Raw genomic sequence first — 59,840 nt, forward strand, 5'->3', positions numbered from 1 at the left:
GATAATCGATGATTACGATTCATCGGTAAATATTGATAATGTTCGTCGATTCCAATTATCATAATCGTTTTATCACTATTGGAGCCTATCATAATAATTACAAAGTGAGCTGGCCATCTGCATAATGCGTTGTCGCCTTGTTATCTTAATTGTTGCAGTCACATCAATAGAACTTCTTATGCGTAGGTAGATCTGTTATCTTTATTCAAATGGCACAATTCCATTCTATAATTTCTTGAATCTAATCTAATATGTATTATGAAAAGGTAAAGTTTGTAAGTTTGGATGTAGGGGGTAATCTTCGCAATCAGTCATCCGATTCTGAATATTCTTAGACTTGATTTTAGTTTTTTTATTTCAACTAAATAATAATCGTACATTTTTCCGCTTGACATCCAGAAACTCGCTTGAGTTTATATGGATGTTGCACATTCCTCTTATAATACTTACTGAACTAAGCTAGATAAAAACTAGGTACAAAACAAAACTGATGATATCGATGCAATCATAGATAAGTTAGTAAAATATAGGTACATATTAAGTAGGTAAAATGAACTAAAAAGATGCATTTTGTTTTATGCTTCGCTAATTGGATTGGTATTGGATATAAAGCCGCAGGTATCTATCTACTACTACTAAAAATGCACGATTATGCAGTACGCTATCGTGTTTTGTGCGAAGGTGTCGAAGGCGGCGCCGCGTGGCCGACGCACTTTTTCAGACCAGTTTATGATCTTGTTTACTTCGACAAGCTACTGCAAGTTACACTTGGAGCTTACTAGACTTTATTGTAATAAAAATATGGATCAAAATACTGCGACAGCGCGTTTTCTCGACTGGGACGGCTGAAGTGTGTTAGGTGAGCATCCGATAACTTTGTTACGAGATTCCGTTCGGTCAAAGATAATATATTAAACAAGTACAGATCGCTCACTCTCTATTTAAAATTGTAACTAGTTCAAGACTATTACTAGATGGCGTCACTTGGTTCGTATGAAATATATTTTTTATGGATTTGACGAAATATCATATTTTACTTGTCTGGTTCATCAAATTTATTTATATTTAGTAACAAAATACAAAATTTTCACAACATCACCACCGGAAAAAGCTAATTCTTAATTTTAATTATTGACTCATTGAACTTTACGATATCCATAGCATTTTGCTTTGGATAGCTGAAGTAGTATTACAAAATTCCAGTAGATGGCGTAACAAAATGACTTGTTACTTGAAAATAAATAAATTCGATAACTCACATTTTAGCTTGCACAATAATGCCATCACACTATAAGGAGTTGACCTACAAGGTACCGGCGACTTAAAGGAGTTTTACGCAAGCTTTAAATGAATGTATGACGTTAGCGATCTTACTTGTATATATTATCTTTGGTTCGGTTTAAAAATAGAGGATTTTACCACAAGGTCTAGTTTATTACAAAAAGTAGCTTTTTCGATGTAAGCCTTTTATTGTAAGTAACATTATCCTCTTTGAAAGAACCTTAACATTTTTACGTACCTACGTGCCATATACATACACGAAAATAATATCATTGTTTAACAGGAAAATAGGTTAAGTGGGAGTTGGGCTCCTGAATAATAAATACATATTTACGTAATCTGATATGACTACGTAACTATTAATTATATTTTGCTATAATATTGAAACAAGATTCAGATTCTGTTAGACGTAGTATTTACACCGAATATTTTCTTATTCATGAAATGCTATACTTGACATTAATCTTTATAATTTGCTTTTACTGAAGAGTAGTCACATACTTACCTACTTTTCTTGTACTATGTTATGTGTATTTTGCAACACGTGTTTTCTATACTTTTGCTTCGGCCGTGGCTAGTTACCACCCTACCAGTTACGCCGACCACCGTCACGCGCCGTGCCGCCACCATTTAGCGTTCTGATACGATACCGTGGAGACACCAAAGGGGTATGGGTTTAATAAAAACTGAAATACCCCTTCCAGGTTAACCCGCTTACATCTTAGATTGCGTCATCACTTACCACCATACCAGATGAGGTTGCGGTCAAGGGCTCACTTGTATCTGAATGTAAAAAACGTTCATTCAAATGAAAAGCTATCGGAAGAACAGTTTTGCATAAATATGGTAAAAAAGAGAACCTGTACTTACTGTAATATTAGGGTTGCCTAACATTATACCTTCATCATTGTTCTTTCTGATTTAACTTTAAGTATTCTGATTGCGCAATATAGCTGCGAAGTGAAACACTTTTTAACCAACTTCCAAAAAATGAAGAAGATCTTGATTAGGTACGTTTTTTTATATTACATCCAGATGTTGCACATTACTGCACTTAGCTATGGGGATGGTTTTGTATTTGTTTATTTATGGCACTTTTACACTAAAAACCTTAAAATAATAACTGTTTTCAATTGGCTTTGAAAGTCGGTTTTTTAAAGCAATTTTTTTCATGATTGAAAATGCGAATTTCATTATCAGTAGGTTCAGTGGGTAGCACGGCGCGGCTCATCTTATGGTCAATTTTAACTAGATTTGATATTTAAGCTATCTTTTCAAGGCCTTTTGTGTTACCGATTTTGAAGAAATTTCATAAAGAAATAGCACGCATCGCGGAGACGAAATTAGTTACTTTTTATCCCTGAAAATTAAAAACAATGATGACAAAAAAATTATTTACGAGTATATTACCTATTGTCTAATTTCATTTAGAACAGTAAGACAAAATAAATTAACTCATGCTTTTGAGGCTTGTTAGTAACAACCCTAATGATTCAAAGTGTGTGCGATAACATCTCGCGTGCTCTCTACCAACACATACCTACACAAGTAGGCACTGTTCAGCGCTTGCTGAAAAAGCCATTCCTTAGTAGGTAGGCAAAGCGAAATATTTCTATCACGTCAATCCGTTGCTCCGTTGCGACGTGATAGAAGGACAAACCAATAAACCAACAAACAAAATTTCGCATTTATATAACTAGGCTAGTGACTAGTGACTAGTGATAGCCTACCCAAATGAGAATGAATAACTCAAAGACTTAAAAAAGGTAAATACCTACTTATTTATTGAAAAACCCGGAACCCCAAAAAGCGTTCAAATTATGATGTGTAGGGTGTAGCTACACTTACCAAGATTCTAATCCTACTCGTAAGTCCATATTGAAAAATTTTGGCAAACAATATTACGTATCAGACTGTAAATTTTCGCTAACTCAATTTGGGTCTTTAGGTTCACAAGAATAAAATAAATTCCATCATTTTATAAAGTCTATTGTGTCCCCACATTTAGGGCAACATGAACAAGACTTATAAGTTTTCCAAGGTTGGCTAGTTTATTACGTTTTTTACTACCACGAGAAGGCCGAGTAGCAAAATAGAAATATCTGAGCCCCGTGCCTAGATAATGAGTTTCAGGAATGAACGAGCAATGTTTGCATATTAGCGTGAAATTGGTCTCCGAGGGCCTTACTATCAGTGAAAATACAATTTTTTTTTCACATAATAATATTTTTATTAACTAAGTACATAGTCAGGAAAAAAAATCCAACATTCAAGACACGATTTTATAATAATTACATCCCAGAAGGTACTCTACAAGAACCCTACAATTTTTTTTACTTTTTCTTTGAAATATCGAATAAAATGACTTGAGACCTCAACAGTCAACACACCTTTGAAACGCGTTTCCTTTCAAATTTCCTGCGACGCGAAGTTCCTGCAATCTTCCGCCACAGATTAACTTATAAGAGCTCTTAACATCCCACCCTTCGGCTACGTACCTATAGTCCACGAAAGGTTGAGATGGCAATCGGGGTATGAGGCGGGGGGACGCCCCGCACACCTAAAGTGCATTCTAAGGCACGAAGGAAACGAAAAGACCAAAATCAGAACTCCAAATTCAGTCACCCCTCCAGTTAAGGACAAGGGTCAACGTTGCTTAACAATCGCAATCGATTGATAGCGCTGTCACAACTAATGCTCTCCATCCTAATCTGATTTAGAGCTCTGTATTTACTAATCTCTGAGTTAACCTTAGAAACAGATCGGTAGTTAATTTTGTAGCCCTAAGCAAGGGTGTTCGTTAGTAGATGTCAATTTTAATAATAGAACAGGGTCCCTTATAGTGGTTTCCGAAGGGTTCACGGAGGGAAATTAATGAACAAGTTATACAATACAATCAGGGTAAGCATCACTGGGAACCTACCGACTGTGAAATCATCATGGAGTATTGTCCAATTCAACTTATTGTTCCCTTCGTAATAAGAATTGATCACTTCACAAATTATATCAGACTAGATGACGCCGGCAACTCCGTCCACGTGGATTTAGTTTTTTTTAAATCCCGTGGGAACTCTTTGCTTTTCCGGGATAAAAAGTAACCTATGTCCTTCTCCGAGATTTAAGCTAACTCAGTAGTAAATTTCATCAAAATTGGTTAAACTGTTGAGCCGTGAAAAGCTAACAGACAGACACACTTTCGCATTTATAATTTAAGTATGGATAAGTATGCAATTAGCAAACAGATCGTGTACCTAAGTATTTAGTTTTTTTAATTTAGTACCTAAGTATTTAGTTTTTTAAATCAAGCAGTTTTTTAAGATTTAAGTGAACTAAAAAAAACCTGACGAAAAAATATCTAGTCTTAAATCTATCTGTATGTTCTATGATGAAACTTTAATTTATTTGAGCTTAGCTGCAATAAGTAGGTACGGTAGATTTACGGTCGACATCGATATTAGTCGAATATAGGAATAACTCAGGAACGTCTCAACTCTCAATAGCTCAACGCTCTGAGAGAGTACTGAAATCCGAATAGTACGTACGACCTTTCTGATGTCAGTCGGGAACAAAATTAACCTACTCATAATGCCAGCGTACTAAATACTAATGCTAATTTCTATAATAATTGACGTGCCTACTCTTACACGTACCTAGTACATATTAACTCTTAATTCTGGCCATTCTTGGCCACCCTACAGTGCGTAACTTCTTCGACAAGTGAGAGAGCGAGATGCTGCCATTACCATTATCCTCCCATTGTCATGACATGGGTCACACTCGCCTTATAAATCAGAATCTGGGAATGATGGCTCCATTTAAACGTGGTAATATTTTTATACCCCGTTTACGAGTAGGTACCAAGGTAGGTACTTATATGGTAATTGTACAAGTCACCGTCTAGAAAACTTTCATAAGACGTCAAACGTTTTTGCTAACAGTACCGAATAAGTCTGAATCACCCGAATGAAGAATTGACGACATGTCATCGCTGTTATCGACATCTTCTCATAGTTAGACGAAATACAGTACGCGGCAGAAAATAATGCACATCGGCCTTTAGAATGACATTGCGACTTTGTAGAGTCATAGAGTCTTTGTCACTCATACCTATATAACGTTTTGTCGGTCTCAACGACAGAAACAATGCTCTACAAACCCACTATCTCCTTCTTAAGATCGATGTACATTATTTTCTTCCGCGTACTGTACCTACTAAATGAACTTGGTCCATGTTTGCCACTCGGGTTGTGGTAAGTTAAATTAAACTTGTCCGTCTGTACAACTTTACATTTAAACAGTTAATGAGCAAACATTAAATTTACATTAAACTAGTTGACCTGCCCCGGTTTTGCTCGGGTGGGGTGGGCTTACCTAATCCATATAACGTGGGCCACTGATCAGAATCTGAAGTCAAGTCAACCGGTTCTAATTTACCTATAGATAAATAATCACTTTAAAACACGTGGTAAATTTACGTCTTAGGTAATTAAATATCACTTGCTTTAATGGGGAAGAAAACACAGTGAGGAAATCTGCACACCTGAGAGTTCTTCATAATGTTCTCGTATGTGTGTGAAGTCTGCCAATCCGCACTTGGCCAGCGTGGTAGACTATGGCCAAACCCCTTCTCATTCTGAAAGGAGACCCGTGCTCTGTAGTGAGCTGGCGATGGGTTGTCCTGATCATGATGATCATGATGATATAGCCTATGTCCATCAGTTCTAAGTAGGTACATCCAAACACAAACTTAACCCCTTTGACCCCTTTATAAAATAGTATCTATAGATGATAGGTACAATATATACAGATCGAGAAAACAGGTTAAAAATTAATTATAAACGAGCTCACGTATTTTATTAGAGTGCCATCGATCGTCTCGTGGCAAATATTTGCAGCGCACTCGGACAATAAGGAAAATGCAAGCAATCAGGCTCTCTGTTACGGAGGGATCACCTACTCGCACCCAGTAGGTAGTACTATGGGAGGCAAATGTTTAATGCGTCAGACAAAATTATTGTCGTGGTCAAATATGTAACCATAACCAATAAGGATGTTGACTACTAGTCAAATCAGCGACTTTTTATTAGGTATACTTACGGTAAACGCTTGCTTATTAGGGAGCTTGTATGAAATACATAGATGTAACGTCATAAACATTTTAGCCAAATTGTAGTTTAAAATGGTTAACAGACTTAAAACTAGCAGCGAATGTGGATGTTACGAACTTTAGAAGAACCTCTATTTAATAATTAGTAGGTACTAAGGAATCATTTATTGTTGATCTAGCAGTGATATAACTCTATGTGATCTAGACAATATCATCTCCATTAGTTTTTATTGTGTGTCTGTGAATCAGGAGGCACGGCAGTGCCTCCGCCAAGACAAGCCTTCATTTTAATTTAAAAAAACCGGCCAAGTGCGAGTCACACTCGCGCAACGAGAGTTCCGTACTACAGTCGTATTTTTTCGACATTTTGCACGATAATTCAAAAACTATGTGCCCTAAAAATAAATAAGTCTGTTTTAGAATGCACAGGTGAATACCTTTCATATTATCCGCGACTTGATATAGTTATCTTACTTCGAAAATTGAAAACACTAATTATTAGTTCATGACCACAATTTAATTTTTTTTGTGTAATGTTACCACAAATTCACGGTTTTCAGATTTTTCCCCTAATGTCTGCTATAAGACCTACTACCTACCTGCCAAATTTCATGATTCTAGGTCAACGGGGAGTACCCTGTAGGTTTCTTGACAGACCGACAGACAGACAACAAAGTGTTCTTACAAGGGTTCCGTTTTTCCTTTTGAGGTACGGAACCCTTAAAACTTTTCAACTCCTAAGGAGGTAAAATAGGGGTTTGAAATTTGTATAGTCCATGCGGACGACGACGACGACGTCGTCACATTGAAACTTAAACTTAAAGCACGAGGCAATTAGTAAATTGCCAGCGTGGTTACTAATATCCAAGCATCCTGCTACCATTTGCATCATTTTCTATATTTATTTATTCGTATTATTCTCTATATTATTTAGCTCAAATAATAATAAAAATACAGATAGTAAGTTAGTATTTAAATAATCCTTGATTTGTTATGTCATAATATTATGTTCTTTATTATTATATTTTTTTATGTTTAGTTAGCTATATTGTACATTACATTATCGCCATGATGGAAGTTGGAAAAATAAAGTGGCATTTCTCACAAAATGCAAAAGGGTCTTCAAAGAAATGTCACATGAAAATGAAATGGCATTCATTTATCTATTATCGTCTCATTTGGCAAGCAGTACGCTCGGTGTAAATTGGACCGGAAGGCGCCTTGGGAGATATAGCACCCCTCAATGATTGACATTCCGTAAATGTTTAGCTTCCTCTTTTCTGTTGCGTGCCGCTAATTTGTGGAATGCCTTTCCGGCGTCCATGTTTCATGCCACTTATTATATTGATACTAAACAAAGCTACTTTAGTAGAATTTGCATAATCGTATTTCATTGAATGCTCACAACATAATCGTATTTCATTGAATGCTAGCTGATGTACGCGAGATTCCGTGGATCCTCGTGGATTTAGGTTTTTAAAAATCCCGTGGGAACTTTTTGATTTTCCGGGATGAAAACTAGCAAATGTCACTCTCCAGGTCTTTGACTATACTCATGCAAAAAATCACGTCGATCCGTTGCTCCGGTTGCTCCGTTGCGGCGTGATTGAAGAATAAACCAACAAACAAATTCACTTTCGCATTTATAATATGGTAGTGATAACTAAAGCATTATTTATATTTTTAGTGTCGTAGAACTGTTAGTCTAAATATTATATAAAAAGAAAAGCTGACTGACTCAAACTATTGGACGGATTGGGCTGAAATTTGGCATGCAGATAGCTATTATGATGTAGACATCCGCTAAGAAAGGGCTTTTGAAAATTCAACCCGAAAGGGGTAGAATAGGGGTTTAAATTTGTATAGTCTACGCGGACGAAGTCGCGGGCATAAGCTAGCTAAGGAAGCTCTTAATAATTAATTTTTTCTCTCAATTATTACCATACTCCCAATCTTTACACACATAAGTAGGTATAATAACATGTAGGTTACACAACATAAAGGTTACTGATCAAAAGAACAAAAATTAATTTTGGGTTTTTTCCATCCTTACAATGGAAGCAATGACAATAGCTTCCCATGTTTACATAAGATATGCAAATCCTCTAATATCTCATGTGTAGTCAATGCCGGGAAATATGTAAATGGCGGCGGATCTGCCTGGGATCCTCTGGGATTTGCAGGATTTTGCGGGTCTGCAGAAATCGCAACGGAACCGTTAAATTACGTCGCAAAATGTGAAAACTAGTTTGTTGACAACAAAACGAAAATGTTATAATGTCTTTTGTTCTCACTTCTTATTTATGACTATCCTATCCAAACTGCATAAACTTTAACTAATAAAATAAGTACTTAATGATGCCCGCGACTTTTTTTTTCAAATCCCGTGGGAACTCTATTATTTTCTGGGATAAAAAGTAGCTTGTATCCATTTGCAGGATGCAAGTTATCTCTTTACCAAGTACCCACAACTTCATCCACGTGGGTTTAGGTTTGTATGGGGTCACGTTAACAGAGAGAGCGCTCTACCTGCCAAATTCTTTCCGCGGATACAGTACACTGTACTCTATTACTCTCTGATACCAAAATTGGAAGGAATAGATAGGTAATAAACATAAAATTGATGTTCCATTCTCGCTTGTTTCCTGTCCAGGATCGATCACGGTGCAACGCGGCCGGCAATCTGTTGAAACTGTATCCCAAGCTCGACGCTCGGACTTCTTCAATAAACCTCATTTATTACGCGATTTTGTCAACCGGTGCCCCGCTTTTATGTTTACTCTAAATACGCGTATTTACTTTTATTAAACGCAACAAACATCCATATGGATGCGCCGCGAGTTTTAAAAAGATACAACACAAATAATTGTGGATTATTCAGTTGCACAGAATCTCTAAACTGTACTAAAATTTCATTATGATATCAACTAGGATTCTTGAGTCACATTTTGTTTAGCAACGGAGCAACGAATCGGCATGGGTATGGAGAGTAACATAGACTACTTTTCGTCCCGGAAAATCATAGTGTTCCCACGAGACTTTTAAACCTAAATACACGCGGATAAGTCGAGGGCATCAGGTAGCAACATCAAAAAAAAAGTGTGTGATCAGTGCTACACGCCGTGACATAGTTAACTAAATATTTATGACTGCCATAAAAGAATTTTAGTTTGCAATAAAAACTCTCGAGTCGAGTTTGTCTTATCTATTTCCCACGAAAACAACTTTGTTGGCTTTCCTCGTTTTAACTTAATATAACCTTTTAGCACTTGCCAAAAACGTTATAAATGTGATGCTCTTAGGAAAAGTACTTTATACATCGTGACTTAAAGAAATCTTAATATTGCAAAAGCTCGCCTTGGACAAGTTGTCCCGGATAAAGCTAAACGGGCACTGAAGTATGGAAACCATACCAACCACGGCGGATACTAATGAAATTAACAGTATATCGACAACTAGAAGGGAAAACATAGTAATCGATTTTAGCGATTTAGCAAAGATAATTAATTGCATAGATAGATATAAGATCTGGAGAGTGACATAGGTTACTTTTTTGCCCGGAAAATCAGAGTTCCTGAGTTTCCTGAGAATTCAGGAAACCTAATTCCACGAGGACATGTAATTAAGTTTATTAACTAATATTAACTAATTAGGTAAGTTTATTAAGAAGTCTCTTGTAAATTATTATAATGTTTATTTTCCCTATAATCTCACGGGCATGGTTGCGATCCTTAGTTAATTATGAAGAACGGGCCGGCTCCCATACATTTCCTATAGGTAATTACCGCAAACCCCAAGCTCAAAAGTTTACGTTGGTGCTTTAATTTATAATTTTGTAACTTAATTAATTCATCCACTTGCTCACTCGTACCTAAGTGCGTACATATACTTATTTCACTTTCTAAAATAATTGATAGAAGCGGGCGTTACGTGGCAAAATTCCATTATCATCTATCACTCAGTGCGTAACCAACGAGCTTACTTTACAATGCTGAAAAGAGTCACACTGCCGGCTTTACTGGCTCAACGAGTTGGTAATTTCGTATATTTGCTATAGGCTGATCCGCCCGGCTTCGCTGGGGTTCGGATTCCACCTTAGTTTGCAAATTACATACAAATCTCTCTTTATAATATTATAGAACCTATAGATTAGAAATTCATATCCACTACAAAACCTGATATCATCAAAGTACTTATCAAGTAAGTAATAAAAAGTAAGGCAATAAGATACAAGCTCGCTGAAGTTTTTCTCAGTTAATTTAACACTGAGCAAAGAGCTCTTGATCCGCCGATCGAGATCAAAGTGCTTTAAGGTTTCAAGACTCTGATGATTTTAATCAACTCTAAGAACAAACACGCTCAAGCTTAAGTATTGGTTCCTGTGGAAGGCAATGCTAAGCTAAACTTCCGGAAAAACGTTACAACTTATCTATCCATCCCCTTCGCTCGCTCGTACATCCTATGTTCTCTTAGCCTGTTTTTTCCTATTATCCTATAATATCATAAACTGAATCTATAGGGGAGGTCAAATGGTATTATATGAATCGACAATTTGTCTGGTCATTTGTTTTGTCAAATGCACATATTGTTTCTAGAACGAGAAGTTTTATAACGATGATCAAACGAGTCCTAATTTGGCCAAACGTTGTTTATAGTCGGTCACCACTTTAATCACTACCCATATTAGAAATGCGAAAGTATGTTTGTTTGTTGGTTTATTCGTTTGTTTTTCAATCACGACGCAACGGAGCAATTAGCACGCAAGCGGATACTTTTTTGCATATAGCTATAGTTAAAGACATGTAAAGTGACTTAAATGTTACTTTTTATCCAGGAAAATCATATAGTTCCCACATGCAAACAAAGTCGCGGGCATCAGCAATAAAAATTGTAAAAACGATAAATGTAAAGAATATTTTCATATCTTCAAATCGATGGACGGTCAGCCTTCAAGGCGATCGCGCCTTCAGAGTCATTTGTGAACAATACAGCGAAAGATTGCTTTACCGCCTCTCCTACCCCCCTAGTTTGATGGACACTCAATTAATAGTATCTACCGTTTGTTTAGAGTTTTATTAAATTGTACTCTCACTTCGCAGCACTTCACACCTTTGAAGGACTTTCGCAATCAACGATAGATGGTAGACGCAGTTGACGATTCAAAAATACTCGCAAAAGTTTATTTGAAAAAAAAAACATTTTTATTTTATTTATTTATTTATATAATGTGAAAGAGAATTTTAAACGAGTGATAAGTAAAAATCTTCAAGATGAAAGGAGTTGATTTGGGTATTTATTATAAGATATTTATGTAGTTTATTAGATTCTAGTACCGTAGACCTATTCCACTTCTTGATACGCCTTACTCACAACCTTGAATGGGAAGCTGGAAGAAATCTCTGTTTAGAGATAAGCATTTCCGATGTAACTTAATTTATTATTACTTTGTAACTACAATTTTTGGTACATGAATAATAAAAATAAATAAATAAATAAAATAGATAATCTTATACCAGAAATTTTATACTTATACTAGCGACCCGCCCCGGCTTCGCATGGGTGCAACGTAGATACTAATGTGGTGTCATTGAGGTGTCTCTCTCAAATGAGACGATTTTTTTTCCGACCTAATTCACATTACTTCAATTTCTCTAGGGATCTCTAATTTTTGGAGAATGAAACTATAGCTATAAACCTTCCTCTTGAATCACTCTATCTATTGGTGAAAACCGCATTAAAATCCGTTGCGTAGTTTAAAAGATCTACGCGTTCATACATACATACAGACGCGGGAAGCGACTTTATTTTATACTATGTAGAGACAAGACTAGCTTATTCCCCTCTTTAACCCCCTTAGGCGTTTTATTTTTAAAAATCCTTAGCGGATGCCTACGTAATAATAGCTAGATCCGTCCAGTACTTTGAGCTGTGCATTGATAGATCAGTCATTCAGTCGTAAATCAGTCAGCTTTTCTTTTTATACAAAAGAGGAAGAAGAAGCAGATTTAACTGCATTAAAAATTGAAGAAAATTGCTCTATTTATTTTCCCAATACCTATCAAGTTAGTGGTTGATGAGTGATGGTAGCTAAGATATTATATACCTAGCTATAAAGAAGTTCAAACCCTTACAATTTCTAGATAGATTACCAACACTTTTAGTCTGCTGATTATTATTAATATAATACCTACTAACAACTACAAGCGTAAAGTTCTTGATTAAGAAGTTATACGTCTGGTTTGGATATACTTATCCACATGTTTCTTATAGTCGGTCTCCGTGAAAGTTTGTTATAGGTTAGAGTACCTAAGTTCTATTAAGCGACAGTTCTTCTTTATTAGTTTTATTGTTACAAGATCTTCAGCGAAAATTCTTCAAGCATTATAATTGGAAAAACATATACCTACTTACCTACCTAAGTAAATGTGACATCGACCTTCGAGGAAAAATCGTTTAGTCAACACTGTCGCCTAGTCATAAAATATCATTTCTAGCAGAAATCAATCTTAGGACCTCATGTTTACAAACGGAGTATTTGAACAAAAAAAATTTTCTCATGGGAGAAACAGAAATGTCGGTAAAGCTTTATAACTAACAGCGATATGCGTATCCACAAGATTGTAATAAGTGCTCCAAAAGCAGCCCGAAAAATAAAAGCAAAATTGACCTAAGTCAAATTTTTAGACTTATTGCTTAGGTGTTAAGTTTTATTTTAGAATAAATATTTTTTTCTCATTTAAAAAAAACCTGGCCACTTGAGTGATTTTGTTTGTGATCTATGTTCCTACTAGATGTGTGTCGGATTCCCATTATTCCCTATTGAACCTCTTAGGCATATTCACAGTGGCAGCGAATCGAATCGAAGTTCTAAGATTTTATTACAGCATTGCCTCTAACTCACGTTTGTACAAAACGCGTGGTTAGTTAGCTATTAACTAACTAACCTAACAATAATATGTAACATTATTTTATCCCTTGGGGTATCGATCATTTTCTTTGTTTTTATATCCGCGATATCTCCACCCAATTAGGTATTGTAAGGGAAGAGCGTAATGTAACACCTCTCTCCCTTCCTCCGCCACTTGTTGTGACTCCCATCCCTTCGTTATTTGACCTGTTGATTTTGATAATTATAGGTATGTAACTATAACTGTATGTTTTAAGACTTACTCCGTGGTTTACTGACGTAATATGTAATGTACCTAATTATCGAGACGTGCCACGGTAAATTTACGACATCCAGTTATAGTCCGCGACTGGTTGAGATAGCAATCGGGGTATGAGGTGGGGGGACGCCCCGCACACCCGCACGTCACCCGCGCTCGCCCGCATTGGGTTAGCGCGGGGGCTGTGCAACTGTGCAGGGCGTTCCCTCCCAATTGCCATTTCAACCTTTCGCGTACTAAGTATACATGGATCGTGGTCCGGTAATAGGTCGAAATAATAAAGGTCCCCCTTGTAACTGGGTCGAAATCTATAATTTAGCTATCGTCGTATTTATTCAACTTCGTCCTCCGCCGGCCGATGTTGCCGGACCATTATTTCATTGTTTATTACCTTGTTTATTAAGTAGGTACTTTACTTTCAATTTCAACTGAATTGGACCAGCCAAACTGAGCAATCTATATCAGCAATCTACCCACAAGGGCATTGTGTTTGCTAAAACAACGGAGCCATTTTACTATTGTGGTTTTCGGACTGGCTCTTTTTAACCGACTTCAAAAAAAGGAGGAGGTTCTCAATTCGTCGGAATCTTTTTTTTTTTATTTTTTTTTTTTTTTTTTATTTTTTATGTATGTTCCCCGATTACTCGAAAACGCCTGGACCGATTTTGAAAATTCTTTTTTTGTTTGAAAGGGTATACTTCAAAGTTGGTCCCATTTCAATTTGGTGAAGATCTGATGAACATCTTCGAAGATAGATACTGGAACTCCTCAACGGATAAGAGTAAATTGCTCGCGATCAGTGTAAAAGCTTAGTAAACAGTAGATTTTTAACCAGTCATAGCATAATTCCATGGGGCCACTAAAAATTGTGAAATAAAATTTTTTTACAAAAAAAATAAAAACCGACTTCGTTACACAAACACTAAAAATTGAAAAATAATTTAATTTATTACCGATTATATTATGTATACAAGAGTTAATATAGTTCCATAATAATATTTTTTGGGGTCGGTGCCAATGAGGTGCCATTGTGGAGTCCCATAAAAATATGAAGTCTAGACGATTCGCGCAGCTAAAGCTAATTGGCACCGGCACCAAAAAGTATTATTATGGAACTATATTAACTCTTGTATACATAATATAATCGGTAATAAATTAAATTATTTTTCAATTTTTAGTGTTTGTGTAACGAAGTCGGTTTTTATTTTTTTTGTAAAAAAAAATTCCGTAGCACATCGTTTGGAAAATCAGGGTATCTGTAGTTTTTGTTTTTTTACTAATGTGACCGTATCCAGGATATTACATTTTTATGCAACTAGGTATAGTCCGCCACAGATCGAGATGGCAATCGGGGTATGAGGTGAGGGTTGCCCCGCACACCCACAGTCCACACGTCATCCGCGCTCACCCGCACCGGATTAGCGCGGGGGCTGTGCGTGTTTGCGGGGCATTCCCTCCCCGATTGCCATCTCGACCTGTCACATACTATAGATAAATTCTTTCGTTACAGGTTAGGCTTGCGCTTGACGCCAGTCATGCCATAAGGAAAGCAATGATGAGGTCTGAGTTGGAGCGCCCTTCCCTACAAGACGCTTATTCACTCTTGCCTTGAGGCACCTACGACCTACTTAAGTTATACGTAGCAGGAAACAAGGGCGTTCCAAATCATAGCGGTTCGTATCAGAAATGCTAAACAAAACCTTTAAATGTGCGAGTAGATTGAATGTTGACCACATATGGGTGCCAACGCTGTTTTGTGGTAGAACAGTAAAGGAGAAACAAGATTGTGGAGTTAATTAATGCTTTTTATTATAATTGTAGAGACGTTCAGCGACCGTGTTTTCAAATCATATGCAGTAAAAAAAGACATTTAAAGTTAGGTACTTCGAAGTACGAACACACAACACACAAGGTTCTGTAAAATTTTATGGGACATTAGAAGAACACAAGTGATAATAAAGCATCAGATTGAATCAACAGGTATTCAGAGCCGAACGCCGTGCACAAATATCAATTTCAATATATCTACATATCCAACAATAATTAAAATTCAGAAAATACATATTAATACATTTTCAATCTCATTGGTATAAGTAATGTAATAAAACTATAGAAATATTTCTGAAACAAGTAAGTACAGTAGCCGGCAAGAAATCTAAATATATAAAAGGAAAAGGTGACTGACCATGACTGACTGACTGATTTATCAACGCACAGCTCAAACTACCTACTAGACGGATTGGGCTGAAATTTGGTAAGCTATGTATTATGACGTAGGCATCCGATAAGAAAGGATTTTTGAAAATTAAACCCCTAAGGGGGGAAATAGAGGTTTGAAATTTGTATAGTCCACGCGGCCGAAGTCGCGAACATAAGCTAGTATTGTACATTTTGCATTTAGCTTTCTATCTATGTGACGTTTTGTCGGTCTCAACGACAGAGACAACGTTCTACGGAACCACTAAGTATCTCTTTCAAAAGGTCGTTGTACAATATTTCCTGGCAGGTCCTGTAGGTAATTTCTAGCCACTGAACTATTTATAACTAAGTATCTGTCTCTCTGAGGTACGGAGGTTATAATATTATTCCATAACTTTATTGACCATAACCCGAGGGAAAATCAAGAACTTTACAAGATGAAATCTGTCATGTAGTTTAATTCAAATTGGAGTGATAGAGTGGGAACCAGCTCCGCTTAACACCATCCTCCAATCGCTAGCCCACTGCGTAGTTAATCAATGTTAATTTCTGGAAGTTTTTAGTCTGAGGGTGATCTGTGTTTTATTAGGTACATATGTATGTTATATAAAACTTGCAGAAGTGGTTTCTTGCGGAAATTATTTGCACTTTGCAAATAACTTGTGCACCTCTTCGAGCAAATATCCGCGAGGAAGCGTTGTTGCTCTAATTAAGCTGTTGGACATATTATGTGCGACCGACATGACATGTATGTGATATAGTTTAATTCAAAGTTAAATGTAGCCGAATAATGCAGTCACGGCGGCGGCGCCGAGCGAGCAATATTCCGCGCCACTGAGCCGTGTGAAATACGCTAATCTATGCACGACACCCGCGATCTATCACACAAGTATCACACCCTTAAAAGCTTGTAAATAAATTGGATCCAATTATTTTGACGTGACAAATTATCCTATAAAATAGAAAATAGGTTATAAAGAGAGAGAAAGAGAAGGCTATGAGAATTCAGAGAAAGAAAAGAGCAAGATAAAACGACATAAGTCGTAGCCGTAGTCGTATTTCTTCAGTACTGTACAACCACTCTCAGTGAAATAAAATCCAGGCCTAATGAAATTATATAAAATTCTTTATACTTGACAAATTATTTAGTAAAAGGATACAATAAGTAAAGATACCTGTCCAAAAAACTAAGTTATAAATAGTTTAAACTGCTTTTACCTTTTTGCCTACTTCTAAGCTTAACAAAACTAACCAGACTTCTTCCTCGTAGAATAACTAGCCTTAATATTTACAATCCGCACTTGGCCAGCGTGGTGGACTGTGGCCAAACTCTTTGTCATACTGAGAGGAGATCTGTGCTCTGTAGTGAGCCGGCTGTGGGTTGATCATGATGATGATGATGTTGATATGGAAAATTGTTATTCCTGTATTCATAAACTTGAAACTGTTACTTTTACAACGTGTTATTATAATTTTCAACACAATTTATTAAACACGTGTAATTAATACACGTGTCTATTATTATTTTTCAAAACAACCCCTAAATGCCGTGAGAGCTAACAGCTTTTAATCCATATCTATACTAATATTATAAATGCGAAAGTGTGTCTGTCTATCTGCCTGCTAACTTTTCACGGCCCAACAGCTTAACCGATTTTGATGGTACATAGTTAGCTTAGCTAACATCCCGGGGAAGGACATAGGCTAATAGTTTTTATCCCGGAAAATCAAAGAGTTCCTACGGGATTTTTATAAACCTAAATCCACGCGCACGAAATTGCAGGTGTCATCTAGTAATAAAATAATCGAAAGTTCAATATAGTCGTAGAGCCTTATTAAGTCAAATCTCATAATCATAATAATAATTTCTTATGGATGACTGTCATACTTCCCCAAAGTCACGTCCTTCGATCAATGCTCACGTTCGCTTCCGATGGATGTAATAAATAAGTTTACAGTCCAATTTGAAACTACCTTTTCTAATTTGTCCCTACCTGAATTCCATTAACTCGTTATAAAACTTCGTCAACATCTTTATAGAAAGGATGTGATGATACCAAAAAGTATGATAAGCAAAGATACATATTTATACATATTATGTAAAAGAGTAGTGGATAGGTACATTTCATACGTACCTATAGTACGCGACAGGTCAAATTAAATAAAACCTTTCATAGTGGCGATGTCCCCGTGAACGGGGATACGGCTAACGGGGACAACGGGACTACATGGTGGATGGTGGGTGGGTGTCTGTCTACTTCATAATAGCTTGCCTTTTGGCCCGATCCGTCCAGTTGTGCTGTACGTTGATAGATCGATCAGTCAGTCACCTTTTTCTTTTGAATATATTCAGACGTGAAAACTCTTATAAACAGTTTTCAAAATAGCTATGGCAAAATTATTTTATCTCATAATACAAATACGAGTACGACATGATTTCTTTTTCTTACTTAAACCTACTAACGAATTTTTGCCACTTAGACTGCATACTATACGTTTTCTACTATCGACATATAATGTAGTACTAACGAAGTTGTAGGCATCTGCTTGTATTCAATAAGGGTGACCCTCCACAGAGTGGGCACGTGCAAACTGATCAAAGTACGTGACATTCACGCAAACGAGAAATTCTATTTACTTACGTACTTCGGCGCAATGCCTAATGCTTAGGTGCGGCGTCTTTTTTTTTATCCATACTAATATTATAAATGCGAAAGTGTGTCTGTCTGTCTGTGTGCTAGCTTTTTACGGGCCAAAAGTTCCCGCGGGGTTTTAAAAAACCTAAATCCACGCGAACGAATTCGCGGGCATCATCTAGTTTTTAATATGGTTGAAATGGTTATAAAAATGTTAACAGTCAAAATAACATGAATGTAGGTAAGTGGTTCATAATATGTTCAAGATATTATATTTACCTAAATTGCTATATTAAAAGTTCACTTGAACTATCGCGTGCAGACGTGAAAATATGTGATGATTTTTTTCATTTTTAATTATGAATAATTTAGCTAATGTACTGGTAATAACAAGTTGGTAAAATACATTTTGTGTACTATAGTACGCGACAAGTCGAGATGACAATCGGGGTGGGAACACCCCCCACACCCGCACAGCCTTCGCACTGATCCAGTGCGGGATAGCGCAGGTGACGAGCGGGTGTGCGGGCGTCCCCCCACCTCATACCACGATTGCCATCTCGATCTGTCTCGTGCTATAGTAACTAGTTAAGTGTAGTTAATTAAAAAACCGGCCAAGTGCGTGACGGGCCACGCGCAGTGTAGGGTTCCGTAGTCACAATCCTCGAAAAACAGATGTAACTCTTTAACCTGTGAACCCTACTTAGCCATGATAGTTTTTCTTTAAAATTGATTATATATACTACTGCTGTGAATTTTTTCACGTTCCTATATACTACCATTTTGCTGATAGAGGCGGGGGGGGGGGGGGGGGGGGGGATCACGACACTTGACTCTAATAAAAATTAACAATTTAAGCCTAAAAAAAAAAGTTCGTTCCCACTTTACATGTAGGGGAGCTACCCTACAAAAAAATATTTATCAAAATTTTATTTCACCACTTTGTCGGCGTGATTAATATTTATACCCATGCCAAATTACAGATTTCTAGCACTAATAGTCTCTGAGATTAACCGAGGACGGACGGACGGACAGACAGACAGACAGACGGACGGACATGGCGAAACTATAAGGGTGCCTTGTTTACTACGGAACCCTAAAAAGCCGCGACACCCGACAAAAAAGCTGCAATCTGTCTCGCTAACATTTATAGGCGCTGCCCAGACAATAATATGCCACGTTCTGGTCGTTCATTCGCTTGTTTAATTTTTTGCGATTTAGTTCACCATTCAAACATCCACTTTAGGAAGTGAACTTGGTAATTGTTTCATGTATTCCATTACCAACTGTCAAATATTTACTCTATACATATTTTGTCCAGCAGTCCACGCATAACCAACTAACATTTTTAGCAGCTTTTAATCCGACAAAATGGTACAAAACCCGCGAGAAAGATGAAGCTATAGTTTCGTAGACATCAAACATCTACGAGATACTACGAAAATGCTACGACGTGCTACAATTTTCAATCTCAAATTATTAGTGAGATTATATTAGTTCGTGCAAGTTGGACACGCCCTGTCAGTAACAGAACAGAAGTCTGGAGGGACTTTTCCTCCTACTTAGAGAAAAAGAAGCAATTTCAACAATATATACCATTAATTCCGTTCAACGTTTTATGGTGGATTATGTGATATATGAAATCTTGCCATTCCATTAACGCAAAGTGGTATGATCGATGCATGAATATGGATATTGAATACCTATTATATTGTTTGGAAGGAAATATTGAGGTGTGAACGAGAACTAACAGACATATCGCAAGCTACTACTCAATCAAATCAATGAAGCACTGAATCTTGAATGGGGGGTGGAGTGTACAATCAATTGTAGTGGGGTTATGTATTAGTATTGAGTAGCAGTAATAAACGGGACATAGAACAGCTCACACGTGTTTGATTTACACATCTATCCACTCTACGGAACCTCCAACGACAACATCACATGGCGACCGTGACAGCGAGCGGACTTTTGCACGGGGAGTAGCGGCCGCTCGCACCGCGATAGCAACACGTGTCGGGAATAACATTAAAATAATTACAAAAATGGGACCAAAGTGCTCCAAGTGTGTATGCGAGAACAAAGAGGTGATATCACAAAATGGAGACTCCAACATGGACCACCCCATATAGGCCTCACCATATCACAAGCCGAAGAAAATCAGAAGGCACGTGATATATTGAGACCTATAAACGAGAAACTAGCAATAAAGAGGTTTGCGGATGGCCTTCGTAACCGAAGGCTGAGCACCATAATATCAGCCAGGAATTACAGCGAGTTGAAAGACGCAGTACGCGCAGCGGAGGATGAGGAGCTGGCCACCGCCGGGACATCGTCCAACAACGGGGTCTACTCATATTCGCAAGGCCGGAATCAGTCATTTCGTTACCCCAGGTACAGTCGGGGACGTCGAAACTTCCACCGTACGAGTGGCCCTCACCGAGGCGCATATCAGCCCACACCACAGGTAAGGAGAGGTTATTATAACTATAATTATCGTGCTAGGACCACACCTACGAGGTACTACAACCAGTCCAGATACCCAAGAAATAACACCAGGTTTTATAGAGGCAACTCAAATAATAATCACCGTCAGGGAAATGCTTACGTCACAGCGTCTGAGCAAAAGGAGGAGCAAGATATAAATTTAGCAGAGTTTTTTTCGAGCCTAATTATGCTTTAGTATGTGAAGGGTTAGATTTCATATATTTGTTTATCGGTAATCGGAAATGCAAATTTTTATTGGACACAGGGGCATCTTTATCTATCATAAATAGTCAGATTATTCAAATCAAGTAAAAAAGTATCAAAGTACTACAGTTATAAAAGGTATAGGTGGAAAAATACAGTCGACATGCTTAGCGTATGTTCCACTACAGTCAGCAAACGGTTTCATATTTCGCCACAAGTTATACCTATTCGATAACGTTCCATGCGGAGCGGATGGAATTATCGGGCTAGACTTTCTCAGAACTTATAATGCAAACATAGACTTGCCTACGAACAGACTCACGTTACAATTTAATTATTATGAAACATGTACCTTAAGAATATGTAAGTCTACTAGCAAAACCGTAGAGTCGGACGAATACTTAACTATTCCATCACGTAGCGAGTCAATTCATTATTTGAGTGTTAGTAAAAGCTTATATAAAGATTGTGTTATACATCCGAAACAATTACATGAAAACGTATTTCTGGCAGGTTGTATCGTAAAGCCGAATAGAGGTAAAATACCAGTAAAAATAATGAATACGGATGAAAAGCCTATAAAAATACTTAAATCGAGTATTATTCAATCGGGAAACATTGACTATTTAGAAAACTATAACCTATGTTCATTTAGCGAATCTCAAAAACATGTTAGCCGTGTTAAAAAATTATTAGCAGAATTGAAATTGGACCATTTAGACCCCACCGCGAAAAAATCGCTTCAAATAATATGCTCTAAATACTCAGACATATTTTTCTTAGAAGGTGACAAGCTAGGTGTATCGAACGTTGTAGAACAGTCGATTATGGTGAAACCCGACACCAAACCCGTGTATACAAAACCTTATCGCTTGCCACAGGCATCGAAGCAAGAAATTAATAAACAAGTACAACGTATGCTCGATGACGACATAATAGAACCATCTAATAGCGAATGGAATAGCCCAATATTACTGGTGCCTAAAAAGTCAGAAAACGGGAAAAAATGGCGTTTAGTGATAGATTATAGGAAGGTTAATGAGTCAATTCAGGACGATAAGTTTCCTTTACCAAATATAATGGACATCTTAGATTCACTTTCAGGGTGTACTTATTTCACTCATTTGGATTTGTATCAAGGATTTTATCAGGTCAGTTTAAACCCCGAGAGTAGGGATATTACCAGTTTTGCCACGAGTACTGGGCAATACAGAATGAAGCGTCTAGCCATGGGTTTAAAAATTAGTCCTAATGCATTCTCTAGAGTTATGTCAATAGCAATGTCAGGATTAACCTTCGAAAAGTGTTTTATTTACTGCGATGATCTAATAGTATTTGGGAAAAACAGGGAAACTCACAATAAAAATTTAATAAGTATATTTGAACGGCTCAGAAAAATGAACCTTAAGCTTAACCCACTTAAGTGCGAATTTATGAAAACACAGTTACTATATTTAGGTCACGTGGTGTCAGCTGAGGGTGTTCTACCCGATCCAGAAAAAGTAAGAGTGCTACAACACTACCCGATACCTACAAATTCAGACGAGGTTAGACGATTTGTAGCGTTTTGCAATTATTATAGAAAATTCATTCCACATTTTTCTGAAATCACCTTACCATTAAATAAATTATGCCGGAAAAATGCAATATTTTCATGGTCACAAGAATGTCAAAATAGTTTCGAAATATTGAAAAATAAATTAATTACACCCCCCATTTTGCAATACCCAGATTTTTCTGATAATAACACTTTCGTTCTTCAAACTGACGCGTCAGGCATAGCTATCGGTTCAGTTTTGTGTAATAAAGATTTAAAACCCGTAGCCTACGCTAGTAGACCTCTAAATAAAGCGGAATTAAACTATCCAATTATTCAAAAAGAGCTTTTGGCGATAGTTTGGAGTATAAAACATTTTAGACCATACCTATACGGTAAGCAATTTATCATTAAAACCGACCATAAACCTCTAATTTATTTATTTGGCATGAAAGATCCGTCAACAAGACTTTTAAAATTCAGATTGCAGTTAGAGGAGTACGACTTTAAAATTGAGTATGTAAAAGGCAGTGATAACGTCGCAGACGCTCTGAGTAGGGTGACCATAAGTTCGGAAGAATTAAAATCATTGAATAGTAAAGTTAGCTTAGTAATGACAAGAGCTCAGAAAGCTAGATTAGATAAAGAGGAGTTGAATAGGAAGGTAGACATGAGGGATCCTTGTATACCTGTCGAATCAAGGTCTGGCCAACCAAGAGTCGCAGAGATACTAAGGAAACCGAGTGATTACGTAGAATTGAAATTTATGTTAGGAAGTAAATTGAGTAAGAGGAAATTATCATATGAAAGAGAATGTTTAGCATATGAGGAGTCAACTCAGTCTATCTACATAAACCTCAATTATATGTCGCATTTTACGCGAGTCGAATTTGCGAATTTATTGAGCGTATTTTGTAGTGAATTGAATATTAAAAATTTATGTATAATTAGAGATGACAGAAATGTAGAGTTCATAAAACAGTTAATAAATGAGATAAAAGTAGAGAAAAATGGTCCGGACCGCAGATAAATATATTAAAAGGAGTAAAACGAGTCCATAATGAGGAAGAAAAGATATGCATACTACATGATTATCACTTACTACCTACGAGTGGCCATGCGGGTGTACAACGCATGATCAGCAACATCAAAGGTAAGTACTTCTGGCCAGGGCTAGAATCCGATGTACGGAGATACGTAAGTAAGTGCGGCAAATGCCAAACTAATAAGTATTCTAGAAATATAGTAGAGCCGATGGTCGTGACGACGACAGCGTCGAAAGCTTTCGAAAAAGTATATTTAGATATCATAGGTCCTTTAGATAAAGATATAGATGGTAATGTTTATATTTTAAGTTTACAATGCGAGCTAAGTAAATACGTCGAGGCGTACCCTTTGCAGCGTAAAGATACAGTAAGTGTGGCAAGAGCCTTTGTTAATAACTTCGTGTTACGTTACGGGCTACCCAAAATTGTCGCGAGTGACAAAGGCGGCGAATTTCAGTCAGAAACGATGAAAGAGGTATGTAAGCTACTTCAAATTGGAAAAATAAATTCTACAGCTTATCACCATGAGTCGATAGGCTCCTTAGAAAACACTCATAAGCATCTCGCTGCATATTTGCGAACATTATGTGACGGACATCCAGAAACTTGGAGTCAGTGGCTTCAGTTCTGGTGTTTCTCATTCAATACTACTGTCCATACACAGACTAAGTATACACCGTACGAACTCGTATTTGGCAATAGTTGTAGTTTACCTAGTAATTTAAGAAGTAATGTAGTAGAGCCACTATACAGCCAAGATAATTATGCACTTGAGCTTAAGTATAGGCTACAGTTAGCATCTAAGGAAGCGCATAAAAATTTAGTTTTAAGCAAATTAAAAAGGAAACATGTATGGGACAAAAAGTGTAATCCCATTCAGTATCAGAAAGATGATTTAATCTTGATCAAAAATGAAACAGGTAAAAAACTGGATAAGCTATACGATGGACCCTATACAGTGTTAAGTGAAGATGGACCTAATGTTACAGTGCAAAACGGTAAAAATGTCGAGACTGTCCATAAAAATAGGACAAAACCATATGTCACCTAGTATTAGTGTTTAGCTCATGTTTCTTTACTTATGAATACGCGAGGTACCTACGCTTGTTATTATTAGTATATTATTATTGTAGTCTGGTAGGTAACTACCTAACATTGTATCATAAGTGCCTAATGGTTTTATATTTCATTACGATGACATGTATGTACCATCGTATTGTACCTACTAAGTACATTATATTTTAAATTGTAACCTACCTATAAGATTGTGAATGTTTCGAACAGCTTATTTCTATGTGTCAGGTAATAAGGAAATCAAACAAGTTTATATTAAATAATTTTTATATTATCAAAAAAAAAAAAAATTGTATTACAACATTTTTTTTTTCAAAACCACCCCGGTGATGTAGTGGGGTTATGTATTAGTATTGAGTAGCAGTAATAAACGGGACATAGAACAGCTCACACGTGTTTGATTTACACATCTATCCACTCTACGGAACCTCCAACGACAACATCACACAATATTATAAAAATACTTAGCTTTATTTATCACACAAAACTATTTTAGAACACAATACAACGTTTTTAGATTAAAGTAGTAGAGTAGCAATACACAGAACAAATTAGGGGTGGCTCCGACATGTGAGTAGCAATATCATGATGGTTAATTGATAGTAGAGTATTGACATAAGTAGCATAGGCTACTTACATAAAATAAATAAATTCATTTTATTTCATTTCATGGTGGAATTAGAATTTTGAAAATCCAATAGGGGAACTCTTTGATTTTCCGGAATAAAAATTAGCCAATGTTCATCCTCGGGATACAAGCTATCTCAGTACCTTTCGTTGAAATCAGTTAAATGAATGGGCCGTGAAAAGCTAGCAGACAGACACATGAACATCCTTTCGCATTTATAACATTAGTATGAATATTAAAATTTTACTGTTTTTATATTATAGTGTCATATATATATTAAAGTGTTACTGGCACACACATCACAAATGCAGGAAAGCAAATTTCATTTTGTCTGAAACGTAAATGAAAAGAATTTTCGTTCTATTTTGTTCAAAGATGTAAATCTAACTTGAGCCCTATATGCCATAAATATTTTGGAAGGTGTAACCACCACACAAAACACATAAAACATTCTTCTTCATGGCCTTTTGCTGGCATTTTATTGGATTATACTAGTTTTTTCCCTGATTTTGTCCACGTGTGTTTAAAGACTAGGTGAGTACTTTCTTTACTTACCGTCAAATAAGCAAACATTTAAAATTCCTGCTTTTGATTATGTTTTGATAACATCTAATTATTACCTATAGCAAGCATTTTACATAGCGAAATATATTATTATGTCTATATTTCACTAAATGATGTCGTAAAACTTTTTTGCTTTGGAATATCGCCAAGTTACATAAATTAATTTCTTTATTGTGGTGTGTCCAACAGACAAATCTTACAACGTAGAAAAACAACGCAACAAATTCTGTGAAAGCCGAAATAAAACATTTTTCCTATTCTGTTCTGACGTAGCAAGTCACATTGCGCAAAACAGACTGAATAGATAACTCTATGTCCCTGAAAACGGATTTTCCCACCGACACAATCCTATTTTATGAACTGTGAATAAAATACGTATACATCGTATATATCTTAAAAACTGAAACGGTATTCGTAAATAAAAATTGTCACTTTATTAAAAAGAACTTATATTTAAACAACTTTAAACACAAGTGTAGCGGAAAACTCTGTCTCAGAGAAAAAATTATATCTTAAAAACAAAGTTTTATTTTAAAAAAGACTGCAAGCACTCCATCAAAACTACTTACATTTAATATTTTGATATAAACCTAACAAAACGGCTTCTAAATGACGAGTGGAGAATCCGCAACAGGTGGCAACCTTCATTCAACAATCGTACTTATGTGCTAAATGGTGCATGCCATTCTCAACACTTTGGTTTCAACTATTAAGCCTAGATTGCCTTGTATGGTTTTATGTTAATTACACATACTACGTTATGTAGTTTATGAATAAATTATATAACAGCTATTTGAATTACTGAGCTGAATTACCACACGTGTTAATTAAATGGTTGTGAAAGTTTTGAATGCTTAGATTAACCGAAGTTTGTGTAGAACGAAACAGATGGAGTGTTAATCAATTTTGCAGTAATAGTTGACGACTATCAGTACCCTTATTATAAATTCGAAAGTGTGTTTGTTTGTTGGTTAGTTGGATTGTTGGGTTGTTGGTTTGTCCTTCAATCGCGTCGCACCGGTGCAACGGATTGAAATGATTTTACATGGGTATAGATAAAGACCTGGAGAGTAACATAGGCTACTTTTTATCCCGGAACATCAAAGAGTTTCCACGGGATTTTTAAAAACCTAATTCCAAGCGGAGGAAGTTGCGGGGATCAGCTAGTACTATATACTAATAGCTGCCTTTTAATTGGAAAAGCTGCCTTTAAATTGAATCGCGTTGCAAAGTCGAGAATTTGCATTGATATGACATTACTATACGTCCGTAACACGTTTGTATTTGAAAGCAGTTAAGCAATATATTACATTTTATTTTAAGGTCTGATCCGCCCTAGGACCGTTTGGATCGAATTTCTAAAAATCCTTTCTTAGTGGTTGTCTACGTTAGGAAACGTTTGAGCTAAATCGCAAGTGTGTACCAGATTATCAACAGTTTGCGCTGTACGTTATCATGTTATTCATCAAATCAAATCCTTCTATATAATAGATCTGGTAAAGATAGATATTGTATCATCCTGGAATCAACTACTGACACTTCTTTTAGTGTGAAATGAGACACTCCGATCAATAAATCAGCCGAGAACTTTTGTGTTAAGTAGAACATGTTTATGTATGAAGTATTTAGCAAAACAAGACGTTGATTAGAGATACTCAAAGACTATGATCTCTCCTACTCCTGCTTGAATATATTTACTAAAACAACGTTTGGTGTATACTTAATGTTAACAGATGAAAATTTTCGGGAAACCTGTAGTTCCTTCTCAGATTCTTCAAAGTCTACACGATCGGTAGGTGAAATTATTTAGGCTCACATTTGCTGCTTTGCTTTGCTTTGCTTGCATCAACAGTTTGCGCTGTACGTTATCATGTTATTCATCATCAAATCCTTCTATATAATAGATCTGGTAAAGATAGATATTGTATCATCCTGGAATCAACTACTGACACTTCTTTTAGTGTGAAATGAGACACTCCGATCAATAAATCAGCCGAGAACTTTTGTGTTAAGTAGAACATGTTTATGTATGAAGTATTTAGCAAAACAAGACGTTGATTAGAGATACTCAAAGACTATGATCTCTCCTACTCCTGCTTGAATATATTTACTAAAACAACGTTTGGTGTATACTTAATGTTAACAGATGAAAATTTTCGGGAAACCTGTAGTTCATTCTCAGATTCTTCAAAGTCTACACGATCGGTAGGTGAAATTATTTAGGCTCACATTTGCTGAGGCAACTACTTATCTCTAACTATACTGGATTTAGGTTTTTAAAAATCCCGTGGGAATTCTTTGACTTTCCGAGATAAAAAGTAGCCTATGTCGCTGTCCAGGTCTTTGAATATACAAATGCAAAAAATCACGTCGATCCGTTGCAACGTGATTGAAGGACAAACCAACAAACCAATAAACCAACAAATAAACATACTTTAGCATTTATAATATGGGTAGTGATACGTAATTTGTGAATAAATTGTATTTCCCTGCATATACAGTTAAACAACCTTTACTATTAAAATTTTCGTACTAAATTTGCTAAAAACTTTTTGGGGCATGTCCACTGTCCAGGTCATGTTTTGTCGTAGCATTGGACGAAACGATGAAATAAACCTGTCTGAGCCCCATCCTCCTACCCTATTTGTCTCTGTCAATACAAAGGTATTGTGTTTGTAAATCCATTTTCAGATGTGCAATATTTTAGGATATACACGAGGACAAAATTCGAATCGAACTCGCCGGAGTACACTCTGTATAAACCGATACTTTGATGAGATAAGAACAAAAATCCCTGTCTCTTCTAAAAATCAGGTGAATCGCAATGCGATAAAGCCCCGGCAAAAATAAAGATTTTAAAAAAAATCAGGTGATTTTCTTTAAAATCATTTTGGGATTTTGTCCAAGCAAATTTTAAATAACAGTCACTTAGTATTTAAACAGTTCTTAGTTACTTCAGAGTTCAACCATCAGTGCTTTATCGTTTAACGATTTAAGGTTTAAGTACGACAAATGTAAATAGTCTTAGGACTTTTTGCTGCGAAGTGTTGTGAGTTACGGGTACGTACAGGTACAAAATATAGCAAAAATAATACTTTGATCACATTCGTCGTGATATTCATTCGTCAATTATTGAAGTAACTGCGTGTTACACCCCTGCAAGCGTCATCTATGGAAAACCGAAGGATTAATAATTAATCCATACTTCCATACTAATATTAAAAATGCAAAAGTGTGCCTGTCTGTTTATCTGTCTACTAGCTTTTCACGGCCCAAAAGTTTAACCGATTTTGATGAAATTTGATAAAGTGTTAGCTTACATCCCGGGGACGGACATAGGCTTATTTTTATCCCGGAAAATCAAAGAGTTCCCACATGATTCTTATAAAACCTAAATCCACGCGGACGAAGTCACGAGCATCATCTAGTAATAAGTAATTAATCGATATAAGACAACGGCAAGCAATTCCTTCTGCAGATGGAATTACGAGACAATATTCTGTCCAAGAAATTTAAATTTCCCGTCCCACTTAATTATTTTAAATACTTAATCACAAAAACGGCATCCTTGCATTGCTCTATTCCTTCATTTGAAATTGCAGTTTATTTCCCGGTTTTATAAATTTCATTTTGTTTCTCCTCTTTCTGATGCACATCAATGGAGCCACAGGATGACATTAATTAACTGCTTCACTATACACAAGCGATAGTGACCGGAACTCAGGCCTTAATGACAATCGATGCTCCTGTACAGCTTTCCCAGCACGATGGGAATAAAAATGCAAATTATGCTAGAGCCTGCCACTAATGAATTAATTAATTATCTAATAAGGTCTGGAGGTGGTAAGAGGACATCAAACGTAAATTAAGTGACAAATCTTTGTTTAGAGAAAGAATCTTTGTATCAAAGATTTGTATAGAGATAGAGGCCTTAAGATAGATAATCACATGGGTCCCTCCCATGTGATTATCTCTCGGTTAAAATATTATGGTTACAACGCAATAAACGAATATCTAATTGATCGTATAACACAATATGTACACAGTAGCTCTATGTCGTTATTATCGATAGGCTTTAAACTCATGGTAACACATGGAGTTGGCGACAACGACAAATGAGCGATTCGTGATCTAAATAGGATTCATGGATGGTGTCCATTCATCTCTGTCAACACTTTTGCAGTTAATTTACATGCGAGGTCGTTGAACCGCTTTTGTTATTGCTTGTGGACAAAACTCGCTTCTAACAATTTCCGTCTACATAGTGTTTGTTTCGTTTTTTTTCATGGTAAGTATATTTTTTTAGTTTTTGTGGTTTATTTCCGATGAGCAATTAAAAACCACTCGAATGCGAATCCGACTCGCACACGAAGGGGTTCGTACCATCGTAAGTACATGATATAAAACTACGTATATTAATAATATGTATTTTATATTCTTATTATATGGTTTAGTGTATTTACCTATTGGTATTTAGGTTTATTTTACACCACCTCCCATTGTCCATTTGTTCGTTTTTTCCCTAGCGTTAAGGTTGTCTGGAAGAGATCGCTATTTAGCGATAAGACCGCCTTTTTGTACCTACTTATTAAGATTTCTTTTTGTAACCTGTCATTTGTGTTTCTGTGGTACAATAAAGTATATACATACATACACACTATAAAAATTTCAACTCTCTACCTGTTATGGTGCATGAGATATAGCCCGCTGACAGACAGACGGACGACAGAGAGATGGACATCCGAGACATAGTAATAGGGTCCCGTTGACATCCGTCAAGTACGAAACCCTAAAAAGTACTTAAGTACCGTATAAAAAAGAAAATACATCTAAAGCTTCCTACTAAACAATAAAAAAGTTTATACAGCAATAGATAAGTAATAAAAATTCATTTTATAAAGCTGTAAGCTGACATTTATTACAAAGTTATTACGGAGGCTGTGTGAGAGGTTATTGTAAAAAAAACGTTAACGATTAAAAGTTGAATTGTTTACAATTGCTAGGAAGGAGCTTTGAACTTTCATATGGGTACCTAAAGTTTGCCAAGCTTTCCGCCTTCGCAAAGTAGTCTTATTTAATCAAGAGTTTCTCAAAAGAGACACTTATATAAACTAAAAGTTCTAGTTACTATTGACAAAAACTTCGCCCTAGGAAATCACGTTATCTTTTTTTCAATGCAAAAAGCACTTAAAAAGCAAAAAAAAATCTTTCAATTATTCCCGTCACCCGCGCTTGACCTGTCGCGTACTAATGAAATACATAAACCAGAGTATTATACCTGGTACTATACCTATGAGTACTATACCTGCCTGGTACTTCGCAAGGAAAATATTATTTTTACGTTTTTAGGATTTAGTAGCAACGTTAATAGTAAATTACGAGTTTACATCCTATAAGGCCATGGCAGATAAAGGTTAGGTAAGGCCACAGGAAACAGCTGCGTCTTCGAACATGAAACTGTTTCATTTATCACACGGAATCGGTTGTAAAAAAGACGAATAATACCTATTCGGTGGACGCCAGTCGCCAGTTAAGCCATTACTTGCTACGAACATGCTACGAAATTTTTGGTTTTTCATAGACAATTCTGTCCCAGCATAAATGTCCAACCAGGAAACAATAAATTCACAAAATATAATATTACTCTTACTTAGTAGGTCACCTGCATTTTTTGTACAAACACTTCACAAAATAATATGCTCCCGGTTAAATATAATGACTCCATAACATTTTATACGGCAATTTTGTCAGAGCGCTTTCCGCATATTTTATTAGGACATCTATAAAGACCCTAATAATTTCCGTTCACCAGACAATGTCGTAAAGGTTGATACGTCAGTTAAATTGCTAAGGCAAGACCATTGATTTATAATGAAATAAATGGGTTCACAAAATGGGCAAGTCTTATTAATAAAGAGTGATTTATAAATTACTAGCTGATGCCCGCGAATTCGTTCGCGTGGAATTAGATTTTTAAAAATCCCGTGGGAACTCTTTGATTTTCCGGGATAATTTTTTTTTCCGGTAGCCTATGTCACTCTCGGTCTTTATCTATACCCATGCAAAAATCACGTCAACCCGTTGCACCGTTGCGTCGTGATTGAAGGACAAACCAACAAACCAACTAACCAACAAACAAACACATTTTTGCTTTTATAATAAGGGTACTGAATTCTTATATTGTTTTTAGGTTGGAAAACTTGTGAAAGTTTAGAAATTAAACTTTAGGTAAAGGATTCAAACAAAAACAAAAACAAATAAAATTTTAAAAATCTTGCGGGTTCCGCTTACACCAGCACTTTATGATAATCAAAGTACCTAAGTACTCAACAATGAAAATGACCACTTGTAGTCTTTCATAGAAGAAAGTTAAGTTTAAAACGACTTTTAAGGAAATAAGTATAGTAAAAAACCGGCCAAGAGTCAGGCTCGCGCAATGAGGGTTCCGTAATACAGTCGTATTTTTTCGACATTTTGCACGATAATTCAAAAAATATGATGCATAAAAATAAATAAAAATTTGTTTTAGAATGTACAGGTGAAGACCTTTCATATGATACTGCACTTGATATTGTCACTCACTTCGAAAGTTGAAAATACTAATTATTAGTTCATGGCCACAATTTAAGTTTTTTTGTGTGATCTAACCCTAAATTCACGGTTTTCAGATTTTTCCCCAAATTTCAGCTATAAGATCTACCTACCTGCCAAATTTCATGATTCTAGGTCAACGGGAAGTACCCTGTAGGTTTCTTGACAGACAGACAGACAGACAGACAGACAACAAAGTGATCCTATAAGGGTTCCGTTTTTCCTTTTGAGGTACGGAACTCTAAAAAGTAGCATAGAAAGCACGAAATAGAACTTTAAAAATGTTTTCCTTTAGACATAGCCTCTTCGTCAGCAAATACAATTACGTAGACTAGGTAAAGTTGGTAGTACCTTATAACTACAGACTTTGACTGTTTCACGACAGGTTTATTACTCGTTACAACAATTACTTACCTTGTATTTTCATGAATATTTTGAATATACAAACAAATTAATTTAGGTTCTATTAAGATTTATTAGATGATGGCCGCTAATTCATCCACGTGGATTTATGTTTTTAAGAATCCCGTGGGAACACTTTAATTTTCCGGGACAAGTAGCCTATGTCCTTCCCGAACGCAAGCTATCTCTGTATCAAGACACGCGGTAGCGTGTCAAAAGCCAAGTTCTTATATTAAGATTTACTAGATGATGGCCGCAAATTCATTCACGTGGAGTTAGGTTTCTAAGAATCTCGTGGGAACACTTTAATTTTCCGGGACAAGTAGCATATGTCCTTCCCTGGAATGCAAGCTATCTCTGTACCAAACGTCAAAAACGGTTAAGCAGATGGGCCGTGAAAGCTAACAAACACAGACAAACAGACACACTTTCGCGTTTATAATAAAAAAAAGTATGGATCATTCAATCCTTAAATGTGAATATTTAGATGTTTTTTACTTCTCCGCGCTACAATAACTAAACCAATTTGGCTAAAATTTGGAATAAAGCTTGTATGCCGAATTAACACATTTAATTCCGGGAAAACATAGAGTGTACAGCGGGACTTTCAAAAACCTAAATCCACGCGGATGAAGTGATAGGCATCATCTAGTTCTTTATAATGAGGGGCATAATTATATTTCTTAATATTTCATTCACAAAACCATATTAAAAACAACATTTTAATTTCATGTGAGAATCAGGAGTCCACGGCAAAGATTACCATGACTTTTCTCTTTACCATTACATAACAAAATAAATTGATACGACTATATAAACGCAAAGCTATGTAGGTTGAAACGTAACAAGGAAAATCCGATTACAAGATTTTTAATTAATTTTGTGTCCCTTCGCGGGTCGCTTAGGATTTTGTCTATTGAATTATATGAAAATATATTATTTTTAAAACAGATTTTTCATATTTTTGCGAAGAGGAGAGGGAAACGCTGCTGACGTTCCAATGGCAGACTGCCGACCTTATCGACCAACCTGAAGGGGGTCCATTGAGACAGACCTTAAAAGAGAGGGTACTTTTGTGGAATTATGTCAAGCAGTAACAGGAGGGCGTGGAAAGCAACTGCTGCAGCTCTAAGTTCCATGGGGGACTAAAAGGACTCAACATCACATTATTTAAAAAAAATAAGTTACAGTGTTGTTAATTTTAGACTGTCCCTGAGTTGTTATATTATTATTATATAGTAGGGATCTGGTACTTTTTATCATATTTAAAAATTGATACCGAATATCGCAAAAAAACAGATGTTTCGTTAACTAATATATAATATTGTTAGTAAGATTATTATATTCTGCAACATAATATAAATATTATTGCGAATTATATACTTAGTTTTATAATTTAATTATGTTCATGAAAACACGTTTCAGGCGTTAAAATAATATCACATTACAGTGCTAGCCATAAGCACACGCAATGTAATTAATGATTACTTTTATAAGGTCAGACTAACCCTATACCTACCTCTATGATAATAATAATACAAATTATACGTAATTATTTAATAATTATTAAATAACTCCTCCTTCTGATGCTGGAAGGGTACTACACTCTAAACAGTGGGATTCATGAAATGTACCTAAATGATATTGATATTGTAGGTACCAGGTACTGACATTGTTATCATTAAGCTCCCAAGTCCCAACTCCTCAAACATGATGCTGTGGTACCGGCACATCTAAGCCGTGAGGAAAGGAAACACTAATTAATAGCCTAGCCTAAATTAAAAATTGAAAAAAATAAACCGACTTTAAATGCGCTGAAAAGTATTGAATAATTTTTAAATCATGTATAGTTCGCAACAGGTTGAGAATTTGAGATTGCAATCGGGGGGGAGACAGGGGAAGTAAAACATTTTTTTTTAAGAATTGGAAAGTGACTACTGGTTTTCGAAAGTTTTCTATCTAGGGACTACAAAACGCGTACAGCTCTAGCCGTGGAAAGCGTTTAAAGCTAAAACAAGCGTGCTTAGGAAAGTGCATTTGTTACTAAGTGCTCATGACCTTCCACGCCGACATATTAACACGCGATCACACTTAACTAAGTAAGTATATAAATTAGATAACCGATTTATTAGATAGAACAAAAATAACAACGTTATAATTTATTCATAAATCTAAATAAATATTAATCAATGTCTTGACTCAATCACTGACTGAAACCTGACCTTGGGCTGAAATTTTACACCAACGCTCTTATATTTTTAAATTTTACAAGGCATAAAGCTGGATTTTCGAAACATGTCACGCCACGCTTGCCAATTGTGAATTGGCAGACTTCACACCTTTGAGAACATTATAGTGAATTCTCAGGCATGCAGGTGTTTTCACGATGTTTTCGTTCACCGTTAAAGAAAGTGATATTTTTAAACGCAAATAAGTAATTCCGAAAACTTAGAGGCCCGAGATCAAACTCCCTTCTTCCAAATAGAAGGCTGACATTTTAACCACTAGGTTATCACCACTCATCTATAATATAAAAATGAATCACCAAATGTGTTGCTCATCGCAAATCTCGAGAACCGCTGAACCGATTTCGCTAATTCTTTTTTTATAATATTCCTTGAAGTACGAGGATGGTTCTTACGGAGAGAAAAAATTTAAAAAAATCAATCGACTCGTTAGGCGGAACGAAGTTCGCCAAGGCAGCTAGTAATTAATAAGGATTGTTTGTATACAGTTATTAGTAGGTGTAGTATTATATAATAATATCTAAAAGTTGCGAAGGTGGCTGTTGCGTTGCAAACATATTAAGGCTGTTTATTATTCTGCACTGGTATTATTTGCAAGCCCAGTTAAGCGCAATTTACGACCGGCTCAGGATCGGAATCGTATTAATCTGCCGGGACCGCAAGCAATCAGTACGGTTCTGATGGATATCTGGGCTTACTGTCCTGAACAAAATGTGAAATCGGATTTAAGAAGTGATAATACTGTTTTAGGTTTCCTTTTTATTGTGACTATTACAGAAGAGGAAAAAATAGAGCCTCGATAACTCAACAATTAAGGAGCGGACTGAATTCCGAAAGGTCGGCAGTTCAAACCTCACCCGTTGCACTATTGTCGTACCTATACTCTTATCACAAGCTTATACGCTTAGTTGGAGGAGAAAGGGGAATATTTATCATGATAAACGTGGCTAATATTATTTTTAAAATACACGGGTCTTGAGTTAACTAGCCGTTTAACACAACACGGCTCCGTAAGGCCTTCCAACTGTGCAAATGTAACATAAAAATCACAAGTTATATTATTTAGCACCTTGAAATATTACATTATTTGATCAACTAACAATTTTTAGGGTTCCGTACCTCAAAAGGAAAAACGGAACCCATATAGGATCACTTTGTTGTCTGTCTGTCTGTCTATCTGTCTCTCTGTCTGTCTGTCAAGAAACCTACAGGGTCCTTCCCGTTGACCTAGAATTATGAAATTTGGTAGGTAGGTGGGTCTTATAGCTGGTATTAGGGGAAAAATCTGAAAACTGTGAATTTGCCTACATTACACAAAAAAAATTAAATTGTGGTTATAAACTAATAATTAGTATTTTCAATTTTTGAAGTTAGATAACTATATCAAGTGGGGTATTATATGAAAGGGCTTCACCTGTGCATTCTAAAACAGATTTTTATTTATTTTTATGTATCATAGTTTTTGAATTATCGTGCAAAATGTCGGAAAAATACGACTGTAGTACGGAACCCTCGTTGCGCGATTCTGACTCGCACTTGGCCGGTTAATTTTCTTTTGAATATAGTTGGTAAGTTTTGGCGGCAATAATGGCTATAACGAAGCAAGGCGAACTAGGTATAGGCCTGAGCCTCCATTGGTACTTAAAGATAGAAACTTTGATTCTATGATAAAGATAAGAAAAGGGATCCAAAACCATCTACCATCGAATAAATTCATTTTCTTTCTTTCTTTCTTCATTCAACACATTTTTTTAGGCAGGATAACCTATTGAATGTTTTTCCAATCCCACGCACTTAAAGCTCGCTTTGTGAACTATTCTATCAATGCCGCCTGAAAATCTGTGGGCGGAATGCTTAAGTATTTTCGAAACTCAATTCCAAAATTAATTGCTTTTATAATTATTTAATTATTTTGCACGATGCTGTTACCCGGTCAGTATTTTAGCAAATACTTATTCGTTTATCCATCAATAAATGCCATGTTGAGTGTAGATAGGTATAGGTGAAGATAGTCTGAAGGGTATTGTACATTAACTACCTATAGTGCGCGACAGGTTGAGATGGCAATCGGGGTATGAGGCAGGGGGACACCCCGCACACCCGCACATCTATCGCGTACTATACATGACTACCTCCTGTATTTACTATACTCTGTGACTAACATTCCCTAACCAACAGGTGCTATCGCATTTGAAATTTTGAATGCGTTCATGAAGGCTAGCAGAAAAAGTTGGACAATTTTCAAAATCACCTTTGATTGTCTGACTCAAATCAAATCAAGTCATTTATTTGAATACCACTAGTATCCATTTTTAGGGTTCCGTAGCCGAATGGCAAAAAACGGAACCCTTATAGATTCGTCATGTCTGTCTGTCTGTCTGTCTGTCTGTCCATCCGTATGTCACAGCCACTTTTTTCCGAAACTATAAGAGCTATAGGTACGCAAGTATGCCTCTCTTATTGAGAGTTAAATTTTTGTTCCGTTTGCCGTGGCGACCCTGGGGCCAAGGAGTCTTAGTGCAAAAAAAATTACGAGATATTTCACCGCGATTAATAGCCTCATCTGATGACAGCAGGGCTGTCTCATTCTTTGCGCATCGGATCAGCCTAGCTATCCAGCGTAGAAATACAGCCGTATTTTGGCACCATTCCACGCGGGCATGATTTGTATAGTAATTTAGATAAGGCTAACTTTAAGTTTTATTGTATTAAATAAATTAGAAGTAACCTAAATATTGAAATAAAGTCCTACTACATGCCTACTTACTGTTCGTTCCGCACGCATATCGATAATATTAAATAGGTCACTCACATCCCATATCCTAGCTACAACGACCGAAACTAGAATCCCAGCTTTATTTAACGAGTAGGTATATAGCTTACGCATGAGTCACAATGATACGAAAATAATCTTCCTAAAAAAAATTTCTGTAATTGTTTCTGAAAATTTTAGAATTAGCATATAGGTTTCCAAAAAACTGAAAAAAGAACATGTATCGTATTGAAACCTCCCCTTTTTTCAAGGTTGGTTAAATATAGGCTACAGTAATTATCTAAGTATAGTACCTATGTATCCCTATCTATAATATTTATAAATACAAAAACGTGTTGTTTTTTGGTTTGGTGATTTGTCCTTCAATCACACCGCAACGGAGCAACAGATCAACGTCGTCTTTTCCATCGATATAGATAAATATCTGGAGAGTAATATAAGATACTTTTTATCCCAGAAAATCAAAAAGTTCCCACGGGATGTTTACTATCCTAAACCTACGCGAATGATGTTGTAAGCATCATCTTGTGTAAATTGTAAAGCTTCCTTCTACCATGCTTTTACCTAAAGATTTCCAATAACTAGGTAGGTAAGGTAAATTACCGGCTTTGTCTTAAATATAACGTATATTTCAAAAATTTCCTGGTCCGTTATTTAAAAAAAATCCTCATAAAAATTGCCTTATCATAACTTTAAGAAACCCTATTCAAATTACTCAGCAAAAAGTTTTTAATGAAACAATCGTCCCTTATCCGAAAACAGGAAAATCTAGAGACGACTCGAATTGAGTGTGAAAATCTTTAAAAAAAAATAAGAAAATATACTCACGAAAAAGACCTTGAAATGTTATCACGTGAAACACTTCGAGAACACGGCCGTGTTTTTCCTAATTCAATATCGAGGTATGAGAATCATGACACCCACGACAGGACTCGCTGAGCCTGATACCGGCGCCTCACTGACGTGTGACGCCGTACAGGCGTACACCCTGGCCAACGCCATAAACATACAGCCTTCCTGTCGTACTTTTCCGAGCATTTTCCTCTCACAAATAAATACTGTTTTCTTTTATCACTCCTCTACACTGATTAGAACGGTAGGACATGTTTGTTTATTATTTGATGGCCCAACGGGCTTATTCATCATGATTTATGCCACCTATGTTGGAAGATAAGATGGAACTTACTTCACCGTGATATTAAACAGGCATCTGTTAGATTGAACTAAGTAAGGCTTAATGGTTTGGTATTTCTTATAGCTATAACTAAAATAGCATTAAAGAAGTTAACTTATTATAAATTATTTTAACAATGCTTTTCTCATACGGAGTCTCAAATATCAAAAGTTAAAGTCAAAGTAACAAACATCTACTAGTTTCCCTATAATAGCGGACATACGCATTAAACAACAATGTACATTATACTGATCCTTTCAGTTAAGCTCCTTACTCTAAAAATAAACATTGACCAGGATATAGGTATCTAACGTTAAACAACTAACACTCGTTTCATATAATAAAAAGAGTAAGAGCGATCACGCACTCATCCGATCCAAATCCGTAAAAATACGGCTATAAAAAACCCGGACTGAATTTGAATATTCCTTACGCACTAATCCGATCTCTGATCCAAATCCAAGCTATTCAGTGGACATCTATGACATATTAGTATCTAAATCTTAAGTTTAATAAATTATTAACATTCAATAATACTCCGAAGAAAATAAAAAAAAATTAGACTTCATACTTTGATGTAAGATTTTTTACACCTTAATTACCTGTTATCTCCCTAAGCCACCATAATTCAAACAAACATCCGCACAAATGCTCTTCGGACAATACGCAGAGAAACTTTCAGCTTTTATAAAATAAGGAAGGTTTGGCACGCGCTGGCTCTCTCTCTATGAGGTTAAAAAATTATACGTAGGTATAATATAATTTTTCGCCAAGTAATAAAAATACAAGAGGGGCCGACGCGAAAAGTTCCTCAATTTATATTCCTCTTTTCAAATTTTGTCGCCCTAGATCGCAAATTTCAGCCTAAGTAGGTAGGCACATTCCTGAATACAATATTATGAAAATTTTTAAAAATTTCACCTATCACTCATAAAAACTTTTCCATATCGTTTATGATATGGAAAAGCTTTTATAAAAAGATCTTAGAATTTTAAATAAGATTATTAATACTTAGGTAGCTACCAGGGCAGCGAGACACCGATTAATTATGTTACAGAAATATACGCCTACACTTTCTAGCATGCAAAGCAAAACGCCTAAAATTAAACTGTACCTAACTATGCAAACTCAACTATTATTACAATAAAGTGCAGTGATAAGTAATTTATTAGTCCTCAGAGATGATGATAACTAATTATTGTGAATCTAAATATATAAAAGGAAAAGGTGACTGACTGACCGACTGACTGACTGACTGACTGACTGATCTATCAACGCACAGCTCAAACTACTGGACAGATCAGGCTGAAATTGGGCATGCAGATGGCTTTTATGACGTAGGCATCCGCTAAGAAAGGATTTTTGAAAATTCAACCCCTAAGGCGGTGAAATTGGGGTTTGAAATTTGTGTAGTCCACGCGGACGAAGTCGCGAGCATAAGCTAGTCGATCATAAGTACGATGGGGCGGACAACAGATGGATTATTTGGCATCTTCATATCGCAGATAGATAATACCAACACCTACCAACGCATTTATTAGTTACAAAGTTACACTCATGGGTCTGCGCGGCGACAAGTTCATGATCTCCGCCGAGTTTCTTGCTGGTTTTTCTCGGTAGAAACGGCATTCCGAACCAGTGGTAAATTAAATTATTAGACGATTCAAAAGCACTTGTAAAGTTTACTTGGATAAAAATATATTCTATTCGATTCTATATTCTCGTGCCGCTTTTATACCTTCTCATTCTAAATTCTGTATTCTTCACCCTATTCTAATTCCGAGGAGTGACTTAGGAAAGATCCTATTAACATGCCGAGTGACGTTTTACGTAATTAATTAATTTAATTGCACCCAATTTACGAGCGTCAAGCTGTAATTAAATTTATAACAACGAACTAGACCTCTAATTAAAACAAACGACAAAACTTTTAAATAGACCCTTTGGGCTTTACTTCAGCTATTAAAATATGTTATTTAGTGATTTTGCAATTTTCTTAAGGATAAATAAATAATGTCCAAACTTTCATGCCTAACGCTGAACTAAGAATCAACAGGTGTCAACCAACATGCTGACCGAGAGGGTCGCACGCTTGTTGCATTGCTTTACTAATGTTTCAATAAAATAAATAAAATAAAATGTTTCCATTTCTGTATATTCAGTAGGTACCTACCTACCTATTCAAAATTGTACAAAAGATCCAATCTTCCAAACAACTAACATTCTACTATCGTATCCACCATGGAATACAAATTACACTTCGTGGTATCCACATACGACGATGCAAACCTATACCTAGTACGCAACAGGTTGAGATAGCAACCTGGGAGGGAACACCACGCACACGCACAGCCCCCGCGCTAACCCGGTGCGGGCGAGCGCAGGTGACGTGCAGGTGAACGGGACGTTCCCTCCGCCTCATACCCCGATTGCCACTTCGACCTGTCGCGGACTGTAAGTAAAAAGCTGAATTTACGTTACTTATACGAATTTATGCTGGACGCGCGATGGGTTAATTTAAGACAGACGATCTGAAAGACGCTATATTATGACTAGGAAACAAAACTCTTACATAAGATCATTCAGAAATCAGGACTCACGAAACATGGCACGTAATTAGGGTATTTAAAACACTAGTGTGAGTAATTGTACACTAAATTCAACTAGATGAATTATTATTATTAATTACAGCTGTATGCCTCGGCACCTCGAGCCCGATTAAAATACTTTTTGAAAAGTTGGAAATCATAGGTTTTGAAGCGAAGCTTCATATCGCGCGTCATGTGCTTCATTTGCAGTGAGTGAAATTAAAATTAAAACTCGTCACCGCATCTACCATCATCACCTTTCACCGTTACCGCCGCCGAGCAAATAAAGTAACTTTGAAAAGAAATCCGGCAGGAAATATTGTACATCGACCTTTAGAAAGAGATAGCGGTTTCAATCAATCCATAAATTAAATATTTATTTCAGGACAAATAAAACTGTAGCTCATTTTAAACTTAAATTCTTATTTATTGAGAAAACAATGTGTTCGGATATCACATTTTATCACGTTAATTTCAGGTTCAATAAAAGTTTTTTCCATAGACATTCTATAGATTTATTTATTAGGGCGTTGTTCCCGCAACTGTCGCGCCAGCCACGCTATCCCGTCGGGCAACCCGGAGCCGGTGAGCGCGCTACATGCGCAAATGTGCCACGGCTTGTCTGCTATACGCTCCAAAGCTAGTGCTGGAAACAAAACAAAATTTAAAAAACCGACTTCCAAAACCACTGCAAAGTAAAAAATAACTTTTGTTCCTACACGTGTAGGTATGTTGAAGTCGTTTTGTTTACCAGCGGCAACTTGGGTGGCAGACAAGGCGTGTGATGCGTCGCTCTTATTAGCGAGGACCAGCAGTGGAATCCGACGTCCGAACATATCCGGGTGCGCTAACATCAGCTCCAGCTCTTCGCGAGCCACCACTAGAAATAAAATTTATTAGATTGAATTTGAATTTGAATTGATGAAAGAAATGAATGATGAGAAAGATGAATTGATTTGATTAAATTAGTTATAGAATATGATGGCACGAAAAATGGAATATAATATAAACAATTTTTTGGTAAGTGCTGTTGAACCCATAAGTAAACATTTGCGTATCCCTTAAACTCTCAACTCTCACAGAATACTTATTCAGTTCCTGACCGCTGTATGCTTATTTAGCTACAAGCTTATCAGCGCGACTTCGTCCGCGTGGACTACATAAATTTTGAAACCCCTATTTTTACCCCCTTATGGGTTGAATTTTCAAAAATCCTTTCTTAGCGGATGTCTACGGCATAATATGCCTAATTTCAGCCCGATCCGTCCAGTAGTTTGAGCTGTGCATTGATAGATCAATCCGTCAGTCAGTCAGTTAGTCAGTCAGTCAGCTTTCCCATTTATATATTTAGAAGGAGAAGTAGATGACCGGGTAGTCAAAGGCTACCCGAGCAGAGAAGGCTAATCCACCAAGCACATTTTAATGATTACCCAATCGTAGATGATCAGCAGCATCTACGACAAAGATGACAGCGTTGGTATAACGGTAGTGGCGTTCCCATAAGGCTCGCATACGTGCTGCACCAGATACATCCCAAGCACTAAAGGATACACCGCCGCCTGTAAGGAAACGTAGGCATATAAGTCCCGCAAATTGCTAATGCGTGTGGCTGCCATTTTAGTGACTACTCTGAAGCACTACACTGAAGTTTCTAGCCGATGGTATATTTTATTTCGGCTGACGTCAAAATGATGTCATTTCGATGTTAATGAGACATGGTTCCAGCGCAATAACAATTTGCGGGACATATACTAAGTATGTACATATAAGTATAGTGCCTAAGCGACAGGTCGAGATGGCAATCGGGGTATTAGGCGGGGAATACAATAATATCTACCGCACACCCGCACGTCACCCGCACTATCCCGCACCGGCTCAGCACGACCTCGACCTGTGGTGTTATACCTACTTATAGTTCTATTCAACATAACTGATACTGATACGACCCGCTAAGGTTTGAAATGTTCTTCGGCTGTCAAAGATTCCTGTCACGTACCATGAATATCTTCAAGGCTAGAGTAAAAAGGCATATTCTAGGCAAGCATGCTCCAATTTTTACCTCGTCATTGTGATTATTTGTTTGTTGTTAAACGCAAGCCAGGACCACTTATCCTGTTCCAGCTATTGCGATTCACTGGTCATTACTAAAAATTCTTATTTACGATAGGAGGACACCCTCCCGTTAGCTTCGATTTATCCCCCATATGCCATATCCCTTCCAAGTTAGCCCGGTTCCATCTTCGAATGTATCATCACTTACCATCAAGTAAGATCGCAGTCAAAGGCTAACTTGTAAAAAAATAAAAAATCCTAAGGGTCTCCCTCTCCATATTTTTATTCGAACATCAACTTTATCGATTGGTTTTTATTGGAGTTATGAATGTTATGATAGTATTACATATTACGAATAAATCAACATAAGAATCGATTGTACTGCCCTGATGTAACTTTAGTCAATGAGCCACTCTTCCAAGATAATATTATGTTTATTTTCTCGAAGCTCGTAGGTATTGAATTAAACATGTACTTAGGTCCAAAGGCACTCCAAGGGTATGTTACACCAACCCTCATAAATTTTATCAATCTCATCAAATCCAAATGTAAAGTAAATAGAAAGAATAAGATATTATATTATGAACAATGCCAGAGACAGAGGGTTAGATGGAAATTGCGCACTCGGTTTACTTTGCTTGTTTGTGTGTCTGTTATTTAAACTGTTTGTGTGTAAACTCTTTGTCTCGATATATAAAAGGAAAAGCTGACTGACTGACTGAGTGACTGATCTGTCAATGCACAGCTCAAACTACTGGCTTGCTACTCGCACTTGGCCGTCGTTCCGTAGCCGAAGTAACAGGTAGAAAGTCTACATTTTCACAGAATGTGTATTTCCATTGCCGCTATAACGACAAAATATAGTGAAAATTTAAAAATAGCCACTAAAAAAATTAAAAGGTGTTATTTCTTGCACGATGGAACCCTTCGTGTGCGAACGCGACTCGCACTTGACCGGTTTTTATGACAGATTATATTGTAACCAAGATCTCACTCTGAAAATTGTCCTGCTGGTGGGCGACCGTGGGCACAGTGAGCGCTGCTCGTTGCTCGGGCGGCCGCAACGCGTTCAGTAATGAGCTCTTCCCACTGTTGTCTAAGCCCAGAACTAGAACCGTGGCCTGTGTCACTCCTCCGCCCATCCACGCTGTCAACTTGTCCAATAGACCCATAGTGGATAGCCTTTAAATGTTCCTTAAAGTTCATCAGTATAAATGAATTAGTGAAGTATGGTTTATGTACACCAAAATAAAACTGAAAATAATTAAATTATCATCATCATCATCATCATCCGATCGACGTCCACAACTGGACATAATATAGTACGCAACAGGTCAAAATGACAATCGGGGTATGAGGGGCGGGGGGACGCCCCGCAAACCCGCACGTCACCCCGCGCTATCTCGCACCGAATTAGCGCGGGGTCTGTGCGGGTGTGTGGGGCGTCTCCTCCCCCGATTGCCCTCTCGACCTGTCGCGGACTATATGCCCAGAGTAAGGAGGGTATCATATAAGCCTCTTGTAAGTACTTCCACAATACCAGTAAAATAAAACATTTAAAACATAAAAATAGGTATAGATAAAATTATTAGCGGCTTTAATCGCTTTAAAGCGATTTTTTTTTCAACACTTACATCTAGCCTTACATGGAATTCGCTAGTGTAACATTATACTTATAGTACGTGACAGGCCGAGATGGCAATCTGAGTATGACCCGCACGTCACCCGCACTGTCCTGCATCGGGTTAGCGCCGGGGCTGTGCATGTGTGCGGGGCGTCCCCACACCGATTGCCATCTCGACCTATCACGTATTGTAAAAATTAAAATCAGCGGAAAGATGAAAAGGTATGAAAATGAAAGCTTGAGATAAAATTCATAAACATTTCCACATACCGTCACGTAAAAGGAGTCCTGGATGACAGTGAAGAAGATTATCTGCGCATGGGTACTCTACTCTTCTACAGCTCGAGAAGTGACAGTGTAACTAATGAACCAAAGGCGCAGCGGAATAGACACCAGCGCCGTTGCACCCCTCTTTGGACCATCAAATAAATTGATAAATTACCAGTACAAGTTAAAGGTCAGAATTCTTTTACTTGACGGTGTATTCAATTTGGGTTTCGGTACTTACTCGTACTAACTTCAGAAGAATGATGTTGATTTTGGTTTTGAATCTATGTTTAATAGCGCCTCGGGCCTGTTAGAGATGATGCAGGTTCAATAAATGATCTCACTTTACACGACAGATAATAAATAGATGAAGGTTTCACATCTAAACCTCAATTTTGTGAGTTTTGCTTTCTATCGACTTAACTAAAGCCTAAAGGGATCTAAGGTTGCTATGGCAAATAGCCGTACAAACACGAAGTATATGTACAAATTTCATGTAATTGGCTAACTTTCTTTATAAATGTTGATTTCAAGATGTTGAATAAAACAAGTAGATAAATGTATGAAAGTCTTAATTAAACTTAATAATTACGCTATAGCTACTAGTTTATCACAGTTTCGTACACGCAGTTTCATTATTCTTCACGTTAGTCCCACAATTCAAACCACTGCACTTTTTTTGTCCACAATCACAGTTTCCACTTTCACAGTCAGTAGTCTCCCTTCAAGGGGACAGATGGCGTGTATATCTCCTCGGGAGTCTTGCCTCGCGTTTCAGGAACTGCGAAGATTGCGAATAGAGCATATGACAGGGTTATCACAGCGCCGAGGATCAGCCCTGTCCGAAGACCGCCAGCGGCGACGACTGCTGGGAACACTGCTACTTATTGCATTTCTACGCAAGCGCCTGCTGTTACCAGCATCAGAGACAATCCACGGTACTGGAATAAGAAAATGATAACAAATAAGTTTAAATAATACCATTGACTTATTAGACGTCTTAACAAGCGAACTACTAAGTTAATTATCCAATGTACCCAATGACTACTATCCATTAGTGATAAAAAAATACTTAAAGAGAAAATACTCAAAAAATATAACCTAGGCACTCGTAAGAAGGATTTTTGGAAATTCTACCCCCGAGGGTTAAATAGATATCCTTCAAGTTCCTTTAAAATTATTATTTAGGCTGTCAATTAAAAATGAAGGAAAACATGTTTCGCGATTTTTGGTTTCACCCTGAGATGGTTAAAAAGAGGATTAAAGTATGAAAATCCGTCATTTTTCCATGTTCTGGTTATACATATATATTTTGGCTTTCGGTCAAAAATGAAGCAGTAAGCACCTACATGTTTCAGCGTTTTTGGAAACTCCACTCCTTCACTAATTTTCAAAAGTTTTACTCAAGTGCAGCTAGTTAAATATATGGTTTCTCAGCTATATCTACCTGGTAATGGAACATGTCAGCGAGTATAGCATACGGAGCAGGCTGGAGGCCGGCGGAGTCCGCGGCAATAGCGAAGGCGATAGCGACGGCCGTGCCACTGGTGCTGATGCCTACCAACCAAGCCGCCAGCGCCAAAAATACTCCCGTTAGTACCGCGCACCAAACCAGCAGCGGCTGGAAAATAACATTGCAAAAAATAATTATACCTACTGGATAGGTATAGATGACACCAGCTGGACTCACGTGGTTACTAGATACACAGAGTAAGGATGGTATGTTATTGTAGTCGAATATAAAAATTATAAAATACATTCTACTACTTACATGTTGTATATTTCGTAGTAAACGTGAATATTTACGCGTGCATTGCGCGGTGATAGCCTAGTGGTTAAGAATCCGAATTCTCCTTTTCGCGGTTCGTTCCTGGTCACGCACTTCTAACTTTTCGGAGCTATGTGAGTTTTAAGGTCATTAATTATCACTTGCTTTAACGGTGAACGAACAAACACATCGTAAGGAAACCTTCGCGGCTGAGAGTTCTCCATATTACGTTCTCAAAGGTAGGCAAGTAATTAGTACCTACTTAAAGTCTGCCAATCCGCAGCGGCGGGACTATGACCTAAACCCTCCTCATTCTGAGAGGAGAGCCTTGCTCAGTATTGGGTCCGCGATGGGTTGATTATAATGAAACGTGTATAACTGTCACTTTTCCTTGGACAGTTTTTTTTTAATTCACCACCCACTGCCACGCCTACAACTAAAACAAATCTAACTATTCCTCATTTAAATCGTTGTCCTCTCTCAAAGTCAAAGTCAAAGTCAAAGTCAAATGATTTATTCAAATAGGTAATAAATTACTCTTATTGATTGTCTGGTATAGTGTTAGATTTGTAAGATAATATAGTGGTGATAATTATAACGCAAACTTAAAACTAAAGCTACGAGGGTTTTCCAATTCGAGGGTTCTCCTCATTTTTATCTACCTATGGACCCTTTCATAATACTTGCGGGGCGACGTCGCATCGTAAAAACCTACGACAACAGCACAACGCATCGTGGAATTACATGGGAAAGGTGCGACATCATTCTTGCGATGCGACGTCGCACCACAAGTTTAGTATTGTGGCATGGAGCGGACCTGAGACAAAGTTATTCAAGAAACCAAAACTCACCCGTCGTCCCAACCTTTTCGACGAGATAAAGTGATAGGGCTGACGTTGCTAGCTGAACCGCCCCGATTATTACAGCATGCCTTGCTGGTGTCACCAACTCTACAGGCATTGCTCTATGATCAATAGGCATCATTGTCACTACAGCTAAATCGTCACTTGATGTCACTATATTATCCATTAACTAGATATTGTCACAGTGTTGTTCGTAACTTGTTCTGTAACAGTAATATCTTGTGGCAGTGTTGCCTTCTTCGCGTGCAAGAACAAATAACGTTCAGCATATTGCAGGGATGGCAAGAACACCGCATGCTTCTTGTCCTATGACTGCTATAGCGCCAATGATGAATGCTCTTCGTCTTTGGACATCTTTCACTGTAAAAATTAATTAATGTTATTACAGTGAAAATTCCTTTAAGTACGTTTATGCGATTACAGTAGTGCTCAGAGTGTCGATAGATGTAAAATACTAAACTAATGTTAATGGTTTCAATATACGAATTATGAAATTTTAAATTTTGATACACGATAAGTAGGTACAATTAATTTAGAAATCCAAAAAAAATACTTTATTTCATAGCTTCTTAAGTTTTCATTCCATCAGCAGTTATTAAATTGGCCACATACCTGTTAGGTATATAAACGTCATACTACCGATGTAAAAATAAACTTAATGCATATTATTATTGTCGTTATTTGAATTATTTTGATCTTTTTATCAAAATTGTACAGAATCATGTAACCATAGTTACATTATAGGTACGTAGTCAAGAATTAGGTTAAACTTTGAAGAAACATCAAAGGACAGGTAAGTAATCTATTCTCCGAAAGTTAAAAGCTTCCTCTGTAAACATGCAAAAGGGCAACTCTAAGAACCAGCGTACCTATTGATAGCATCTTTGGTGATGATATAAAAGATCTGATTATTTTGACTGACTTGATCTAATGTTCATAACTATCCATGATCATCTGGAATGATTCTGCTAACAGACATATATACCTGTATGCCCGCGACAGGTTGAAATGGCAATCGGGGTATGAGGCGGGGGGACTCCCCGCACACCCGCATGTCACCTGCGCTCGCCCGCACCGGATTATGCGGGGGCTGTGTGTGTGTGCGGGGGTTGTGCGGGGCGTACCTCCCGGTTGCCATTTCAACCCTGTCGCATACTATACCTACTTAAAAAATCCTGTATCAGTACCTTATTATGAATGCGAAAGTGTGTTTGTTTGTTGATTTGTTAGTTGTGTTATTTTGTTGGTTTGTTGGTTTGTTGGTTTGTTTGGTTTGAGGTTTGTTGGTTTGTTGGTTTTGTCCTTCAATCACGTCGCAACGGTGCAACGGATTAACGTGATTTTTGCACGGGTACAGATAAAGACCTGGAGGGTGCATAGGCTACTTTTTATTTTGGAAAATCCTAGAGTCCCACGGGATTTTTAAAAAATTTAATTCCACGCGGATTGAAGTCGCGGCATCAGCTAGTTATGTTATAAAAGGTGTAACGCACACATTTCCTTGGCAAGGCTGAAGGGGGGTCTGTTCGATCTCGGGTGGTGGAAGTTTGGCTAACTCGGTCTCCAACGCGGGGGTCATCTTCTGACATACCGCGAAACCACGCCAGAGCGACACGTGCCTCCTGCAATAGAAATTTTTCATATTTTCAAAACCAACCGCGTAGGTATGTATAGTACGCGACAGGTCGGAATGGCAATCGGGAGGGAACGCACCGCACACACCACACAATCTCTGTGCTAATCCGGTGCGGGTTGGCGATGTGCATCTCAATCTGTCCTCGAACAATAGGGCGGCAGAAAGTAATGTACATCGGCCTTTAGAATGTCATTTCGGCTTTGTAGAGTGTTGTCTCCTGTCTCTCACTGAGACCGACAAACCGTCATATACTTATATGACAAACGTCATATAGGTATATGTATATGACGTTTTGTCGGTCTCAATAACAGGGACAACGCTCTACAAATCTGCTATCTCCTTCTAACTGTCGATGTACATTACTTTCTGCCGCGTACTGTACTTCGCTTTGACATGAATTGAAGCAACATGAAAGTATAGGTATTTAATTATATTTTCTCTATTTTATTAAAAAATAATCTTATTTCTATCATAAGTAAGTTATAATTCTGACGTAAAATCCTACCTTTTCCGCATAGTTGAAAGAGATAAGGCTTAAAGTTAAAGAAGGCAAATAATAATACTTTTTTATCAAGTGCGTTTCAATTTTGGGTTACCTTATTTTCCCCCTTAGCGCGAGAAACGACGGAGGACTCAGGCACAAAGGAGAAAACGATGCAATGTCCTAAAGCTAGTTCCCAAGCACCACCACAGCAACTGTCCAATAACAAGATCATAGTTTAAAACTTTTTCGGGTCGAGTTACACATACTGTATACGTTTGAACATTAGATGAAGCCGGCATTGTATCGGCTTTCTTCCTATAGCCCACCAAAGGTTAAGGTGTCCACTTTGCCCGGCACTGACCAAAAATTGTAATTTACACCAACATTCAAATCTGTGCGGTACAACTTGCAGCATGCGATCTGCATCGCCCGCCCTCCCCAATACTAAGAACTTTGAAAAGCAAGCAATACGCACAACCAACACGCAACACCACACAAATCTTCTAGAACACAACGTACGTTTCACTCCGACACAGAAGCAATCCACAAGATGTCACACTATATTTTGCAATTTTTGCATTGTGGAGTTTACATCTCCTGAGAATTATGTCCTCGTATCAAATTTAATTGATTACAGCAGGAGAAACTTGCCAACGATGGGGAAAAGACAATGTAACTACGCTACGTAGCTACGTACCTGTGAGACAAAGCGGAGTCTGCGGCCAGATACATGATCAGCACACCTGCGTTGTGGATCAATGCGAGCGCTGATACTGCTGCTCCGCGATATTTTTCACTGCACATCTGTAATACGGTAAAGTAGAAATTAAAAAGTGACTTAGACGTTGGACGCTTATTTCCTAAACTAGTAAAATGTGTAAATATTTAAAATATTGATCATCATCATTGTTAACCGATAGATGCCCATGGCTGGACATAGGTCTGTTGTAAGGGAATCCAGTGGCTGCCTACGACTCGTTTCATGTCGTCTGTCCACCTAGTGTCCACATGCATGCACAGCACAGATGCACATACATTGTAGTGTTTTGATATACACTTGAATAAGTCCTCATTGCGTCGGTCCATCGTGCTGGAGGGTACTCCACATTACGCTTACTTATATAAACGGTCTGCACTCTAGGATTGTTTGGCTCTAACAACCATCACCCCTACGACAAATATGGCCTGCCCGAAGCTTGGTCCTCCTACGGATCTCCTTCGCATTACATCCCATTTTAGATATTTTCCTCGGAAATTCCTAACCATAGTTAAATGAGCTACTTTCGAATTTGTGGCTGCGGTCGTTTGTCAGTGTTCACATTTCAGCACCATACGTAAGCACTATTATTAGGAGGATTTTTAAATAAATTAGTGGAAATGCAAACCTCTCTCGCTAACAACGGCGAAAGTGCCCAAGCAGCAGCAATACCAAGACCTGTGCCTGCAATCCGTGCCGCCACTATCACCACACTCGCCGCCCCACACACTCGCCAATTTCAGCGACCAGCATATCTGAGGAAAAGTCACGAATAATACACTACATAGATACTGCGAAAGTTATTTCCCCGAGGGCTACAAGGTGAAATGACATCGGAACATGGCCTCTATTAGAGACACGTTATTTACTAGAAAAATCATAGATAGTATCTACTGAAAAAAATATATCTGTAGATATGAGAATTGTATTCATTACTACCTGATGCACGCGACTTCGTCCGCGTGGGAATTAGGTTTTTTAAAAATCCTGTGGGAACTCATTGATTTTCCGGGATAAAAGTTGCCTATTTCACTCTCCAGGTCTTTATCTAAACCCTGCAAAAATCATGTCAATCCGTTGCACCGTTGTGACGTGATGAAGGACAAAACCAACAACCAATAAACCAACAAACCAAACAACAAACACACTTTCGCATTTATAGTAAGGGTACTGATGTTACTCCTCGAAACATATTGTTGTGTTCGTAGGTATGTCTGAAAATTGTCTCTTAGTGGGGTACTCTACATGCAAAACCCTCAGAATACAGATCTGTTTCTGAGGCAAAAACCTCAATTTACTTTATCCAGCGGTTTGAGCTGTATGTTAATGTCATACAGTGGGTAATTCTTCCTATAAATGTTCAATGTTTCGCAGTACATAATGTGTGCTAATTCTATTGTACACAATCTCTAAACTGAATTAACAGGTCTAAATCTAGTGCTCCCCTTTTCCGCAGGGAACAATTGAAGGACATGGCAATATATTTAGACCCATCATTTAAATTTAGTTTTGAGATTGTGTTTAAGAGAATTAGCCCTCAAATCTACCGCATATCAAGCATAGGAGAGCAATTGTTCATATGGCCAGCTTATAGATAAAACTTTACAAGATACTCCCAAGCCAAAAGCCCCGATCCACACACACGTACCTATTTCACTGGAAGCTTGGTCAGCATACAATGCCGGCATCATAGCTCCTACCCACAGAAATCTTAACTAAGGTTTCTATGCTCCTACCTCATAAATTAAACGTCGCTTGTACTAACCACGAAGGAAAAAGGAAATGTCCCTAATAGTGCGACTTTTCTTCCGCAACAAGGGCTCGAGCACTGAGAGGAACCCCCACCAGCGGAGGCGGTAAACGTTGTACGAACAATGACTGCCGCTCGGGATGCTTTCGGGAACCAACCTCGCCACTTGCCAGAGATACCCAGCCTAGTGCCAGCCCGAATGATAGAGTTGGTATGTTAACTGCGAACATAAACAAAAGTTTGGGAAAGAAAGTTTGATGGCAATTTTTTTTTTAATTTATAGACTAGCGCTTGGCAATCAGAGCTGCTGGCAAGTGATGATGCAGCCTAAGATGGAACGCGCTTGCCTAGAAGATGTCTATTCATTCTTGACAGGATTTTTATGCCTACCACAGTAGGTAATATTTAACGGATCTCGTTGCGTACGTAATTATTGTACTGCTAGTACTATTTAAAGTGTTCTACTGTATTTATAGCGACTACGGTCTTGATGCTCTGTTGTCCAAGCTAAATAATTTCGTAATTAGATTCGGAATTAGTGTGTCCGGCTCAAATTAAGAAATAATAGTTTCTAAGAAAATTACGTTTTTAGAGGATTTGGTGCTAATGAGGAATATGGATAGGTAATAAGGTATACTTTCAGCTAGACATATTTTCTCGCTTTTAGTATATTATAATTATTATAGGAACCATAGGCTTGAGAAATGTCCGATAATTGTAAACATTTCTAAACTAAAGAGTCAGGTCAAATGCATTGCTATGCCTTTCACATTTCACAATGCTGCTTGCGGAAAAGGATAGCGGTAGATGTAGAGCTGTCAAATTTGATACACAATCTCAAGTTTCATCATGATCAGCCCATGACCAGCTCACTGTAGAGCATGGGTCTCCTCTCAAATGAAAAGGGTTTGGTCATAGTGCACTGCGCTGGCCAAGGACGCATTGGCAGACTTCACATATCTTTGAAAGCATTATGGAGAACTCTCAGGCAGGTTTCCTCACGATCACATAACTCCGAAAAATTAGTGGTACGTACCCGGGATCGAACCCCCGACGTCTTAACCACCAGGCTATCGCAGCTTCTGTAGTTAAATACGTATGTCATTTAGACTTGTCATTTTAGTTTAGAGACTGTGTACAACTGACAACAGAATTAGACATATTATTATTATGTACTGGTTATGAGCATAATATTATTTACTTTACTTTTTTTACGTGCTTTCCGGTTTGTGTTTGGTTTTTATAATCGATCAAGTAAATACTTACTTCCAGAAGGCCAAGAGCACCCTGTGCAAGCATATCTTTTGCAACTTAGCATACAAGCCAAAATATATATTTGTCGTAGGAAATGTTGTAATAGATGACTACGTGAGATGAGAGAGTCAATATTAAGAGCACAAATAAAATAATAACTGTAGGTACGTGTACAAAATAGATAATACCTAAAACTACAATATTATAACTACAAATCTATACCTACCTACTAATCTATACCGTTACTACTACTTATTATATAGTTTGTGTCAATACTTAAGGCGAGTCACCGAGGCTAAAGCAAAAAACTGGTTTGCTAGATCAAATGTTTTAGGTATTTACTATTAAATAATGACCTTGCTAAAATATACAATATACCTAAAGACATTGTCTAAAGAATGTGCTACTTTGATACACAATAGGAAGTACTTCACTCGATCAAATAAAATCTTGAAATAAGCCGAAATAAAAGTCTAAAACGAATTGTTTAATACTAATATTTCTGACTTGGCAAATAATTTTTATATGGAAATATTTGTCTTTAAGTACTACAGAGAACCTGCTAAATTTTGGTTTCAACAGGACTTCTATAATTTATTAAATTCAAATTTAACGCTTGAAACACAGAATTTGAACGTTGCCAAGCGGTTTACTTCAAAGCCGCGCTGCCCGCCTCGGTGACTCGCCTTAATAATATTAGGTACTAGCAGTTGCCCGCAACTTCGTCCGCGCAGAATTACCGTTTTGATACCTAGTAGTTAGTAGTTCTGTGGTAGTAGTAGCTTAGATCACATTGTACTACGTCACGTTGGTTATCACACCAGCCATGCCAAAAATTCCCATGGTCGTTTGGCATGCAGATAGCTATTATGATGTAGACATCCGCTAAGAAAGGGTTTTTGAAAATTCAACCCCTAAAATAGAGGTTTGAAATTTGTGTAGACCACGCGGATGAAGTCGCAAGTATAAGCTAGTTTTATAATATGGGTAATGATGATTTATGAACATTTTGTAAAAATAAACTACCTACCAGTAGGTATGATGGTAAATTGTGAATTATCTAAGTAAGAGCTCCCGTGGCGTGTGCTGCATTAAATAGGTATGGAGAGAGAGCCAGCGCGTGCCAGACCTTCATTATTTTATAAAAAGCTGAAAGTTTCTCTGTGTACTGTCCCCAACACTGGAAGGAATGTTCGTTTAGATGTTTATTTGGATCATGGAGGCTTTGGGGATAACAGGTAATAAAGGTGTAAAAAATCTTACGTCAAAGTATAAAGTCTAATTGTTTTATATTTTCTTCGGATTAGTATTGGAAATCACGTCATGCATTGCCAGACACTTACTGTCGTAGGAACCCTCGCCAGACACCCTTAAACACTTATTTATTAAACTTTAAAGGTGTCTGGCAGGGGGTTACCACCATACTAAGTGGCAATGCATGACGTAATTTCTGATACTATTCTGAAAAAAGTATTAAAAAAATAGACTTTATAACTACTAATTAACGTAAGATTTTTTACACCTTTATTACCTGTTATCTCCCAAAGCCACCATGATCCAAACAAATAACCAAACAAACTTTCCTCCTAGTATTGGGGACAATGCGCAGAGAAACTTTCAGCCTTTGTAAAATAAGGAAGCTTTAGCACACGCTGGCTCTTAGGCCAGTAGTTAAAGTTACACGAAAACAATGATTACCTACTTGTATTGAGTATGTAATGCATAATTGGTGATAGCCTAGTGGTTAAAACGTTGGCCTTCTATTTGAGAGGTCGGAGGTTCGTTCGTTCGTTCCGGGCATGCACCTCTAACTTTTGGAATTATGTGCGTTTTAAGCAATTAAAATATGTTAGTTGCTTTATCGGTAAATGAAAACATAGTAAGGAAATCTGCATACTTCAGAGTTCTCAATCTCAATAATGTTCTCAAAGGCGTGTGAAGTCTGTGAATTCGCTCTAGGCCAGCGTGGCGGACTATGGCCTACACCCTTCTCATGCTGATAGGAGACCCGTGCTTAGTAGTAGGCCGGTGATAGATTGATCGTGATGATGATGTATGTAATGTAGAATAAATAGTTTCTCTCAAGCTACCCGTGCGTAGCCGGTCCGGATCACTAGTTAAATATAACATAACTTACTCAAAAGGACAATCAGCACCTGATTGATAGCACCTTTGATGCTGGCTAACCGAGCTCGCCAGGGACTTCGCACAGTCATTATTATTCACACTTTACTCTAGTAGTTACACTGGTGTCCAAAATATTTACCACAAGTAAGTAGATAGGTACCTAGATATTATAATTTTACTGACAGTTTTATCACAAATCATAAATTGTTGTTTATTTTTAATAAGTACCTAGGAGAATTATTTATAATTAATAATCTGTTCATTTATAATTCACTTGTGATTCGTAAACTATTGTAAACAATGTGGATTTTCGATCGGCAAGCACACGTCAGGCTTGGTTCTCGATTGTTACTATTCTATGACCGGCGCGGGAGTTTACAGTCTTAAAAACAAGCGATACCCTGCTTAATTTTTCTACATCACTCTTTTAAAGTCACCTTGGCTTTTTCCAATATAATTATCCTCTGGCATACATCCAACTCTTACACTGACGATTAGAAAAGACGCTCTGGGAATGTCCTGTCTAAACCTAAGGTCACTGTGACTCAATACCTGAGATTAGCGAAAACAGACAGAAAATCTCGGCAAAAGGACTTTGTTTTATGATAGGTAGGTAAGTAGGTAATGATATCTATTTCTATTTTTGTTGGCGATGGCGAGAAAACTTCTCCCAAGATATTTGGTTATTTGATGCTTTGAGACAGAGATCGAGAAAAACTCGTACTACCCATAGCCACCAATTGGGTGGTTCCAAAGAATGCACCGATGCACCCACTTTGACCACTTATGACCCCGAAATACATGTAAGTACCGTGTCCAACCTGAACACGAGGCGTATGACTGCACAGTGTACCAAAAACAGATCTCAGACTGGAGCTTCTGTATTTTACCTGTTTACAACCTGCGCAGGTTGAACTTCAGATTGGATTATTGTTTGGCGATCATCGTAACTATACCGGCTTGATGAATGGTACGAGGTGTCTCCATTTCCATAGGCGCGGGGTCCTCTGGTACTGCAGATGTTCATTAGCGGCGGTAATCATTTAACATCAGGTAGCCGCCTGTTCGTTTGCCTCGCTAATTTTTTAATTCTAATTGAATCAGCTCTCATAATTTGATCTCGGCAGACAAATCCTGCTTAGCAAAGTCAATAATAGTTCAGTTTCAGTAGACTACTGCTCTCCAGGATCTCTACCAAAATCACCACTGGCGGAGAAAACTATTTATCTTCCTACCCGGCGGACGACCAGATGACTCTGAAAAGTACAGCTCGCTGAGCTCTAAGGAAAACTTTATTAGGTAGGTAGAAGTAGTACAGACTGCCACATGAGATATATATATCCCTAAGTTTACTAGTTATTAAGTATTCTCTGCTACTACGTAGTTATGTATTAGGTATTTGACCGTAAAAACATTACGTACAGTTAAATACGTAAGTATTTACTATCGCGGAATAATCTAACGACTTATAGTTTTGAATTAACCCTGAATATTTAGGTTTTATGATTTCCGTCATTGTAAGATTCCCTACTACATTTAAAAACAAGGAAAAGTGAACCTACTCGCAGCTACAAATTGATGATATATAATAAATTCGCACGTGAAGTGCGTAGGTACCTACTACCTACTTATACTTACGGCGCTAGTTGAACGTGATTGGAATGAGAGTATTGCGGGCATCCCAATACGCAATTATTGTTTGAATTTAGCACTGTATATAGCGTTGTATTGTCCCCAACACAGGGAGGAACGATCAGCGACTATGAAATTTGGATCCTGGTGACTTTGGGAGATAACAGGTAATAAAGGTGTAAGTACAAAATCTTACGTCAAAGTACCTATAAAGTCTTTTTATATTTTCTTCGGAATAAGTTAGAAATCACGTCATACATTGCCAGACATTTGTCGTGGCAAACCCCTGCCAGATACTAAGTGTTCACCTTTATTACCTGTTTTCTCCTGAAGCCACCATGATCCAAACTTCATAGTCACTGATCGTTCCTTCCTGCAGTGTTGGGGACAATACACAGAGAAGCTTCAGCTTATCTCTAAAATATCTAAAATAAGTTAATTAATTAATTAAATTAATGCCTTCTGAGGTAGATACAAATTTTAGTCAAGATTGGTAAGGATAGATAAGATAAATAACATAGATATTAGCCGCATTCATTGACTTATATTGCTAAACTCGCGTTGAAATTGTACCTAACATGAACAAATGTTTAGCAACGATAGGTTAGGTTTCGCGACTCAAGTGTAGTAAGTAGTTAATAAAATTAGTAGGTAATTAATACTTATATATCTAGGTAAAAGGAAAACTGCATGACGTCTGAGTCTAGAAACTTTACATGTCAGTTTCCTTTATAACGTAAGTACATAATTAGACTCTTAATAAGAAAATATGCAGTAAACAAAACTCAGTTCGAGTGGTTATCAAGAAAGAAGCGCGCGGCCACACCTCGGCTCTGCCAGTATGCGTTGCGCTTTAGACAACCATTTAATCATAGCCACAGTAATCGATAACATAAACAAAACATAAATCATGTACTTATAGGTATATCTAAGTATATTATACCTAATGCATTGCCGACATTATTGTTGCTTCACGTGCGGCTTTTCCCATAGTAAAGTTACTAAGGAAGATAATAGCTACAATTTTATCTAAGAGAGGATAAAATCTCAAGTCGCGCTGCTGCGGTTAGATCATCTTCGATTAATTATTATTATTATTAAGTTTCAAGTTGCTTCCAATGAATTTTAAACCAATTACCTACTTACTTACATCTACCTAACTACTTAGTACCTACTTACTAAAAATTCTTCGAATAAATACTTATGTTTTTAGGGTTCCGTACCCGAAGGGTACAAACGGGACCCTTACCTCCGCGTTCCATCCGTTCGTCGGCCCATCCGTCTTGTAAATATGGTACCTAAGTGTGTTCCTTGGTCAGCGGGCTGTATCTACTCGTGAACCGGAATGTTAGGTAAAGTTTTTTTAGGTAGAGTTGAAAATTTCATAGAATGTGTTGCCGCTATAACAACAATAATTAATAAAAATTACAAAATGGCCGCCATGAAAATTAAAAAAAATACAGTGTTATTCCTTCTACGAGGGTAAGGCACCTGAAGGCACCCTTCTTGTGCGAGTGCGGCTCGCAATTGACTGATTTTTATATTATAATACTTATTTTTTGTCTAGTCGCCTACCCTCTAACAAATAAGCCTGGAATAGCGGTGGAATAGTTATACTCTGTTTTGTCTTTCTACATCATCAGTAATTTGACATTTGAAGGCAAAAGACAAAACAGAGTATAACTATTCCACCGCTATTCGGTTTATTTGAGTGTTTAGGTAGTTAGTAGTTATAGGTAGGTACTGTACGTATTTGGCGAGCGACCTCGTGTCACGTCTACTTATTAACCGACTTCAAAAAAAGGAGGAGGTTCTCAATTCGTCGGAATCTTTTTTTTCATAATCGAGATTCGAGATTCTAGTAACTACCTACGTTTATGTAGATCTACAGTTGGTGTAGAATCTACACCATCCTACGAAAAT

The 59,840-nt window shown here is 37.3% G+C and overlaps 1 protein-coding gene across 1 annotated transcript; it reads right to left on the reverse strand.

The window, feature by feature from the left end:
* Positions 1-42,218: 42,218 nt before the first annotated feature.
* LOC117983854 (uncharacterized) lies at positions 42,219-56,630 on the reverse strand. Its single transcript, XM_069499841.1, is given in 22 exon segments — positions 42,219-42,349; positions 42,455-42,583; positions 43,134-43,262; positions 44,750-44,937; positions 45,402-45,557; positions 45,898-45,953; positions 46,546-46,587; positions 47,094-47,267; positions 48,266-48,280; positions 48,282-48,430; positions 48,488-48,637; positions 49,771-49,793; positions 49,795-49,899; positions 49,991-50,049; positions 50,510-50,587; positions 50,589-50,609; positions 51,091-51,201; positions 51,783-51,869; positions 51,871-51,909; positions 52,920-52,939; positions 52,942-53,124; positions 56,296-56,630. Coding segments are annotated over 22 exon segments (2,124 nt in total). The 5' UTR covers positions 56,375-56,630.
* Between the last annotated feature and the right edge of the window lie 3,210 nt (positions 56,631-59,840).

The sequence above is a fragment of the Maniola hyperantus genome, chromosome 7 (genome assembly GCF_902806685.2).
Source record: "Maniola hyperantus chromosome 7, iAphHyp1.2, whole genome shotgun sequence".
Taxonomy (NCBI): domain Eukaryota; kingdom Metazoa; phylum Arthropoda; class Insecta; order Lepidoptera; family Nymphalidae; genus Maniola; species Maniola hyperantus.